Source organism: Cinclus cinclus, chromosome 2 (assembly GCF_963662255.1).
Source record: "Cinclus cinclus chromosome 2, bCinCin1.1, whole genome shotgun sequence".
NCBI classification, from domain to species: Eukaryota; Metazoa; Chordata; class Aves; order Passeriformes; family Cinclidae; genus Cinclus; species Cinclus cinclus.
In genome coordinates, this window is record NC_085047.1 from 81828287 (window position 1) to 81900375 (window position 72089).

Below are 72089 nucleotides of genomic sequence, written 5' to 3' on the forward strand. Positions count from 1 at the left end.
GGAAACACCTCTAAGATAAGAGTCAATATCTTAGAAGCTTGTTTTTTGGCCTGGACATGTTCAAAGAAGATATTTATAGGGTTTTTTTGTGTGTTCCTCTATGAGCTTTAATTTTGCTGGTGGCGACAGGAACAATTTTAGTTGTCAGCTGAGATCAGGACTGTAGCTATGCCTGTCTGTGCAGTAACTATGATGAAAACAGTGATTTAATTCATGTGCACATACAGAAACTAAACTAACAACAGAAATACAGCTACTTTCAATACAAAATAAATATATGCATCATTTCCTTTAAATAAGCTGTGATTTCTCTTCCAGTAGTGTGTATTCATATGTATGATAAGATGCATATAAATAACTATTAAGACTGTTTACATCTGTCTGTCTTAAGAATCACAACCTTCATTTTGTGTTATTAACTTGCATCAAATGAAAAGATAATTTATGAGGGGTGAAAAAGAAAAGAGTCTTACAAAAGAAACTTTAGGAAAGTAGGAAACTATGAAAATCAGGTTTTGAAAATTAATTATAGCATTGACATTCCAGATTCTTATTTGCTGATATTCTGGGGGGGGGGGGGAGGGTCGGTGTGTATGAGGTGATGGTTTTATTTCTCCTCTTATTTCAAATGCAAAAGAATAAAATAAACATTTTCTTTAAGTGCTATTACTTTCATTTTCTTTGAATCCTTAGGTTTGCATTCAAAAGCAAGTAACAGTTGCAGATCATTACGTTCTGCAACATTTTGAAATATTACAACAATTTATTACATTTAAGGATTTCCAAGGTGGATATCAGTACTCACATCTCAGGTACATGACCTCTGAGTAATTTCATTTCTTCCTATTAAGAACAGGAAAATCACACAGGAGATATCAGAATAAGTACACCAAAATTATAGCTAAATAAATAAATAAATAAATAAAGCATTTTACCCTGCAAACACGACCACTAGTAATTTTGTTAGTTTTTTACAACTGATTTTGAGCCTTCAACTCATACAAAAGTATCAGACCCCCAAAACTTTAACTTCAACTGAAATAATTGATTTTATCAATATTAAAATATTTTCTCAAAATAAGAAAAGAATACAAGTATAGTCAGCGAATATATTGAATGCTAAAATGAAACAAAATAAGAGAGATACTTGAGCACTTTTCCAGTATTTTTCTATTCTAAATCCTATAAAACTCCAATATTTTGTGGAAAAAAAACAAATAATATTTTGCCAATAAAAATATACCATATTGTGAAATTTGTCAACTACATTTACTAGGAATGTTCTACATGTCAGGCTTGACTGTCCTTTTTTTTAAGTGGTACCTTATTATTTATGAAAATTGAAAGCACCTAAAATCACCAAACTGACATAATATAAACATAATAAACATGTATAATGAAACGTCAGAGGTTCATCCTTCTACTTTATAGCAGAACAACAACAAAAATATTTATTTCAGTTCTCAGAAGTGTGTTGCTAGAAATCAGATTTTCACAAATAAACCCTTTAGATCATTGGTTAGATATGGAAAACCCCCCAACATTAATATCATTTCAATTCAGCAAGAGTCCGAGTTTTATGGGTATTTGGTTAAAAAAGAAATAAAATTAGGTCCTAGCCCTCCTCTTTTCCCCAGTGACTTTTCCCATCTCATAATTTTTGTAGGCTATTGCCAACCCCAATTAGTTCTACTTTGTGCACATTATTTCTGGAGTTTCCTAAGCTCTTCTGCATTTACAAATACTTTTGAAGTCTCAGGTATTATTTATGCTAAGGAGAGGGAAATATGGCAATTAAAATCACAATATACATGTCCTTGGAACAAACAATGAACTTGACCTTTTGCTCAGATGTCCACAGATTTTTCAGGTTCTTCAGGGAATCTGAGCAGTAATTGCTGGTTGTTAATAAAAGAGCTCTCCTCCTCTTTGCATGCTATACCTTGCCTCTGTCAAATTAAAGCATTTGTGTGATGCCAAAGCCTTTAGTATAGAAATAATAATAGGAGTATAGAATGTTGTGGAGTTTTTTTTCCAATGTAGGTGGGGTTTTTTTGGTTTGTTTGTTTGTTTGTTTTTACCCCCAGGCTGTATTGAATAATAATGCAACAAGGTAAAAATGGGATATTTATCTCACAATTATGAAGGTATGTATCTGAAACATTCATTCTAGACTCTCCATACAGCCACTACATTAATGAAAAACAGAATTGTAAAGTCACTTTAAATACTACATTTTAAAGACAAGCACCCCTTTCCATGCCAATGGCATTTCTATGTTATTGTGCTGGCAGTGAGGGAAGGTGGGGCAGTTGTTTACTTTTACTGGGCTATTTCTTTCAGAGTCATACACTGAAACCTTCACTAAATAGACACTCAGTTTTAATCACATCATGATAATGGCAAAGCAAATGCAAAAAAAATGTATTTGCTAGGTAATTATATTAAAACATCAGTCCTATTGTGATTGATTAAGGATAGTATAGTACTTTATTCTTTCACATTTTATTCAGAGTATAACGTACTTTAAAAACCTCATGTATATTCTCTGCCTTTTGTCCAAGATTTTCCCCTGCAGACTGCTTTAGAAGTTTCTATTTAGCATTAGAAGGTGTATCAATAGCCTTATTATTGGGGATATCTGAACATCTATCTAGCCATTAGCAATCTTTTCTGCTCTGTTATTGCTAATACTCTCCATTATGTATGGAACAGATAAAAATTAACTGTAGAAAAAAAACTTGATAAAACCCAGAGACATGGCAAACAAGAGCCACATCCAGGTAATGTTTACAACAATCTACTTGGTACAAACACAACAAAAACAAAATTATGCTTTTGTTGCTTGTTTCCACTTATATCTGTAGGCACACAAGTAGCAATACATGTGTGCAGGTTATTTGTTTGGTTTTTCCTGTGTGTGTATTTAAATGTTTCACAGGTGGTCTGGTAAAAGGTCTACAAATAGCTGAAGAGCTATCCCCACCTTGCAGCAGTTATTCTACCAAGGATATTTGATCAGGATTCTAACAAGGATCTGAACAGACAGTGAGCATTTCCCTAATTAGGCTCTCTCAGGTCTAGACCCTAAAAATATTCAGAAATTGTGTTTAAAGCTTATGTCAGAAAGGAAGAGACATAAAAATTAGTTAAACAAAACAGAATTTTCAGAGAAAAGAAGAATCATACAACTACAGCACACAGCAATCATAATATGAAAAAGGAAGCTTCACTGACATTTTTTAATATGAAAAATCTAAAATAATCATCAGACAAGTTGACAAGCTACCTTAATTGCTAAAAGAATTGCAAAAAGATTAGCCACCTGACCACCAGATCAGACAAAAAGAGAATGAAATGGCACTGGGCACAGGAAATAGCAAACTATTCTCTGTAGCAGTTAAGTCCTACAATATGTGAAAACGTGTGTGTTCACACTTTAAGACAACTCTAAATTCAGTCCTTTCAAAGCCTAAAAAACCTGTTAAAAGTATTCTCATAAACCATCAAGACAGCAAACTACTAGGGCTTGCCTAAATCTGCTTCACTAGTTTAAACATCAAAGAGCCAGGACTTGGAGACTGGAAATTCTTCTTGTTGCATGCATACTTGTATCATTATTCTGTACTCTGTATGTAAAGAGGGACAAATATCTTCTTTTTCTGAAGTGTCAAACCTAATGCATACCTCTGTCACTTCCTTGATCTAATACTAGGCCCTTATCAGAAGCTGTTCGCCTATATCGAGGAAGCTCAGCAAAATCTTCTTCTGAAGGAAAGTGTCGTTAAATGGCAAGTAGGGAAAGAAATTTTCCTAATCTGAATTACTACACATCTCTCAGAAACCCATTTTGTGAATCTGTCTCTCAGATTACCGTTCTCCCAGGATTAAAAGGGTATCATCTAAAGCAGGCACATCTCAGTGCTGAACTCAGCCAGAAGGAATAGGTAATACATTCAAATTAAACATTTCTGTTCCTCATGAATATTTTCTTCTATGAAAACATCCTGTGGTCTTATTTGCATACAGTCATGTTTAGTATAGCTTCTGGTAGTGTGCAAAAGTAAATAAAATGTTACAAAACCCTTCTTTACTGTTGTACTGACTCTTACCTTTAGTCCTATATTTTAAATTCCATTATAAGTGATAAAAAAAATAAAGCCTAAAAGGATAAGCATGGAAGATTTCTTTACACCCAGCCAAATAATTGTAAACATCTTACTATCAGATTGGAACCAAGAAAGGGATCCAGAACAATAAAGGAAATCAGAATGCTAAAGCTGAGCACAAGCCAACTCAACTCATTGTGGTTTAGAGCTGGTTTTATGCTAGTTGTTTGTTTCAAGAGGGAAGCAGAGCTCAATGTGTAGCAGTACTCAAGTCACTTGAGACCAGGTTTATGGTCTTATGAGAGGCTGATGTGGCACAGAGAGTCACAATGCACAGCTGTGTTAATTGCTCTTGGAACCACACTTCATCTTTCCAGCGGTGTGAGGCTATTTCTCTGCTGATGCTTATTTCAGACTGTCTCTTTAGAGCAAAACCTGCCACTTCACAGACTGTGCCAAAGCTGAGTGCAGTTCTTTGAAAACTTTAGCCCTCTAAGAAGCAAAACCAGCTTAGAATGTATTACATCACTTTGATAAGAATAATTGTTGTTGCCCTCACCAAACATTGATTTGTGGTCCCAGAGGGGCAAAGTCAGAGACTCAGAGATAATTATACTCAGAAATAATTATACCCAGCACCCATTTGAAGAGTTACATTAAATGAATGTAACAAATTCAATTACTGATCTCTTGAAAGAATATTAATATTTTTCAGTGAACATGGGGCAGCTTCAATTTCTCATAAAATATCCTCTTAAATATGTCTCCTGTGGGGTAACACATCTGTAAAATCAGATGCCAGTGCTAACACAGTAATCCAAAAGAAGTTAAACAGTAAAAGTATTCATTCCCATTTTCATACTAATTCTAAAAACTTACTTTTTCCTGAGACAAAGCAGAATAATTTCCTAATGATAAACCTCCTTTAAATGTGAAAATTCCTTAGATTTCAGTCATCTCTTTTCATCCTCTAGGTAGCCTTTAGGGCAAAACTTGTCTTTCCTGAGAATTGGTGGTTTCTGTGTGTTTTTTTAATTCGAACTGCTAAATGGCACAACTCAAATTAAGTGTATTAAGTGTATTTTGGCAGATTCCTTAATCAGAGTGTAGTTAATATATATACCCTGGAATGTGACTACAAGTTTTTTTATTCTTGCAGATTTTTTCGTTTTCTTGTTTGGTTTGTTTGTTTTTTTTCCCATCACCACAATGGTAAATTTTTTAAGTGACAGCAAAATTTTGGCCTGTCTTGCACATAGAATTAGTATACTTCATAGGATCACTAAGAACGAAATTCCTAGAGATATTGAAGCACTTCAACTCTTTCCGGGCAGTACCTAATATTTGGATGCCCTGTAGCCTCAAAAAATACTTTCTCATTAATTTAGTTTCCTATATAATACAAATTAAGGTGAGGACCATAGGATGTGTGGAATAATTTCATGCAAGCTGCTTAATTTTGTGGTAGCCAGCTCTGAGAAGAAGGTGAAGCCTGTGCCTCATGACTGAATCAAGAAACCTTTGCTGATATTTTTATTCAGTGTGACATGGAAAAAAGTATTTGAAGTAAAATTTTCTGGGAAGAGATAGTGAGGAGGGTTTCCAGATGCCCTTTAAAGCCCAAGTGAATACACTTTGACCCTTTGACATCACAGGCATCAGGAGAGAGTGGAAGTGAGATGAAGTGAGAAAGGAGGGGAAGTGAGTGGGATGGGAAGGGGAAGGAAGGGAAAGTATTTACTATAACTTTCCTACAGACTTGTTTTAAAATTAGTTTTGTATTTCACCTGTTTACTTATATTGACCATCTGCTGTTATAAAAAGTCATTTGTTGTTTTGATTCTTCATTCTATCTTTGAAAGAAAGCAGTATTGAAAAAAAGGAATTCAGTTGTTAACTGTCTCAAAAATATTCAGAAGTATTTTTATTTTGCTTGAAAAGGGTCAGAAAGTAAAATCTCGTCAAGTTGGTCAGTTATTACCAAGAACTGATCTTATTTTTAGAATTATTTTACCTTGGTATGGAGACAGCTCAGTACATTTTCATAAAGTTATTCTGTTTCCATGGCAAATGGGGTCATTATTCCCTGTTGAAACTGATGGGGTTTACTTATACTTTAGAAATGCCTTTTGTATGATGCCTACAAGACATGCAGAAACAAATGCAACTGAAGTCTATTGTTAAAGGCTGTTAGTTCTTAAATCAAAATCTACACAAGGTCAATATAACCTTGCATTAAAGCCTATCAAAAACAATGAATGATATATTGCAGCCAAATAACTGACATTCTTATCTGGAAATAATAGAAAGTCTTTGATTATTAATAAATTAAAAAGAAAGGAGGGAGGTAGAGGGAAAAGAGCAAAAATGGGGTATTTAACACTGGCAATATATCCAATGTCTTAAAAAATTTTATCTGCAATAAATGAACAAATTAATAAAGCCAGCTGCTAAAGTTTTGTTAGCTGTCTTGCTCAAATCCTTTACAGCAGGTTAAAATTTCAATGTTCTTTACATAAAACTTGTTTTCTCTTTTTTGATTTTCCCTTTCCTTGTGTGAGACATATTCACATCTATCTATCTATCTATCTATCTATCTATCTATCTATCTATCTATCTATCTTCATTACTATAATATTGCTAGAATAAAATAATTATTAAAGTAAACACTGGAACATTGGAGGGTCTAAAATACATACATTTTATGCATGTTTAAGGAAAATAAGAAAATAAATTTGATCCCCCAAAATGATGCATCATCCATTTTCTCTGACATTTACCATGGATCTTTTTATGTGACTGCTATAAGGAAATTAAGTTCAATGAAAATTTGTTTTTGCACAGTATGGTCCAAAACATGCAAAATCGAGCAGTACCTTCCCTTCAGTAAGACCTTAAATAGTCTTTCGAAATATTATAAAAAAGTGATTTGTTCTCTTCTAAATTAGACACAACGTTCCTGTGGGTGCCTTGCTAGCATGCCTTCAGCTGGTATAAATCAGCATGGTGGTTCCCTAATGGAAATGGAACCGTGACAACTTTTATCAGCTCATTCCTGTGCTCCTCCTCCAAGTGCTGCCTTAAAAACTCTATACACTGAAGTGTCTCGTAGTGCTTTGCACTGAGACAATCAGTGTCAATTGGCATTAACTGAGTCATGCATTTCTTCTGAAGCAAATAGAAAAGTTATCTTCTCTATGTTTTCCTCTACACGCCCCAAGCCCAATATATAGAGCTTTTCAGTGGCAAGTGGGAGGCTGCTGAATGGAAATGATTCCTTTTTCCACACATCCTACATTTCTCTCCTTTCTGATACTATTTAATCTGTATGAAAATTCTTCAACTGCTTCTTGAGGATGCCAGCACTTCAAATGAGCAGTGTTTGATATCACAAGAGTACATGGGGCTGGAATCAGGCCTGTGTATGTTTGTATAGAAACTAATTTGTATCGAAACTGAGTACACGGCTTTCTATTTGTTTTTCAGTAGGGAAACCAGGGAATATAATAGTAGCACAAATATAAATGTTTAACAAACAGATCCCTACCTGAACGGTTATAGCGTCTAATAAGCCTACAAGGAACAATACAAATTCTTTGGAGAACTATGTCAGGTCATTTTTCATAGCCATATTCAAATGCTGAAAACAGCAGCTGGATGCTGAGCCAAGGAGGTCAAGAGTGGCACTGCCTCCTATCAGTAATACAGATATTAGGGGACAAAGACTCATTTCTCCTCTTTATCCATTTTTGAGTATCCCATTTATTACACAATTTCAAAAAGCCATGGAGCACAATGAAATCTATCTCACCAATCTCAGTACACATTGCTTTTCCTGTTAAACAATTTAGGCTTGCCCTGAATAAGACAGGTTCCTTTGCATACTATACAGTGCTTGCACAGTGTGTTTACCATACCAAAATACCCTTGTCCAATTGACCTGAATGTCAAACATTACAACACGTGTGAGGAAAGAATTCAATAAGCAAACAGAGCAAAATGAAAAAAAAATGTTATGCATTTTCACATTTGCCTCAAATTAGGGGGTAGTGTGTCTAAGTGTCTACATTTTAAGTATTATTGTTCTAGTTTCCTATATTGCCCTGACAGACTCTGTCTGAAGTATTACAATGCCACTTGCAATCTCAGAACCTAAAAACCAAAAACCCAACATAAAAACAAACCCCACCCTTCCTTCAAAATCTGATTATTACTTAAATTTTAACTTTTCAAACCACAAATATGAATAATACTGCTACTAAAAAATATGGCAAGTATAACACTATAAAGTACATGTTTCTATGAATAGTAGCAAATTCCATGTTTGAAAAGAGCAGCTGTAATGAAAACCTCCAGTTCATGGTCCAATAGTAATAAAAGAAGTGTGGACAGAAATTCCAGAAAGAGTAAGTTCTATAGATGAAAATATGGTGCCTAATATGTCAGGTAACTTTCTGCAGTTGCCTTAGGTGCCAGTATCTGTCTCTCACTGAGAAGGGATCTACCTTAGTCCTGAACTGGAGGGTTTTTGAGCCAGTTCTCAGTGGTGCACGGTGTTGGTCTATAGTTTAACCCCTTTGTCAAGTCAATCCAATGTAAATATGTTTGTTTGTTTGTTTGTTTGTTTGTTTGTTTGTTTTGCTCCTTTGGCTTTTTTTGGTGGACTGTTTATCCATGTGCTCCACTTATTAAGCTAAGTTACAGACCAATCATAGTTCCCAGAACCAGAGCAAAAGTCAAGAAATGCAAAATGAGAGTGGGACTTCTCTTGTGGCAACAACCAACACATACGCTAGATAATTCTTAGTCAAAAGCTAATGGTGTTTTTCCTTCCAGACTCCACTTACTTATTTTATTGGCAAGAGTTTTTTGAAAGATATTTCAAATTATGTTCTCTCCCAAAATATATGAATCTATATATTTTCTATATTTATCTACTTGTTTAATAAAATATATATACATATATACATATATATATATACACATATATATATATGCGCATATATATATACAGCTTAAATGCCTATAGAATACTGAATTCCCAGTAGTTAGCAGCATGTCCTGCATTATTTTCATTTGAAAGGCCATGCAGATTTTGTGAACAAGGAACAAAATTAATGTTAGAACATGCATTACACATATAAGGAACCAATGTAAAATGCAACCTTACAAAACCAGTACACTAAATAAAAATTTAATCTTTCTTAAACCATAATGTTATCAAATCCTTCCCTTCCCTTCCCTTCCCTTCCCTTCCCTTCCCTTCCCTTCCCTTCCCTTCCCTTCCCTTCCCTTCCCTTCCCTTCCCTTCCCTTCCCTTCCCTTCCCTTCCCTTCCCTTCCCTTCCCTTCCCTTCCCTTCCCAATAGTTTTTAACTTTATATTGTAGGATTGCCCCTAAAAGCTGGTATGTTTTAGCCAAAATGTGCCTCATTTCTAAATGAGCACGCTGAACCAAGACATCTGGCTTCCTTATCAATGTGGGTTCCTAATGGCTAAGGAGTGCCAAGACAACTGATTGATTACAGGTACCAAAGGGTAGCATTGCAGAATCCCATCTGACCTTGGACATGGAATAGTCCTTTGTCAGAGGCTCCAGCTGCATAAAAACCACAGTTTTGAACAGAGGTCCAGCAGCATTCTGTCCTCATATCTGCGACATAGCCAGAGGTATATACTTGAGATTAAAACTCTTCGCCTATGTTTAGTCTTGAAAGTTCGTGCTCATGCTCCAGGCACATACTTTCATTCAGTACTGATCCTTCAGTCAAATCCTCCACCAGTCTCCACCCAAAGCTTAAACATAGTGTTTCTAAAATACCACTGAAGGTGTGAGTCTTTTGGTTCACAATTAAATTATTTTGAAGCTACATGTCTGAGAAGCAGAAGGGAACACATTATAGCAATTGACATGAAATAGAAAGCACATGAAATAATATTAAATATTAAAGTAAAATACATTTTAATCTGCTTTGTGTTCTAGCCTTTTTGTCACTGACAACTCACCAGATCTTCCTGTCTTCATATGGGGAGGATGTGCACAGTTTGTACTTTCTACTTTGATTAATTCTGCTATTAGAGTATATTCCCTCTTCTCAATATTTTGGTCTTCCCCTCCCTGCACATCTACTCTTACTGCCAGTGATCCTTTGTTATCTATGGCCAGATCTCGTCTTACCCTGAGTGCTTCACTCTACATCTCCTCTCTTGTTTCAGAGAAAAGGAAGAAATTTCATCTCCCAGGATAAGCAAACCCATCACCCAAGGCAATTCACTTAGATGAGTGAACAAGTACAGATGACTACTGCGATTCCAGCCTCCTGACCTGTGATGAACTGACGAATAAAAAGACATTTTATGATGCAGCAGTGTGCCAAGTGACAATTTTAAATCATCAACCAGAATCTGTAAGTTTGGAAAGCAAATGTTTATAAAACTATCACACGATCAAATAAGAAAGCATTTAGAAGTTTTCCTAAGAGCAAAGTAGAGCCTTCACTTCTACAGCCCTTCTCATAATTTAAGCAAATATAAATGCACAGTTACATACATTTTGCGGTCAAAGATAACCTTTACCTCAGTCCTTCACCAGGCATTGCACATGTATGAAATAAGTGAAAAATTGGATAATTAGACTACAGAAATTGAATGGAATGCTGTTGCTTATTTTGGTCAAACTCTTTCACCACGTCTTTTAAACACTGCAAACTACAGCACAGCTGATAAAACCAAAAGGCTTAATAATTCTATTTCAGATGAACAGTCATATTAACATCAGTTGAGAATTTTGCAGTCATTTTAAGTAGAAGTCTAAAAAGAATGACAAGCAAATTGTAAACTTACTTGTGCTACTTCACATATAGTACTTACCAATTTAGTCACGTCATACTTCATAATCTAAGAAGTCAATTAATACAGATGGCATGAACAAAAAAAAAGTTTTCCATATATTTAACTTTCAGCTTAATGATAAATTTCATCAATCTTTTCTTTTAATAAAACTAATAAAGAGAATAAAAAAACCCCTCTTTACTTCGAGATAATTTTATTTTTCTCTTATCAGCTAAAGCAGTCATACTTTGGGTTTCCGCTTTCCAGTTTTCCTAACAGTAGGAGGGAATTTCCTCTGAGGTCTTATCAGCTTGAACCACAACCCCTGCACTGGTTTCTGGTTCACTGACAAATTACACTCCCTTAATCCTCATCCAGGAAATTTTTAATGAAGGTGCATTTAGAAATTCTACCGTACATGAAACTTCTACATGTAGTCAATGTGTGAAGCCCCACCCTTCCTAAATGGCAGACTAGACTTTGCACTTCTGGTGAAGAGAGAGCTCTCTAATTTCTGAGCTACCTTTCCCTTCACTCTGGAGGTGGCTTGTTTCCTCTGCTTGCCATTTTATTTACACAGACAAGTTGAAAACAAAACTGGTTTTAAAAATTGTTATTCTCAGAGTATTTTCAAAAAAGGGCAGAAGAATGATTCATGCAAAGACCAAAATGGAATAAGCTAAACTCCTCTCACTGAACACAGCACTAGTGTGAATGATGGTAGTAATTTTACTAGCAAATCCCAAATTCTTGGCAGGAAGGACAGGTGTCATGATCACTTAGTGGGAGGCTGGGCCTGCAGCTGCTTGCACAGGGCCAGATGATGGTGTGGCTTCTCAACCCTCCACTGCCCTGTCCCTGTGAGACAGAGCTGCTACACGGTCTGGCTCACGGGGACAGTGGGTGTGCTGGGACCAGGCTGAATCTTCTCAGACGCGTTTGAGTTTATTTAAAGGAGAAATGTAAGAAATTCACTATGGTTGTGGTGAAGCTGGTAGTGAGGAGAAGGAGGAGTCATAGAAGTGAGGCAGAGTCCTGGAGAAACAGGTTGACTCAGGAATTCTCAAGAAGCATAGGACTGGCAAGTAGATTTGGCACAGTAGTTCCTGTAAAGAGAGGCTGCATACTCTTATCCCTTTTGTCCAACAGCTACAACATCCATATTTGCAAAAACAGACAGGAATACACCAAAAGGCACATCCAAAACCAGCAATGACCTTTAGGCCCCATACCTCTATCACATAATAACATGTGCCTGGCACATAACCCCACAGTGCACCATGGGCCATACACTGTATTCTAATAATATCAAGCAGGGAAAAGATCTGTCTGTTTTGAGGAAGAAACTCTCTAGCCTAAAATTTTCTTTGTTCTTCTCCTGGAAAAAAAGAGTTATGGCTGTGGAGTCCTTAGGGCACATTGATCCTCAAGTTTTCTTCTTGCCACTCAGAAAATGATTCTGTTGCTGCCTATCTCAGACTTGGTCATCTCAACTAGACTAGAGTAAAGAATAAACGTTGCATTATTTGACCCTCAAAACTATTTTGAAACATTAATCCTTTTGTATTTTATAAAGGTATTTTATAATATCCTTGGGATAGCTAGTTGCAATTATTGTGAGTCCAGTTATGTCCAGTTTCTGGACATCTATGTCTACCACATATATCTCAAGAGTTTGCCAGTACATAATCATTGTGTGACATGCTTTGAAAACTGACAGGCATCACATATATATCTGCTCATAAGGCATATTTTCATTATTTATGCAGCTGTGTTTAAAATCTGGGCGGGGGGGGGGGGGGGGGGAAGGGGAGTCTTGAAGTTTCCTCATTTCACAATGTTTTTGATACCAGTCCCAACTGCACCTTTAGTTCCCTCCACCAGATATTTCTCCATTGTTTTAATACTTCCAAAATTTTCTTTTTCATAATTTTCGTAGCAGTTATGCCTAAGTGCCATCACTATCTCATTGATGTAAAGGAAAGCTGAGATAGAACGTATTTAAAAACATAGGAAGAATGGAATTCTCTCCTATGCTAGTAAGCTTGAGGTATTGCTATAATGGGACTTTAATTCTCAAAAATATTTTGTATTTAACTTGACTAGGTTGTACTGAAACTTGAAGTTTTTCTAGGCACTAGTATGACATATTCTTTCACAAGTGAAAATAACAGTGTCTGGGTCATACTGAGGTGAATACTCACTGGGTAAGTAGACACCGTCGTCAAGCCAAGCTTTGCTCAATTTCTTATCAAAAGAGCTCAAATAAATTTTCTAATTTAATTGTATGTCATGCTTCATCCGTGTTTACCTCACTGTAGGAGAAGTGTTAAAGTGGCAGGGGATACATTCCTGTTTAAGGAAACATTTAAAAAATAAATAGATTTAGAAACAGTGAAAAACACCAAAAAAATTGGTGCTGTCATAATTTCCATTTATTGAACATACAGCAACCTCAATAAATACTTGCTTCTGCACACAACATAGCAGCTAAATTGCCTACCAAAACATTAATATATTTCTCAATAGTAAAAGTAAATATCAGAATGCTACTTTAGAAAATGCCTATCTCCTCGAAGGAAAAATCTCGCATCTTTTTTTTGACACTTTTTACCATCTTGCCAGGCATCAGTAACATGAAGTCTTGCATGATCTGGAAAATATTAATTCATACTGTTTCATGATCAGGGAAATATTAATTCATACTGCCAGGTGAAAGCTGAATTTCACATAATATCACATTGATCAGCACAATATGATGTAGCTAGTTTTCTTATGTGAAATAAGCTTAATTTTTAAAGAATGGTATAAGAAATAGCTTGCTAGGAAAAAAAAGTCATAAAATGCTCAACAGACGTTGAAATCCTGTTATGAAACATAGCAGTAGTAACAAAATTCTCTTCACAAATAAGTAAATTTTATAATGACAATGTGCCTGTGAATATTTAATTTCTAACAGAAATAGGACCTACATATTCTGCTGTCAGTTCTTCCTTTGTATGTACCACAGTAAGGTGGAAAAACCACACTGGAACTTTTCCTTGTATATGACAGATAATAAATCCCTACTTGTTTGAACATTTATCCTAAGAGTAAGAAGAACAGCTAGGCTGAAACTTATGTCAGTCTTTTAATTCAGTTAAATAATGTGAGAATCCCCATGCATCTTAAGCAGTGAAATGCAACAAGGAATTAAACTACAATTTAAACTTGTGTTTATGGCTCAGACATGAACCTGGCAGAATAGAAGTGACTGAAGCTGATCTCTTCAAAGGCCGAGTGTTTTTAATTGAAATGTGTATCACCAAGTAAACTGGAAAAGGAAGTGGGTCTAACCTACAGTTTCAAGTTTAGGCAGCTTAAGTGCTTAAGAAATGCCTGTGTGAGCATCTACAAATTTGCATTTATGGAAAATTGAATAAATTAACTGAACACTTTGCAAAAGAGGAAAGATAGTAAGACGATGCTGAATAATCTACGGGAAGAGGATGAAACAGAAGAAAATAATCATATACCATATTATAAGATTGTGAAATTTAAGAAGAACCCTAACAAATAAAAAACCATCACCAACAAAAAGAAAGTGTTCTGAAAAGTGTTCTGAATTTAAGAACTTTATAACTGTAGCAGGAAGACCAGAATTTGTAACAATAAAAGCAAGCTAATCCTACAAAGTATTACTGGAGGACATATTTTACCCACCTTTATTTATGCTGGATAACATCTAAATTTGCTGCAAATAAAAAGAGCAGAATAAGTTAAGAATCGCACTGAGCCATTATTAGGAAAATCAGAGTCAGATAAAAAAAATAAACTGGGCTTTTATTTTTGTAGCACATGTCAACTTTTCAAATCTGATTTCCAACTGTTAAGGAATGAAAACGACAGATTTTTTGGGCCTTTTCATATTCAACATTTCACATTCACTGAAAAATAGCAACTTGAGCTTAAAATTTAAAAAATCAAAACACAGCTTTGTTTGAAATATTATAAATGGAGAAATTCAAAGGGAGAGTGGACAAGCACCTTCAGTTTGAAATATTATAAATGGAGAAATTCAAAGGGAGAGTGGACAAGCACCTTCAACAATGCAGAATATGGTGGGATGTAGAATTACTAAGAGCCTGAAATGAAACTGCTTCATTCTTTTCCTTATCTCTGAAGTCTCCAAGGTAGACAACCTAAACCAAACAACCCACCATTTTTATTAAAATGTTAACCAAAGGAACTTTCTTTAGAATAGAAAATTAAAAATTCCTAGGTAAAAAGAAATAGAAATAAAAAGGGACTAATAACTAATCTATGCTCTTTTAAGCATATCCCTTCAGCCAGTCTTACTTGAAGTCAACTCAGTAGTTTATTAATTTGCAGAAAACTGTTGTATCTCCTCTTGTTCTCAAGTCTTGTTCTCCAGTCTTGTTCTCCATCCTTTTGGAAACATGATGCTCCATATTCCACCCTTTATAAGGCTCCAGTATCTCCTCACTTGATTCTCCCACCTTGGAGGTTAGGAGCAGTTCCTCCTTTGAACACACTTGACAGCTTCTAAGAACAGTAATCATCCCACTCCCCTGCCCCAAGATGTCTCCATTTCCTCTCCTCTTAATGGGTCATAATACTCAAACAGAAGACCAATGAACAAAATGAACTTTCCGTCACATAAAATCAGATTATAGAACTTGCATGGCCTCTTCTCTGTCTTTCTGTCTGTCAGATATTGCAGAAAGCATATATCTCCAGACATAGCATGTTACACATCCTTGAAGATTATTACTGCTATGGGAAGTTGCTCTTTGCTACAGAGTGAGTGTAACATTCCTCTGTGTATATTCCTGCTGAGATACATGTAGCTCTATCATATTCAGAGGACATATCTGCCTCACTCTTCCAAAATTCTCCAGGGCTGATATATTTTCTCAGAATTATGTATTTTGGATTTTCTGAGAAAGCTCTGTAAAATCAATGACAGCTTTTTTAGTAGACATATTGAAGCAGTTTGCAATTAACGAGTCATTAATTGATACCGTACATTTGCATCATGTTTTTCAACTGAAAACCAAGTGTGTCCCTACAAAAATATACTGCTCTTTCTACCTCATGGACAGGGAAGTGATTACAGTGCAATCTTGGTCCAATGAAACACAAGAACCACAATGGACCAAAAAGAACTACAGTAAAACAACAACCCTTACTGAATCCAGTAAGGATTTTGTCACAGAATCACAGAATAAGCTGACTTGGAAGGGACCCACAAGAATTATCGAGCTCAACTCCTCACCCTGCACAAAACCTTTCTCAGGAATCACACCCTGTGCCTGAGAACGTTGTCCAAACACTTCTTGAGCTCTGTCAGGCTGGTGCTGTGACCTCTTCTCTGGGGAGCCCGTTCCACTCTCTGAGTGAAGAACATCTCCCTGATATCCAAGCTAAACCTCCCTGACACACTTAAGGGCGTTCTCATGGCTCCTGTCACTGGTCACCAGAGAGAAATCAGTACCTTCCCCTTCTCTTCCGTCACGAGGAAGTTGCAGACTGCAGTGAAGTCTGTTCTCCAGGCTGAACAGCCCCAGTGCCCTCAGTTCCTCATACAGCTTCCCCTAAACACCCATCACCATCTTCTTTGCCCTCCTTTGGACACTCTCAGAGTTTAATAACTTTCTGATATTTCTGTGACCAAAACTGCACACAACACTGAAGGTAAGGCTGCACCAATCACCGTGTTCAAAACAGCCATGATATTGCTCCAAGCCTTGCCATCCCCAGTCGTACTTTCCAGAAACTAAAACCTGCTGCCTTTCACCAACAGCTATCAGTTGGATTACATATGCCCCAGTTTTCCAAGCTGTGAATTATAGCTGGGATTTTATTTTAGAAATACATGTCAGGGAATTTTAATTTCTAATATTGTTTTCAACTAATTATCTTTAAAAATATTTTATTTTAGTGATAATAAAATAATTATACTTATTAAAAGATCATCTTTTACACAGCTGGCTCACACTATGTTTCAGGCCCAGCAAGTTAATGATGTAGACTCAGACAATTTTAAATCAGGCTTATTTATTTGTTAATCTCAAGTGATTTCTCAAGAAGGATTAGCTACACTGAAGTTTGAAATTTTAATACCTAGTTGCTTTTCATATGTAGCAGAAAAACTAGACAGATTTTTCATCAAAGCTAGACATATAAATTCTGTGATCCATAATATATAGCTCGCAACTATCTCAATTCATTTTCTTGGCGACAAAACATAAGCATATTTAATTCAAAGAATGATAAAATACAAACATAAAACATTATAGGTTTTTAATGAATCTAACATTTATTCTCCATATGAAGTAGAAGCAAACACAAATTTAATTTTTTAAATACTTAGTAAATACTGCAATATTTTTTATGATAGAGGATTTTCAAACCTTTGCAAAGCTGCATTTACTTTTGGTAGAATGAAACAAGGGTGGACCACTAAGCCTAATTCCTGTGTATCTGAAGTGAAAATGTCTTTATCCCTGATATATTAAGTAATTGCACATGTGCTTTTTTTTTTTGTTGTGCACATGTGCACAACACAGAAACCAGCTATTCGTGTTGGACTTGCACTTTTCAGCGTAGTGGATGCTGCATCCTCTGCAACACTCAGAACCTCTTTGTGGGTGTAAAGGAAATATTTGAATTTCTGGGAGGTTCCTGGCAGTGCAGTCACTGAATGATATTTTTATAGCTGGAGGAAGAGTGTTTATTTCTTCTGGAAAACAAAGTCACTATATTTATTTGGTTCGTTCTTTCTTTAGAAGTGGACTGTAATGGTTGTTGGCGACAAAATTAATTATCTCTCTGTTTCTTCTTTCTTTGCTGTCACTCTCATGCATCTGAATAAGCCGAGATCCATAACTAATTCAGTCTTCTCTCAATTTAGTGAGTTCTTATAAAGTCTAACACTGAAAAATTTGTCTCCTTATTCTCTATGCTTCACTTATGAACAGCTATAGTGCATTTTGATTTTGCTTCCCAAAAAGCAGCTGCTGAAAGATATAGCACATTAATCATTACATTACAAGTAATCACATTGCCCCTATTAGATATCTGTGCACATTCCTGTGGCAATACATTTGTCTGTATTGCCAGAGCAGATGTAACATCATTTACCATTTCTGACTGATAGTTGGAATAAAACAAACACAATTAGAGATGGGGGACTGGGTATTGTTTGAGTAGCATTTGGTTTGGTATCACTTCCCCACTCAGTTTTAATATGCAGTTATCTCGTGGCAGAGGAGCTTGGTCATGTGAGCTCACATTGATGTCTTCATAGGATTGCAAGCTATGCCTCACAGGGCAGCAACCTGAAGGAAGAGAAGCTGGAAATTTAAAGGGGATGTTCTAACAACCTTGATGCTTACCAAATGCTTCTTTTTCTCACGTGGCACAGTCCTTACCTCACAACTCTACTTGAATTTCTTGCCTGACATCTTCAGGTTGGCAGTTCAAACTGTCATATCATTTTATATAACAGAAATAAATATGTAAAGATCTTCTGTAACTGACTTCTGAAACTTCTGTTGTCCCATTTTTATACTTTTTTTAAACTTGTTCTTCCTAGATTACTTTGACTAAGTTTAGATTTTTTTTATTGGCTGTTGTCTTACAGAAAAAATAAACACTCATGTTGCTACACCTTTATACTACTAATTAAATAAACAGTAGCGATTCATCCTCATTTATAACACCACACAACTTCAGCTGAGGAATTTTTTAAAAAAATAAAGGATTTTCTGTCTCTCTGTGTCTTTCAGTTAGAAAAACAAGTATCTGTTTTCTTTGAAGGAAATAGTGTATTATCATTCTGTGGTCCCAATCCAGAAAAAAATACTTTAAAATAACAATAAACATAAAACAGTCTTAATGAAGAAATTAGCATTATGTGTTTAGAGTCATACTCACACACACACACACACACACACACACACACACACACACGTATACATATATATACATATACAGACATACATGGAGGGGGGAGATAGGATACTTAAAGAGCTGTTTCTGAAACAATAATTTCTACTGCTACTGAGGCAAGATCAGTCTTACTTTTTAAGTGGTTGTGAATTGTCATCTTTTTCTGCTGAAATGTAATGTCAGAAAATATAAAAACAAATGTGGAGTAAGAAACAAAGAAGCCAGTGTCTGCTGCAATGCAACAAGTTTATTCTGAAAAATCAAGTGACATTTTTATTTTGCAAGGGTTACAAGTTGTTAATGTCATTCATAACTTCATGCTGGTAGCTTTGCGAAACAAAGAGGCTTAATACAAAAGACCCCTGAGGCTTTCAAGATGCTGGTTCTAAAATTATGGTAATCTTGTCTATATTTTGATATTGTTTCACTAGAAAGGTCCCTTATGGATGATGGCTTCGCAGAAAACTGACACAATAATTTGTAATAAGCTACATATTTGCTATAAGAAAGAATAATGTCTGCATAACAGGTAATGAGATTAAGCAAGAACAGAGATTTTCTTAAAATAAAAAATCAAAATGTCACCCTGAAGTGTCAGTGGAAATTCAGGGAGTGCAGATTTACAGTGGATTCCATGTCAAAACCAGTTTTTAAATGCAAATAGCTTAAGGGTTAATAAGGTCTGGGACAAGTTGTGACTATATCCATGTAGTTTATATACTGCCAGAGTTTTAAGCTGACAGTAATGTCTTTGAGGTAGGGTGGGGATCTCTCAGCAGATACAACTAAATCATACTTGTAAAATTACTTTATAAATCACACAACCAACACAAATGAGATGAAAATTTCATTTATGCTTCATCTTTTTTTGACATTCTGAAGGTGGAGAGAAAATAAAACCAGACATTATAACAACATAGAGTTCTGGCATTTATACCAAAAGCTCTTAGATTTTCATCTTCTTACATTGTAGCAGTGGAAGACTAAAGCATACATAAATAATTAAAAACACACGGTGTCACCAAACGAGCAGATCAAGTGACAGTCATATGTACAGATAACTGATAAAGCTCCTGTCGTTGTTCACTTCCTCACAAATGGACTCAAGGAGACAAAACATTATTTTATGTGAGAGAATAATGGTTTTATTATGATGGCACTTAAATCCATCACCTGAATTTAAAATAAAACTACTTCATGCATGCTCCCTGTTTTTCTATTGATTAAATTTGTTTCATATTTTAGTAATGACTTATCAGAATCATCCTAGTTTTAATTCCATGTGCATTATCTCTTTTTCTGCTAAAATGTTTTTTATAAGAAAATTAGTTTTTAATCTTGTAATGTCAACTTATTTGTAAAAGTTAAAAATGTATGTTGAATCTCATTTCTTTCTGTATTTGGGATTCTTATGCTTTACTTTTTTGTGAGTAGTTAGGTAAATTCCTCTAGATATCAAAAACTGTGCCAGTGAAGAGTAGCACACAAAATATCAACATGTTTGATGAAGTATAGATTTTTGACAGTAAATATCCAAGTAACAATAAGATCATTTTAATAATAACACTTTTCAATGCATAATGAGTAACATAAGAATAAATTAAAAATTAATTTGTCTCCCATTTGGTAATTTTAAAAGTCATTCCCAGTCCTTCAGCATTCCCTAACAGCTCTTTACACACCATGTCAGCACAGACCCTTCTAGTCATAAATGCCTTAACTGAAAACACAAACTCTAAATGTCAGTGCTTTAGGTTTGATGTTTCTTGCTTATGAATGAAATTCTTATAGATAGATACTATTTTTCTGCATAAAAATTGTTTCATACATGTTAAAAAAACACATAGCTAATAATTTCTACTTAAATCTTTGTATGTCAAAAAGCAGAGTACTAAGAAAAAACTTAATAAGAAATTTCTCTATTGATTTACATAAACAGGAAACATCATAGAATTAATGTTTCTTCATACCAAAGAATAGATTTCAGGAACAGGACCATCATAGGTAAATAAGGTGGTCATGTGTTGTTTCATTGCAGAAAATTCCCAACATTTTTCCATTCAAAAAGTCTCAACCTGCACTGTGGAACAACTTGTGAAAGAACTCAATTTATAAAAGAAAGTCAATGAACAACAAGAACATTTAGGAAAACAAAGCAGGGTGGAAGTCTTCCCTTTAAAGTACTAAAAACAGCTGGGGATACTAAAGTACAAAGATGCTACCAAATAATACTCTTAGATGAGAGGTTTGAAAAAAATCCAGTTTAGTAGAAGGAGGTAATATTATAGCCAGTCTTTAAAAAGATGATTGAGGCATCTCTCTCCCCATTATGACCTATAAAACTCCAACTGTTGTATCAGCTTACTCTCCTCAGATAGAGCAGACAGGAAGAGAATTAAATTCACGCTGGATCAAGACTTTCCATAAGGAATTCAGCCAAATACAATGCCAACACTGTATCATAAATACAAACAGGCAATTATTTAAATGAGTGAGATATGTGGTTAGGTGATGGAAGACAAACTGGGTAAATAATCTCTCAGAAGCTTGTTTTTATGAGGTTCAACTTCGTAACCAGCCAGGAAAGATGGAAAGATTACACTGAGCAAGAGCTAAGTGCTCTTAATATGAGTGACCAGCAAGGCCTTGGCAAGAGGAGGTAGCAATAAAGTGTGAGAGCAGCCACAGATGTCTGCAATTGGTATAGCCATGGAACATGAGAAATATAAATATGAGGTAATATAGAATGTGCTTTTAGATGTCCCACAGTGTTAGTATAAGGAATGGCACATACTCAAGGCATATTTCAGGCTATTACAGGTAGCGGGTGCAAGCTTAGTATTTGGACTTGTTTTAAAACTTAAAGATCACAATAAACCTTATTTCCTGTGTTCCCTGTCTTGCACTGTCTAATATGATTAAAGCACCACCTGAGAGTTTCTGTCAGTTGGGGAATCTGTCGCATGTCTTTCCTATGTGAATATTATACAAAAGATAAACTAGCCCAGTAACATTTCCCTGTCTTTCTATGCCATTGTTTTCAAAACTCTAACTGTGCTCAGTCCTTGAGACATCTATCCAATAGTGGAATCTCATGATAAACCAAGTTAGACAGTACAAACAAACTAACTAAGTATTCTGAACATTGGTATTATTTTAAAGAATATTTGATATGCATAGAAATATTGCTTTAAGCACAGAAAGCATGTCTGCTGAGCTGTCAGCTCCTTGTGACAGGCCATATAATTGTTTAGCTTGATGATTCTACCACATTGGAGTGAAAGGCTTTAAAATACTTAAAAATTTTAAATAGATCATGCATATAATTTTGGAAGTATACTTGTTGCATAAATATGCTATCAAATGGAAATGATTCTGTTTCCTGATTTGATTGTCTCATATCTTTCTTAAATTCTGCAAATCAAATTCTAATCAGCTCTTGGGATCAACTGTAGTATTATGTAAGTCAGTAGGATTCCAAAAATGTTGTGCACAATTAGTATAATTTGCACTGTAAAGCCAGATCATGAGACCTTTTTCTTCCCTCATAACATAAAATGTATTGCAATCCAGATTACTTTAGCAGAAATAAAAGCAGTTAGTATTACACTCCTTATTTGAGAACAGCTTGACTTTCTGAGTGTGGAAAAAATATGTTGAGTAAGGTCTTTTGGCAGTTTGAGGGGTGTTGGTTTCTTCTTTAATTTTTTGACTGTTTAAACTTGTTAATATTCTCCATCACTAGCATTTACAGCTATAACTCAGGTGATCCTATATAGTGCCTGGAGATTGTAAAATACTCTTTAACAAATAAACCCATGTACATTGTCTACTTGAAACAATTAACAATAATTATTTCTGTGTTCCAGCAATTTACAAACTGCGATTACTACATTTACAGAGGATATATATGTTCACATGCTACTGTCACCAAGGGAAGACATTTCCACAAGAACTTTCAAATGAACCTTGGATATGGACAAATAGCATCAATTTCCGATGGACACTAAGTGCTCATTAGTCTCTACTGTTAAAGTATCTAAAGCTGTTACACCTCTCCAGTGACCTCAATTTAGAAGCCGATGCAAGAATGTCTTTATACTTTTTACAGGGAAACACACACTCTCGAAGGAAATTGCAGAAAAGTGAGATTATTGGCGAAAATTATTGACTAATGCTGAGAGTGCTGAATGACACTCCCAAGAAATTATGTCTGATTTTACACAGACCTCTGTCATTTGTTTTTCTTGGTGAAGACCTACAGCAGGTAAATTGCTTCTTTTTCTAGGTTTAGAAAAGGAGTTGACTTTTTAAAGTCTCTACCATCAGTCAGTACCTCAATGTATATATTGGGTCTCCCTGAGGACTGTATCAGAGAGACTTTACCCAACTTCTGATTAAGCTAGCTGTTCAAAAATAGATACTTGCACACAATTACTTTTTATGCTTGCCATGTGTGCATTCTTCTTTCAGTTTCCTCAGTATCCCTGAAGAAATATTCAACTACACATTTGTGGAGAAGAAAGTTCAAATTCTATCATGTCAGCATTAAAGGAGAATCAAAAATCAACACAGACTCCAAAGTTTCTGTGCCACAAAGATTAGGAATCCACCCCCTTAAAATACGTATTTTCATCATGGGAAGAAGTTTAGCTTCCAACCTTTACATGTGTGCAGCAGTTTATTTCCAATATCTTGCACACAATCATCTCTTTTTTCTCTTTTTTATCTGGAGAAGATTTTGTCTCAGTAGCATAATGCTTCCAAAATATTACTCTATGCATCCCTTTAATCCAATGATTGTGTTCTAAATATTACAGGGGCTCTGTTTTTGCAGTCAACAGCAATGTGTTCCATAGCCTAAGTACCAATCAAGAGAAATATACTGATATTTTCTTTATTTTTATCAGTTTTGAATTTTCCTGATTTTGAGCAATTGAAATGCTCTTGTGAAAACACAGCAACTCTGGTTAGCATCTCTCTTTTTTTAATATGCCTTTATCATTACAGCATTCTATTTCTTGAAGTGGAATATCATACAATATTTAGGTTTTGTGGTATAAATCTCTTCTTACATGATGAACTGGAAAGCTCAGTTTTCAACTGATGCTTTATCTCTCTGGATCTTTTCTCTCATATCTATATGGAAGATATTTTTCTTAAAGCCACTGAGGGCACATCTAAATAGTCACTGAAATTCAGTTTCAATAATTCAATTTTTTTTTCTGTAAGTAAAGCCTAGACTTACTCTTTCCATTCACCTGATTCTTCCAACCTTTCTGGTTCCCTGTATGCATACACTGACCACTTCTGATCTCACTATTATCAAATTATATATAATTATATAATAATATATTTTTTTTTTTATTTCTGAAGAACTATTCCAGCTCAGATTATGTAATCTCTCTGTATTAGAGAATATTAAGTGTTGGGCTGGAATTTGCTTTGCAAGGGCTCTCAATGCAACCATTTTCTGTATTTTCAGTCTTAGAAGGTGTGCAGTGTGGGGGATATTCATTCATATTAGATGCCGGTATTTGGAGTCTTTCCACACCTGAGAACTCAAAATTTCACACAGTTCCAAGTCAGATATGGATATCATACTATTAGCTTCTTGACCTATATTTGGCCAAAAAGCAGACAACACTCGATGATTTAATTCAAATAAATCTTAAGTATGTGTTTAAGTATTAAACCAGGCAAATACCACAATATTATGAATTATGTGCTAAATATATCATGGAGCTTTAACTCTTTGATCATCTTTTTCCATGTAATTATGCCAGTCCAAACTTCAGACTGCTTTCCTGTATTATTTTTCTTTTCAGAAACACCGTATCACTGTATTTCCCACATATTTTTTCACACATTCAGCCAGAAGCCTGAGCTTCTGAGCCTATTACATGCCATAATCAGGGTCTGGTACTACACGTTCAACAGTTAAATGCAATAAAGATTCTGTCTATTAGGATTTTCAAAATTGCCATTTGTCTGAACTTGGCATTATAATGTGTGTATGTCATGTCATCCCCCAAAAAACCTTCACAATTCCAGTCAAGCCAGTTCACACATTTTCACAATTCTTAACAAGTTCCTACAGTTCACGGTCAGACGTAAATAATAAGTTGGGTTGATTTACATCTCTAAAGAGGTGTCTCCAGGAATGGTCCAAACTACATCGTGAAATTGTTTGGTTTTAGAGTAGAGTAAGGACTAATGCAAATAGTTAGGACCTTGCCTTGCTTTTTCTCTCATTTTTCCTTTTCCTTCTTCCCCTTCCCCTTCTCCTTTTATGTCTGAAAACAAAAAAAACAACCAACTAACCAGACAGACAAATCTTTCCTCTAAAGGTTTCTATTAGGCAAATAATTCTATTAAATCTCACAATGTTTAGATGCATATCTGGATTCTGGATTGTCTTATAAGAAAGAACTTGTTTCCCTACTTCTTAAATTAATTTCCACTTCTTTCTCTTCCCCAGTTCAGATCTGTAGCCTTCTTACAAGTAACTAATACCTGAAATATATTATTGGGTTTTTTTGGCTGCTTCCCTGCCCCATTAATCTGTAGGGTAAGGAGGAAGACAATAATGAGTTGAATTTCCACTTTAAAAAAGAAAACAAGTTATGGCAAATACAACTAAGTAGAATTTATTTATGCTAATATAATAAAACATCTGAAGCTGGGAACAGAACTTCTATGCTTTAAAGATAATAAATTTCTAATCATAGTGAATATACAATTTTTTAAAGCTACTTTCATCTATTAAGTCTAATTTTTAAAATATGAACATGTACTCTCATTTCTTATATTGAATTATCTATAATGGTATATTTTAATATACTATGCATATTTTGGGACATTATGGGGAAATATTATGTGTTATTGACAGTTTGCTCCTGTGAAAAAAAGGAAGAGTTGTAAAAATATAAGTGGTAAAGCAAAAATGAGTGCATTTTTCACTCACAAAATAATCTTTAAAATGACTGAGTCAGCGGTGCACAACTTTAAATGACGTTAAATCAAACAGGTGGAAAAAAAGAAAACCCAATGTGTGGGAGAAAGCATTTTGTTTCTATACATACACTGGTCTAGCTATGTTCATAGTTGGCTTATGTCATTTTTCATTGAAATGGAAATATATTTTAACCTTTATTATACCATTAGTTTTCATGTTTTCATACATTCCACCATTCTACTGACAAGGAATATGCTATATGAGAAAATTAATTTTGTTTTAAAATAACATCACTAAAAAAATAAAAGCTATTACTTTAATGCAGAAGTTTCTAGTACTTGTGAACATGGAGACTGATCCCAGGGACTAACGTCAGATCTAGCTTTGTTTGAGTTGGATAAGGAGGACTGGAATTTATATCCAAGGGACTATGTCATATTAGGGAATTTGTCTTTGAATTCTGCTTAAAATTAAATTAAAATATCTTTTCAGTATAATAGTTATGAACACCTATGAGTTGGTATTAAATAGCCTCATAATACACTGTGGCTCATGAATGTTATATATTTAAATTTTAAAACTGCCATGGAAGATGAAAGCTGTAGTTCATTATTCAGCTGTTTAGAGAGTGGGGTGTGTGCAATTATGGTTCTGAGTCATGCTTTTTCTTACCTGAATCAAACAATCTTACAGATAAGCAACAGCTATCTTCTCTGGGCACCAGCAAGCATGTAGATTGTAAGTGGAAAATTGAAGACATTTTCTGGAAAAACTGCAGACAGTTTTAGTGCTCAAGCCAACACTTCTGTTTCTTGTATTGCTAAACTCACAGTGGATTAGGCCACCACTTAAGCAAATTTCTCAAAGAATGAAGTTTTGGTTTTTGAAGTAGCTTCAGAATACTATTGCATGATACTCTGTTACAAAAAAAAAAAAAAAAAAAAAAGAACAAAAAAAACCAACAATAAAAAAAATAAATCAAATAGAACTAACAAAAAAAAAAAACACCACAGAAATAATTTGAAAAATCCACAGATCATAAGAAATAAATTGCAGACAATTTTGCTAAAATGTATTGCTCATTAGCAGGAATAAGAATAAAAGTCAAACTGGGGGGAGCCTAGAAAAGAATCTCCTTACAAGTTGCAAACTCTCCAAACTGCTCAATTATTGCTATGCTATTTCTCACCTTTCTTTTTATTTCACATAATTTGTGTAAACATTCTACCAATGTCCATTACAAACATGGAATAAGAGTGATGTTCCATAATAGGTTTCATCATTTTGAAAGGTAAAAAATTCAGTTTTGCAGTAATTGTGTAATTTCCACAAAAAAGAGGAAAGACTCTTCCTAATGTGAAACTCATCTATTTAATCCTTATTTATAATTGTTTAAATGTATTTTCTTTTTCCTTTAAGTCTCACTATGTTGTTGTTCTTTGAATTTACTAGCACCAACACAGAATAACATTTAACTGATATTCCTGTGATAGCCAGTATCATTTTCTTCATATTTCTGTCTGCATTGATATATGGAAACTCGATTGTCCTTACATGCATTGAAGAAGACATTTCCCACTTTTGTCAGACTAGTCCCTTTTTTGACCTACTCTTGTACTCTCTGATCTTTTCTTTCTTTAACTTTATAGGATATGTTCTTATACATGTTTTCTTCTGAATTCCGCTGTATGGAGCAAAAGCCATCATCTTTACAGAGTGATATTAAAATTTCCTTATCAGTCACACTGATTTTAATACGATCCTTGTTCTGCTTTTCGTGATATCACAAACACTATTCACAGATATCCTGTGATGAATTAATGAATGAAGGTCTTGCTCTTACAGTTTTTTTCAATTTAGCCTAGTTTATACACAGCAGTCTTGTAATTAATGTGTAAGTTCATGATCTATTTAGTATTATTACATTTCATTCCAGTTATAATTTTCAGTCTCTTAGCGACATCCTATGCATTACCTACATTGATATTTTATCATGTGGGCAGTACCACAGCAATCGTGTGTCATCAGCACATTTTTATTACTTGTTCCAAGGTCATTAATGAAATTAAAATATTAAGTAAGATTGATCCCAAGAACAATCAATGAATTATTCTCTCTAACCTTTTCAGTACCATTTATTATCTTCTCCACACAGGCAGTTTCTTAGATTTTTTTTTTTCTCTTTTCACCTAACTCATTATGAAGCACCAGCAGACTTCCTTTACAGAACTCCAGGCACACTTTTTGCCTAGAAATTAATAATCACAAAAAAATGTATATTTGTCACAGAAAACAACCTCATATTTAGTTTCTGTTCTGTTCTCCTCTTGATCTGTATTGACTAAAATATGCTCTTCAGTTCTTTCTCAAGTATCTGTTTTCAGCTTGTACCTTTTCCTTTTCTTACACTCAGCACTCATTTCCTGCCCAGCAATTTTGTGACCTTCCAGTAAGTACCGTTGTTGAGAAAATAGCACTGAAATCAGCCTCTCATCTCTTTTATGACTTCAAATCTGCACTTGAACTTCATAGGTGTTTCAACCATACATTTAATCTTTCTCTGACTGAGATTTCTCAGTGGACATTCCATGCATTTAAGACAAATATTTTAGTCATTTATACCTTACCCTTAGTTAAGACATGAAGTTAGTACTTAAACTTAATTAAAATTCTATGCCCTTAGTAGCCTTCTGTTTGTTTCATCATACCCTTGATAATCTTTTCTTCGCTGTTCTCAGCTTTGATGAAGCACACAGAATATCTCCCTCCCACTTCAAACCCTTGTGCAAATCCTTCAGCATTCTCTTCTCTGTTTGTTTGATTAATAAACCTTTTATCTTCTGTTTCTTTGTTTAACTAAGTAGTCACCTGTTCAGAACATTTATTAATGACCAGGTGCCTTTTTCCACATGGCCTCTGTGGACACAGAACAATGCTTGCCTTTCTCACATAGTTGTGCCAAAACTAATTATTTCAGCTTACTTCCATTTTAAAAAATGCTGTCAACAAAGGCTGTTAAGTAGAACATCCCTGTATTCTAATACTTAACTAGCTTATTTATTTATTCATTTATTTATTTATTTATTTATTTATGACTGATAGGATACCAACCTAAACTGGATGATTAGCAGAAAAATAACAGAGGTTTTTCGACACCAAGTTTGTAGGAATTATGCCTCTCTTTTTTTGAATGTATATCTAGAAGCAAAAAAAAGTCATTTTTCCACTGCCAAATATAACAATCTCTCCCATCTTGGGAGGCACCATCCTATTTTCACTCAAGGTTATTTTCTGTCTGCATCTCCTCCTATGTAACAGCAGGAAGAGAGACCTCGCAAGGGTCTCTGTGACGATCCTGTTGATCTGCTCATGTCACGTGGCACACTGCCTACTCCTGAACTTTGATTTTCATGATCTGTCACCCTACCCTGTCTAGCATGTCACCCAAAAGGAAAGGCTACACTAAGTGTTTTCCCCTTAGAATTAAACTTTCATTGTGCAAGTGTATTGTACTATTGAGGCACTGGTTTCTGTGTATCACAGTTCCTCTTATTTCCCTATTTATAGCTTTTCCTTCGCTAACCATTTGCATTTCTAAAGGAGTGCTGTTAGTCTATGTGTATGGATCTACTCTGGCACTTGATCCAGGTACTCAGCATGGAATTATACTGTGCTATGCTGTACTATACCATGCCTACTTTTCCCTAGAATTGCAGTCTCATAAAACATGATCTTAAATCTTATCTTAGACAGCAAATTTGTCTAGGTCATTGGCTCTTCTCCATTTAGGAACACTAAACTACTCATTCCTCCTGCTGTCTCATTTCATACATTACACTTCAGACAATGTCCATAACAAACTCTTATAAAAACAGACAGATAAGCCACAAATGTGGGAGCTAATCAGTTCTGTTCTTGAATCAATGACTGGTTTTGGGATGAATCATTTGACTTCTCTGAACATTTAGTCATCATCAATAAGTTGGGAAAAGTACTTCTCATTCAGGAAAATTATGCTCTGAAATATGTGGTGTGTCTAAATTGTCTAAAACTACCACATCTGCACTCACAAAAAGAGTCCAAGAAAAACCAAAAACAAGAGGAAAACCTCAGGAAGGAGTGATAAATTTCCTCACATTTATAACTGAGAAAACTGTAAACAGCTCCCCCCCCAGACCCCCTTCAAGTTTTACTGGGGAAAAAATGAAAAGCAACAAGGCAAAGTTTTATATATAAAAAAATAGCAGTGGTATGTACAGTACAGTTATTATCATCCAAAATATTGAAGAGAAGATCACAGAATCAACTAGGCTGAAAAAGATCTCTGAGGTCATCGAGTCCAGCCTATGACTGAACACCACCATGTCAATAGACCATGGCACTGAGTGCCACATTGAGTCATTTCTAAACATCTCCAGGACCATGACCACCACCTCCCTGGGCAACCCATCCCGGGGCCCAATTACCCTTTCTGTGAAGAACTTCTTCCTGATGTTCAGCCTAAACCTCCCCTGGTGCAGTTTAAGACTGTCATCGCTCATCCTACTCCTGGATACCTGGGAGAAGAGACTGAGCCTCACCTGGCTACACCCTCCTTTAAGATGTTTGTAGAGCGTAATAAGATCTTTCACAGATACACAGTCTGGAAGAAGTGCTGGAAAACTTGGAGTAAGCAAGAGCTGAAGTCAAAGGATCAGTTGCCAACTTTTTTGAACCATTGATAGCTATTGATACCTCAAGTAAGTTTTAGCTGTTGGTGGGCAGCTTGTACAGATTCAAGGCCTTTTCTGCTTTTCACCTCATCCCACCAAGGATCAGTCTGGGGATGCACAAGGAGTTGGGAGGGGACACAGTCTGGGTGGCTGATCAGAGGGACATTTCATACCATATTGTACCATGCTCAACACATAAAAGCTGTTGGGAAGCAGAAGGAATGAGAGGATGATGAGTCATAGAAATTGTCTTCCCAAGTTACCATTACACATGATGGAGTCCAACTTTCCTGGGGATAGTTTAATACCTACCTGCACATGGAAAGAAGTAAAGGAATTCTTTATTTTGCTTTGTCTGTGTGCACAGCTTTTGCTCTATCTATGAAATTGTCTTATCTCAAGACAGAATTTTTCTCAGTATTACTTGCCTGATTCTCTCCCACATCCCACCCTAGAGGAGTGAGCAAGTGGCTCTGTGGGGCTTAGTTCACAGCTGGGGTTAAACCATGACATGTGCTTGCATATTTTCCTGTGCCAATACACAGAACATATGGTCAAGCCCTCTGAAATTTCTTCCTTCAAATTTCAACTAAGTGAGGGAAAACGGCATTCAGTTTTGGAAGCCCTTGATTTTGTTTTTGTTTTTTTTAATACTAGCTAGAACTATCAAGCTGTTGGCAAAATAATATGGTGCTGGTTTTATTTATTTAATTCAAATAATAATAAAATAAATATAATGAAGATAATAATAAAAATGCAAATAATAATTAATGAGTAAAAGGATATTTCAGTGTCAGGCAACCTTAATTGGATTTCAGAGCAGATGGAACTTCATATATCGGGAGAACCATGAAGTTCTGTTGATAAAATGCCCAAGCAGTATAAGCTGGTGTTATACAGTCAAGAAGAATTAAGAAAAGCTTTATCCTAAAGGATTAGTTTCTTCCCTCCTCCATGTATCTTTACTACCTGGCAATTTTTGAAGATAAACACTAGTCCTGTGAAGCAGCAACAGTCTGCATAATTTGTATGAGAAAGCAGTATAACATCGTTTTTATGAAACTTTGAGAACCAGAGGGAAAAATAAGGTACAAAACAGACTCAAAACATGGAATAGAAATCCTATTTCTTCATGTAATATTTCAGGCTTTGATATACCACATGTTTTTACTGAACCATTTATCCCAGTGCAAGATTCTGGAAACCCGTTTAATCATAATTTTCACTTCAGTCCATCATAGTTCGTAACCAGAGAGTAACAACTGGCCTAGCACTTCTTTGCTGCTCATTGTTAGACAGTATCTAAATTTCTGTATACAGTGACATGCCACTTGGAAACTGCAAATGAAAGAATGTAAATTAATTTTTATTATCCAAACAATGAATCATCCCCAATTTCAGGAAATTAAAACTGAGCGCCAGTGGAACACTTAGAAAGAGAGGAAACCATCTTGGTTGTTTGCACTCACTGAAAATCAAGGAGTCTAATAACTTCACCATGTCAATGTATTGAGTCTATACATAAGAGTGTGTGTATGTAGTTGCTAATTAGAAGAAATTGCTGCATACAAAGAATTTCATGTGTTAAAATTCCGACTGGTCATCATGACCTTTCAGAACTCCTTGCAGGACATTTCCTTACTGTTACCTGTAATATCCACACATGCAACTACTGACTAAGTTGACAAATAAGTATTTTTAATTCTCAAAACTTTGACATTCCAATTTTATTAAGAATATCTTGGGAACACAAAATGATGACTCAGTTCCTTTGCAACTAAACTTCTATATATGACATCTGATTTAACTGGGTATGCCCTTTGTGAAAACTGGCATTTTAAACTTCATTTAAAGCTCACGTAACTGTTTTCAGTTTCCCAGAAACAGAACACTTAAACCCAGCTGTAGCAGAGGACTAGCATCATTTGTAAGAGTCATTAGTAACTTCTTTATTCATCAAACTCCTCCTGTAATTTTAGCCTTAAATTAAATCTAAACAGAGCAGAGGAAGATATAAATACTGGAAATATTAAGAGAGCAAATGCTCTATTTGAAGCAACAAAAGCAGTGATAATAAAATATTTCTTTTCTACAACATTTCCTGAGTAATAAAAGCCTTCACATGCTGCAGAAAGAATAAAAGGGTAATATATCTAATTCCAGAGACTCTATAATCTCTATATTTTTAAATTTTTGAAATTTGTTAGAAAAGCAGGAGTCAAAACCTAAATATAGATAGTTCTCCATCATGCTTGCCCATATGCCCATTTGCTTCTTTTAGCTCTTATAATCTTACATATATTATTTGGATTAGATGTGCAAAGGCAATGACAAAAAATAATATGGGAACAGAAGACCAAAGTTCAGGATATATATGATGGAATTTCCTGTTAAAATGGATTAAAGTTTACTTTCAGCTGCTTTCAGAGATTAAAAAGTAGTGCAACTGCAATGTTAGTGCTTTCACATTGTGAAAAAGCACTTTCACATTGCTTTCACATTGTGCAAGGCTATCCATGTCCAGAATGGTGTTTTTAGTCACAAAATATGCTTGGAACCTCAGTTGAAGGGAACACTGATTTTGCCGTATAATACACATTTGCTGGGGAAAATTGTTAGGTTTTTCAAACAGTTGATAATTTTACTAAAGGGAGATTGAGAACAAAAGATACTTTTGAGAAGAGATTATTTTGACTACTAATTCATAGTGGAGGGAGGAGGTTGACTTCTTTGCGAAGGAAAGCTTTAAGAAGGTGTGATACGATTTCTTAGAGGAAAAGTGGCATTTTGGAGAGAGAAGAGGTCTTTAAAACTATAGATTATAAATGAACTGCAGTTCTTTGGTTATCCAAGAAAGTCAGTGACTAGTCATTATTCATCTTGGGCATGGTACTCATATTACTTTCCACAAATTGCTTTTTATTCTTTAATTCTCATTTTCATTTGCCTAATAGCTGAAGGATGAGTAACAATATGAGTTCCATATAGAATTTCTTACGCAAATCTTTATTCTTTTGGAACTGTTTTCTAAAATGTTCATAAATCTAATTCTGGAGAGTCTTATGTAATCCCTCTAAGTCATTTACAGAAAACACCAGTCAAACAAAAGGTATAATAGCATATATGAGGTATCAACCAAATTAAAAGAAGGAATACGTAAAGAACATGAAAACAGATGTTTGTCCACAGCAAGACTAACTTTATCTCATGTCCCAAGAAAGCATTTATGTGTCATTTGGCTGTCCCATGGGATGATGCTTTTACTGTATAAACACCTTAAAATATTTGTTTAGCAGTCTACATGCTGTTTGAGAAAGTGACTCTCTGTGGAAACAGCCTGGAAATAGCATGAAATAGTTCCCTTTTCCTACCTTTCAAAATTAAATTATTCAGCTAAATAAAGCAAAATCCCAAAAAACAGACTATAACTTTAAAATAAAAACTGGTGCTAAATCCAAGACTATTCATCTTTGAAAACTACAATTGTGATAGATTCAATAGCTTCAGGGTACCTGGGCAGGGAGAAGAATACTTTTTTACATGTTTTAGCAATAGACTTATGGTTTTTTTCAAATAATAAAGACTTTTTATTAGACAAATTTTATTTTTTCTCCCTTTGCAGAAACATGAAAGCCTACTGATACAATTTATTCCACTAGAATTTGATTTGAGCTATTCAAGAAGTCTGACATACACAAATTTAGATGGGATGACAGACTTCAGCCTAAAATGGATATTGTCTAACTATTCAGCTTTTTTCTTTCACATTTCTTTTCCTCCTCTAGGTATTATTTCAATTTTTTTGACATAAATTAAAGAGAACGAAAGAAGTCTTTGTCTGAATAAGTCAATGCTGTTTTGCAACTGGTGGTTTAATGCTTAAAAGAGTTGTGAAAATACTTTAATAGATATTTCTGATGGCACTGGGACAAGTTTCATCCATATATTCCTTTCCAAGGAATGTTTAGTGTCCAAATAATGTGGGGTTGGGGGATTTTGGGTTTTGCAAAGAAAATACATTGCATTTTTAAAACAAACTAACTGATATTTTGTTATTTATACAGTCTGACACTCCAAATTCACCTATTTCTCTCCCTTGAACCATTGTTCTTTTGAATACATCTTATACTATTTTCTCTAAATAGTTTTTCTGCTGTCATATACCTGCTTTCACTCTGTCATTTAATTACTTGAAAAAGCCACTTATTCCTGCATATAGAATTTTTAACTATGAATATTATCCTTTAATTGAAGCCAACAGCATCCAGTGCAACAACTGGCATATATGACACCCCTTAGATTCACCCAACTCAGTAGACTTGAAATTTAAATTTTCAGTACCATCTAAAAATACATTCATGTCCCTGAAATTCACTCTGTTGATGCCTAAAGTTTTTTGAGGCAAAACTTCCTGTAATGTTGCTAATCCTATGCCCAATCCTTATGTACAATATGGTGATTACAGTTTAATCTTTCTCTGAGGGAAGAATCCGATTGCCTTCTGTTCTAGAATCGAGGAGGATCCTGAATTGCATGTAGGTGACAGAAAGGTCACACTGAACTGTGAAAAGGATCTGGTTTCTTGTCCTAAATCCTAGCACCAATTCCATTTTTTCCCGTGTCTATTTGTTTCTCTGTGGGCTTTTTTAATTGGCGTTTTATCTCCTGAAATATCACTTAATAGCCGGCCTCATATGTTAGAAAACCCTATATTGAAAATTGAACTCAACTGAGCATATTTCTTAGCTGCAATATACCACTGAATTCCCCTCCTTAGCAAGGATTTCAACAGAGCTTGGCTGAGGTGTCTCCATTCTGCTCCATTGAAACCTCCTAGCAAGAGCTACGGTTGCAAATTTTGGGTATGGTGAATCATTGTGGAACAGTTTTTGAGCTGCCAACTGCATTCTATCCAGGGAGCAACAGCTGAATTTTACCCTATAATTTCCATACCTTTATAATCTCTGTCAGTGTATGAATATAACTCCTGAGTTTCTTCTGATTTTAACCCCAGTCATCTTTCCAGGTCCACCATACTTGTTCACAATATTTTGCCTCCGAAAAAAATATTATCAATTTAAAATGTGAGCTATGAGATTATCTAGTTGCTGCAAACTGAAGGAATTGCAACAGGGAACTCCTGGAACTAAAACTCTAGCACTGAAATTGGGTCAGCTTATTTTCAAATGCAGGAAGATTGTTTATCTCAGACTGCAGCTACATACAGATAAATTTTCAGAACGAGCAGACAAAACAGCAAAATCTTCACAGGGATGGGAGGCATTCTGAGTTTTTTTATTTGATTCAGTGTAGTATAACAATATTCAGATCAGCTGATTGCATAAGATCATGCTGAAATTTCTTCAGAAATACACAAGATGTGGCAAAATCCCTATAATTTTTCTTCTAAAAATGCTGTCTCTCTATAAACCATTGGTACTACCCTACATTCTAGATATACAACTGAAGTCATATGAATTAGTGCATAATAACTACAATAGCTATAAAGATAATTAGCAGACAATTTTCTTCTATTAACACATTTTATATCTTATATCGGCTCCACAATGTACTAAATATTGATATGCATTGAAAATATATTTCTCTTGGTATTTAGAATCCATACATAGTATTCTCACAGCAAGCTATTAACAACCAATTCCTTCTACTCACATTCTGATGTGAATTCCATTATTTTTATTATATATCTAAAACTGATGTGGTATCCTCCTTGTTGGAAGAAAATTCTCCTTACATTAGTGCTAAAATTAGAGATTTATGTGTGATTGAAGGGTTCAAACCTTGCCTTTGGAGAACCTTATTATTAGACACTTATATTTGCATTTTTCTATTGATATTTGTCCAGGAAGTAGTAGTAGTCATAAGAAGCTAAAGAAAAAATATACAGGTGGTGTAAAGATGGTTATTGTTATTCAAAAGTGTAATAATTGATTCACTTTTTTATTGCTTCATCTCAAAGCTCATATTAAGCCTTGGTCTTAAAACAGCTGGAATAGACAACTTTTCATGCATCTTCAGGGAACTGTAATATTTGCCATGAAAAAGTTGCTGTTTGATTAGACAGCTATAAGATTTCACCTAAAAAATCACTATTTATCTGATTTCTATCTTTTTAATAAAGTAGAAAAAAACAGTATTTTAAAATAAAAATTAAGATGTAAAGAATGTACCAGCTTGGCTTTTATTTTGTCCTTATTTAAACCTTAGACTCTGATATATTCTCTTGGGTAACTAGTTCAGTAAATTTGGTCTGAAATGTCACTCAAAAGCAAAATAAAAATCCTTAAATTAAGAAATAAAACCTAATTAATCTTCAGCATAATGTCAGTATATTAGTGTTATTAGTATATTAGTATATTATGTCATCTCATATTTTCTTTATTCAACACCAGAAATGTTAAAGGATGATGTTATGCCTGAGAAAATGTCACAGCAGGCAAAAAAAAAGATTCTTTGGCCAGTTACAATTATAAATTTGAGGTGATACCAGTGTTGTTGGAATCATCAGTTACAGAAAATGAAATTGTCTAAACATGTGCAAAGAAGACTCATTTTACTTTGAAGTAGGAAAAAAAAAACCAAGAAAAATAAAAAACCCACAAAATAAAAAAAAACTGTTTATTAAACAGTATGTGATATTGAACACTCTGATATGAAAGCATACCTGCTCCAAAAGGCACATGGTATGGGGTAGTAGATTAGGAAAGATCACTCTTTTCTGATAAGCTCCCTGTGGTGTGGCTGGAAGAAAAAAGACTTAGAAAAACCCAGTAGAAAATTACCAGCATCTATCACAGTGAGAATAAAATATAACAAAAGCCTATAAAAGCTGTCAGAAAGAACAAACAGTTCTTGATCCATAGCAGTTAAAAGGAGTCTGTAAACAAAGCAGGTTTTATTTTCATTTCAAACAGTCCTGTGATCAGACTGAAGTGAGATAGCAGCTGCTTAAATAGAGTTAACAAGCCAGATACTTCAAACTCAGTAAAATGCTACTGTATGGTGTGGTGTGGCAGTTTGTTTGTAATGAAAGTCAGCTTTCTGGCTACAAGCAATATGTATTATCAGAACTTCCACTTGAAATTTCACAAAGAAGGAATTGTTAACACTGAGGGTGAGGAAGCAACATATTTCAGGTTAAAAGTGTGGGTTTAAACAGGCTATGAGTTTACTTTGCTTAGTGACTCCTTTGTCACCAATATTTTTAGAAGACTAACACACCTACTCATTTTTATTTGAAATTTGCTAAAAACGGATGCCAAACTACTGAGGTTTGTGAATAAATATATAAGGGTAGCTACAAACTACAATAGTTCTTAGTCAATCAAAACTGCTAAAATTTCCCATCTGTTACTGAATTATCACCGAATACCAAAATCATCCCCTGCTTTTCCACTGGCCAAGTCATATTAAGCCGTTTATAACCAGAGACTGAAGGATGAACTGCACATATATGAGGAAATTCACTTCCTTAATCTCCAGTTTCAACGGTATAAGTATCACTTTAGGAAGTAGAATTTTCAGGATGGAAGAAGTAATTCAATTTTGGAGAAACATACCATCTAGGAAAAAGAGAGGTAAAAGGACACAGAGACTAGGCAGAATAACATGGAGATCCTGAATCTGCCTTATGTGCCAGGCTTACCCCTTGAATTAGCACTCTACCAACTGTTTCATTACACTATACTGAATATAGCAAATATTTGCACGAAAAGATGCAATATTAGAATAACAAAAAATTAAAAGTGTCTGGGAAATACTTCTTCCCTTAAAACAATTTCTTTCCTTTTCTGTTTCTCACAGACTTCCCCCCAGATTCCCATCAGAAGGTAAGATGAGGACCTTGGACCATTTTTCAACTACTTTTCATTATTTAACTACTAAGCTACCATGGCACTAGTCAAATAGCTATTGCAAGTTCTTGCTCTTAAAAGAGGAGACTCCTTATCCCCATCACAGTGCTTGCTTTTTTTCATCTTTGTCTTGCACCACACTTTGTGCCAGAAAATTTGTCTCCACCATGACTGTTTGTGGGGTACTGTAATGTGTTCAGATATTATACTTACCTGTGAGATAATCAATAAATCAGTGCTAAGAATAGCTTGAGTACTGTACAACAGATGAGGCATGGGTCAATAACTGAACTGAGAAAAGAGCATAAGCTGTTGAAGGAAAGAACACTCAAGGAAGTAAGAAGTGAGAAAGACAATATTGTGCAAGACTTTGTTTGGGGTTTTTTTTGTTTTGGTTTGTGTTTTTTTGTTGTTGTTGTTGTTTTGTTTGTTTTTTGTTTTTTGTTTTGTTTTGTTTTGTTTTTTTAAGGAATGAAAGGGATTAAGAAAGCAACCTTAATTCTAACATTCCCTGATTTTTGATAGCTTAACTTTGTAGACCTCACCATAAGCTTCAATGCAGCATTTTGAGTGCAGCATATAATGTCTTTTGACGTGTATAAACATTCTTATGATTAGTAGTCACAGGGTTTATTTATTGTCATGAATTGTGTCCAATCCAATTTGGTTTCATATTGTCCAATTTCCAAGTATCTTTCACTGCAAAGAGAATTTTGGAAATCTTTAAATGTTAGGGGCTTAGTTGAAATAGCCTGCCTTGGCAAACTCACTGAAACATATCTGTCAAGCACAGCAAAAGCCTTGTAAAATGCTCCACTGCTGTAGGCCATAGAAAGCAGCTATAATAAACTCTGACCCATAAAAAGTCATGTAAACATTATAACCTGTTTTTACTAGCCTTTTAAGTGCCAGGAGCAATTGATCTTATATGGCTTAGGTCTTTCCAGCTTCCCAGTCTCCATGAGCACCTAGGATCCTACATGGGTGTTCAAGTGCCTCTGGCTTTGGAAGCCTAAAATAGGAACAGATACCATGCTATCAGCTATTTAGTTATTCATTCCAGACAGATGTTTGATATTTCCAACAGAAAACATTTTAAAATTAAGCACCTACGGAAATCAATTGTTTCTGTATTGTTAATCAAAATAAATGTCCATGCAATCTCGAGCTGTTTCCCTAGATTGCTGCATCTGTCACACTGGAAAGAATGACAAAAAAAAAAAAAAAAAAAAAAAAAAAAAGAGAGAGAGAGAGGGAAAGAAAAGAAAAATAGAAAAATGTTTTAAATTTAGAGCAACAGTGTCCCTGCCTTAGGGTTCTTTGATCATGACAGCTTCCCTAAGGTTCAGTGTTACTGTTTATTTTCAGAAAAATGCTGCAAACCTTAGTCCTCAGGGGAAACTGAAGTTCACTTCAATGCATTTCAATGGGATTTTTGCCTGAGTAATAGCTAAAGGATTTAGCTCACTGCTAGCTTCATGAACAAACAACGTGAATTTTACATCTTTTGATTTCTGCCAAATTCTTTCCACATTAAATTGCTGTGGGAAATCAGCCATACAATTAAAACCTATTTTATGCCTTCAATAACCTTAATGAAGCAATTGTGGATTTCAGAATTTTATATATGTGTGTGTATATATGCGTGCATTTTGTCATCACTGCAGCAGCTGCTGTTGGCCTCAAACATCTCTTAAATACATAGTCTTAGCAATGGAGGTGTACGTGACTCTGTTGGTTATTAAACCTCATTTAAAAAGCCTAAAAGCCCGTCCCTATACAGATGGTTGCCATAACATGCAGAAATTTGCTACTTATTAATATGTGCACTCTATTCCTTCCCTTCTGGTTAAAGAAAATTAAAAATATGGATGTAATGAGGAGGTAGTGTTTGAAAATTGAAGCTGGTTCCCAGACAGTTTATCTTTCCCAACAGGGTATTTTTTGAGGCCACATCTGAAGGTAGCATAATTTTACACGTTAGTGTCTGGACCTGGATCTAAACATAAAAACTCAGACCCACTATTTGTTTCAGTGCATTTTTCACTTGAATCCTTATAGAAGAAGTCCCTCTAGATGAGGAAATTTTTTCACTTCAGTAGCAACTCTTACAGGGAGATCTGGCAAAACGGTCTTCTCCAAAATGATAAAATTGCTGTCCTGCTGTAAAATATATGTCATGAGGGAAAACTGATCTAAATTCTAGTTTTGATTCTTCACAGAATGATAGACTCAGGATTTTGGCCAAAGATTTTGATTTTGAGACACAATTACAGACAGATACAAAACTCAGAATTCAGTTCTGGAATGTAATACTCACTTTTCTGTCTATTTCCCTCGGAGATCCAAGTATAAAAAGAATGGCCTGAACTTCAGAAGACTGGAATATGCTTTTCTACCCAGAGCCAGAGTTTCAGTGGTCCCTCAGGATCACAATACCCATCTTTGGAGCATTTACACTTTCACTGCTGTACCACTGGAAGGGGATCACAGTGGTGATTTAAGTGGCCATGAGAGAGAGTGCAAGGACATTTGGATTCCTGAGATGAAAAATTTGCAGCAAGTGGCATCCTGAACGCAGAATTACTTGAGCCAACAAATAGGAGATATATAAATAAGGAATTACTTAGGGCTGTCCCTCAAAACAGAAGAAAAATGGGAAATAAAATTTCCTCACAAGAAGATCTTCGAAATTTTATGTATAATCAGACAAGTATCGTGCTTTGGTACAAAAGAAAAAAAAATCAAAACCAAACAAAAAAAAAAAAAAAACAACAAAAAAAAACAAAAAAAAAAACCCTGGCATATTCCTGAACATGTTTAGTAAGAGCTAAAATTTGTTCAGAGCCCAAATCCTAAGTCAGCTGCACCCTCCCCAGGTAATTGATATGGAAGAATCATAATTTAGACCATTTTAAAATGCTGAGTTTTCTACCAGTCCTGGTATGTCAGTGATTATGTGCATGACCTCCTCTAGTAATTTTGACCATAGAAATTTACCACTGGATATTTAGGAAAGGGGGTGGCTGTCAGCAGTATATAAAAATATTTGAAATAAGAGAAAATATTCATTCATACTAATCTCACTCTCCAGTATCCGGCCACCAGTTCCAAAACTTTATTTTTCATTTATAAACTCCCAGTTCCATATTTATATCAGATATATGTTGACAGGGTTCTCTCATTGCCTTTTTACAGAAGTGCAATTCTGCAATACTACTTGAATATGGGAAGTATCAGCACTGCAAAATAAATTATTATGTCCCTTTTTTTCCCAGCTTTTTAACCAGCTCATGTAGTATTTGCAGAGTCAGACAGCCTGAATAATTTTCTTCTCAGAGAGCATGTACAAAGTTGCTGTGTTTTCACTTTGTGGAAATTGTTTCCCTAGTGCAGATACAGACGTGCTGGTACGCTCCTGTTAATATTTAGCTGTTCTTGAAAACAGAGCTTGATATTTAAATCCAAATACTACGCTGGCTTCTTGGGCTGCTGGTGTGAAATTTAATTTGTGCTGTTAAGCCTCAGAAGCCTGGGGAAAACATGAGATGAACAATAGCCATTAAACTGCTGCTTTACAATATCCTTCAGAAATGAAATAACAACTCTTAACCCCATGGACTCAATGTCCCTTCAAGGGTCACAAATACAGGTGCTATACCTGAATACTGAATTTGACCTTTGGATTTTTTTCCACTGCCCATGGCAGGGGGGTTTCAACTGGATGACATTTAAGATTCCTTTCAATGCAAACCACTCTGATTTTTATTGCTAACCATCCCAGTGCATAGACAGAGTGTTTAGAAATAGAACGGAGTAGTAGAAGAGTTTTTTCTTGGCTTCAGCAGTTATGTTTGGGGACTTCCATATTTCTTCTTCTTCCACCAACCTCTTCCTTGCAACATAAATAAAACCACCTTTTTTTTTTTATTTCTCAGACTTTTATCCTACACTTATATTCATAAAGTTGCCCTAAACAAATAAGTACTTTCCCCACAGTGAACACTTGTAAAATTATTAATAAATGCATACATTCAAGAAAATAGTTCTCAAGAGCCATTCATAATGCCAAACAAGTTTGAACTAATTAAAACTACTTCCAAACAGAGGCGTAGTCAAGTACCTCTGAAAAAATTAGCACCAGAGGGAAGAATGGCATTCCACCAGATTTTGCCAACAAATTTCTATGCCAGCACTTCTGAAGGCATCAGTTATTTGTTCCTTTGTGCTAGCTCAATGCAGCTCTCCTACATGCCCTCAGCTTCAGAACATCAGAGAACTTGTAGAGCCAAAATAAACACATTTTTTCTGTCAACACACTTCACATTTCCCCCCGACAGCAATGTAGCAACTTTCAACTTAAAGATTCTGAAGTTTTGTGTGGGTGAGCTGAAAAGCAAGTTCATCATAGGAAGAAATAAACTCACTTTGGAATCTCCTGGGATTTTTTTGTCTTATTTTCCTTACTATTCAGTTAGCATTAATCACTCCCAGCCATTTAATTCAAATCAATAGGTCAGGGGCTGGGAAAAGCCTGTCACTCCCTCGCTATGTTAGCTGCATATACATTATATTTTTACATTTGAATAAAGGAGTTAACCTGAATGTCCTGAAAAAATTTGACAAAAGCAACATGATGCTGAACACTGATTTCTGTTCCAAAATCAGTTCACCTGCCAGACAGAAGACTGAATGGTTGTGACAAAACAACAAGGTTACTGGCAGTGTGACTAGACAGTATTGCCAGGAGGTCAAACAGTATCAGCCTGTTCCAGCTGAGAACAACAATTTGGGAATATGATGTGACAATATAAAGCTTTGTTTCTTACCCACACAGTATCCTGTCTTATTTCAACCAGACTATTTCTCCAACGGCTAATTATTATATTTATCATTTTATTTACTAATGTTAGAAATATCACACTATTTCAGGCTTTGATTTACAAATTACACTAGTTAGAACTACAGATGTTTATGTCTTTCTTGTTATTTGGATTCATCATATTTTTATTATTTCTACGTTTCAGACTACATATTCTTTTTCAGTCTTGTACAGCAGAATATACCTCTATCCTTATAATTTATACTCTGTATAAAATTTAACTTACAATGATTTCCCTTCTGTGAAATTTCTTTAACTCCTTGAAGTGATGCACATTGTGTTCAGAATTCTCCCTTCCTCCAGATTTTCTCCATTTTCTCTTTAAAAAAGTCTCTTTCCTAACATCTATGTTGACATTTCTTCTGGAATTCTCCCCCTGTCTTTGATCCTACTTGGTCTTCCATTATAAAGATGTTCTAAGAAATCATTTACACCAAAGACATTTGCAATAATACAAGTCACAATGCCTATAGTTACTTTCTTATCAAAGATTGGTTTCTATCCCTTTTTAATAATGTTATTACCTTTAATTTTGATGTCTGATTATTATCAGAAGAGCTTAAAGATTTTCAGTTTTCATTTTCAGCTTTCATTTTTAATTTCATTTTTAATACCAATGAAATATCTCTAGTCAGCTTTAGAAAGGTGTTGCCAGGGAGTTTTTGAAGGAAGCAAGTAAAACTTATAAATTGTTAAGGAACAAATCTAAGATTTCAAAGAATAAGATTCATTCTAGTAAGTTTGGTACAACCTTCCTAGTCTGACTATGGAGGTGAGTCAGCAGAAATAATATTTCATCTCTGGGAATGGTCCCAGCACTCAGTAACTCCTCACAGATGTGTTAACCAGTGGTTAACTTTAACAATCTTATTATTGGCAACACGTATGGAGAGAACTTATTTTTGGTTCTGACTGCAGTTATATTACTTTCCAATACTTTTCTAAGTAATAAAAGCCCTCAGGCAAACCACTTGATTTGGGTCTTGCTAGCTTCCACCTGTCCTTAAGCATGTGAAAATCTGCATTAATTTTGATGGGAGTTATGATTTTCCAGGTAGAGAAGAATACTTTCTTTCAGGGCGCACACATAATGAGTATTTATGGTAACAGCAGAGTATTTGTAGGCAAATAAACTACTGCTTCCTTTAGTCCAAAAATAGTAACTCTGATGGTGTGATTGAATACTACACTTCCCCGCCTGATCTGATTTCTATTTTGAAATTTTCATTTGGAAAAAATATCATGTTTTTGTCTCTGTGGTTTCTTTTCATTGATAATTCCCAATAACTTTCCATAAAAAGATGCCCCATGGTGTCTTTGTTTAAAGTATTTTTATAGTTTTAAATTTTGCCTTTCTCTTTCAGTTTAGTATAGATAAAACAAATACACCAAAGAATGGAACATCTTGTGACAGAGCTATTTTAAACTAAGTAAACTAAATTACATTGCAACAAAGATGCAATATGGTCAGTGTCAACCAGTTCAAACATATGCCTCACTTCAAAAAAAATCCTAAGAAATTATTTTTTTAAATACAAATGCCCTGAATTTTTAAATAATATGAATAACCTCTTCATAGTCACCATTCCTACTTATTCATTTCTTTCTCTTTTTTTGAACAAACTCTCCATGTGAGTGTGCTGGGTAGGGCTGCATTATAGATCTAACTGTACACTGTTGCTTATGTGTGGATTGCAAATGTGCATTTATAACATTAGGTTTTGCTTCTGCTGTTGATACTGATTTTGTGCAAGCAAGAGCTATATATTCATATGCATATACATATATATATATATATATATATATATATATATATATATACACACACTGCTGTAATATGAAATACACTGCATTGTCTAACCAAATGCTTACCTGAGGAAGGTATATATTATGTGTATACACATATATGTATACATTTACCTGTATCTGTGGATATGTCTGTGTCTATATATCTATACACCACTTACGTACATGTGCTTAAGCTATTTGAAACCAAAACACTTCTTACACTTTATAAAGCCATAATCTACTTTTCCCTTTTAATGAATTCTGTAATCAGACACGGTAGTTGCATGATGTCTGAGAAGCTCCATATAGAGTAATGTTTGAAAATAACTTAAATTTTATTTCTGTTTGCACATGCTTTCACCTAAGGCTAGCTGAAGCTTAAAAGCCAGGTCATTTGAAATGCTTAGGGCCATTTCTGTAATAAACAGAGCAGAGAAATGGAGAGCCATTAATAATTTCCAAAATACAGATTAAGTTGCCTTTCATTTAGACCACATTACACTGCATAAATAAATGAGATTGATAACCTAATTTAAAATTTGATTTCTGTACTAATTTTCCTTACAATTTACCTCACTAAAACATATAGCTTTTTTTTTACTATTTACAATTTCAGATATAGAGTTGCTTAAATTATCACTATTATGACCTAAAAATGTTGGGATAAAAATAGTAAGAGTGATTAATTAATGATTAATCTATATTTTTTGCAACTAATTCTATTTTTCATCATTGATCAGCCTCAAACAATCTAAAAACATAGGGTTCAGGCCTTGGTGGCCATATTTTTTCATCTGGAATTAAGTTGTTCTGATTCTAGCCTGAATGTATGTGGTTCATTCATACACCTAATGATCTATAAAATCTGTTGTAATTTGAAATATATTAAAAAGTGTAAACCTGAATCACTTCTTTTAGGGAAAGCTAAGTGAAATTGAATTTCAATTTCTTATGTTGGCTCCTTTCAGCACTGAACACACTGACACTCAGAGGCCATTCATAGGTTTTTGCATTATTATTCCTGCATGTGCATGTAAATCACTTTTTTTTTTACTCTATATGGCTGAGCTCTCCAGCTGTCTTTAGTGAAGGAGATCTGCACAGATGCCTTTCATCATCTTATCAAAATCAACAGACTGAAATATAACATATTGTCTTAAATATCAGCTTTCTACTGATGTGTGTAGTTTTCACAAAGTACGACTAAATGTAAGTACCATTCTCTCAAAAGCTACAGGCAGTTTCAGAGGAAAACACTTCCTTCTAGGTGTAATTTTTATGTTTCTCTTTTTGTTTGTTTGATTTTCTGGGTTCCCTTCCTGGAACTTTTCTGTCTCTGCCAAAATACAAGTTGAAATATTTCATTCTTTAATGGATTTACAGTTTATATGTACTAAACGCAGTATAGGTTTTTGGGTTCTTTCTTAATCTGATACTTTATTCCAAAGGAATTGTAGTATTGTTAGGTATTCATATGCTGCTATGACACTTCAATGCAATTTCTCGTAGAGTTTAAGACAATCACTTATTTAATGTGGATACATGATCTGAAATGAGCTGCTTGAATACTGATGATGCTGAGAACTCCATAATATGCTTACCTTTAGATGAAGTTCTATGCCGTAGGGTTTGTAGTTTTTTCCTTAAATACAGTGGATGATAAATTTGCAGTCGAGGGTTTGACTGCTGTGTTATCTGACTTTTCTGAAGAACAGATATTCTGTGGGGATCTGAGAATCTCTGAGAGGCTAATTCACTTCCATTTAGTTCAATGAATGAAATTCTATTAATTTCAAAGTTTCAGAATCAACCCTCAGACAAACAGCAACACTAACGCAAGTCTTGCAATGCTAATTCCTGGTATTTAAATAATAAAATCCTACATTTAATTTTTATTTTGAAATAACACTAAGACCATTTACTCAGTACTGACATCATTCTGTCTCCAAAACTCCTTTAAAAACAGCTCACTTACAAATTGAGAGGAAAGGAACCATGTTCCTCTTTTTGTCTCACCCCCAAACTTAGCTGCAGGTGGCTAGTGGAGCCCATAACTAAAAGTATTCACTGCAAGACTCATCCTCATACTGACTGGCAGAATGATATGGACTCCCTCTGAGAGTAATTTTTATTAGAAGATAGTCAAAAAGTCTCATTTTCAAGGTAAGAAAAGTGAGAGTTCCACCTCCTGGTGGTATCCTTGCCATAAGGCAAACTACAAGGTAACTATGTTAGAGATAGTCATAAGATGCTACAACATGATTCAAGTTGAGGAATGCTATTTAGATTCAGCCTCAAAACTGTACCCAGTTTTTCTAGCCCAACTCAGAAGTATGAGGCTCTTGTTTCCTGAATGCAATCTGTATTCTTTCTAATCCCCCTTTTTGGTCTCTTTTCATACCTACTCCACTACTCATGGCAATTTTATTCTTTCTTTAATACAGCAGGCAAACTCCTGTATTTTGAGGGAATAATAGTTGCACAGAACTAATCATTGATATATATTTATTGCCTTCCAAATGTTATGCCTCATTCTGGTTTTTAACTCAGCTGCCTCATTTACAGTGTTTTAACAAATATATGTAAATGGCAGCAAACTACAACCACTTACAGGAATATTCTTAATTTTTATTTGTATTCACTACTGTAAAGGAATTTAACAAACAATTGCTAGACTAGATTTTAGTCCTCATGCCTCACATCTCCAGTTCTCATGTCTGATGCTCCTGGATACAGCATTCTTTACAGCATACCAGATCCTTTATTCTAGTTTTGAATGGAGATTTAACTGGGAATCATCACCCTGATAGTTATTGCCCAAGGAAAAAAAATAAATAAATAAACAAAAAAGTCTCTTGAAAAGTAGGAAATTAATTTTCATGGATGGAAACTTAAAAAGTTTAGCCTGCATTGAAGTAAACCGTGGCCAGCATGACATGTAAAGCCATTAAAGATATACTGCTCTTATTCACTTAAAATGACGCATAGCAAAGGGCATTTGGTGGGTGCGTGGGCAACAGGTCTTCCTTCTTTGGATTAATCCAAAGTACAGAGCTGAACAAGGATCCTTTGTGCCACAGATGACATCTCTTGTGGATTGGCTGTTGAAGGGAGCATGCCTGGCTGAAGGTCAAGCAGAGTGATTGCTTGGAATGTTACTGCAACATTTACACTGTGGGCTCAATTTGGTCATCACAGCTGTGAAGTAGTATCTTTGATTTGTCCAGGCAGCTACTCTCCCAGCTGCATTATACTGGAGTAGTGAGTGTTTATTTTTTTAATCAAGGAATCTATTCTTCTCAAAACCCATAGGTTCTTATGAGAATGCTCATATAATTTGATTTTTCTTTCCTTTATTTTCCTTCCCCCAGAGGAAAAAGAAATGTATATTTGCCTATGCAGTGTGCAATCATTTTCAAGAATAGGTGTTAATCTCATCTGTGTGTGGCATTAGAGAAACATTATCATGAGTACCAGTCCATCATTTATATGAGTCATTATACATCTTGCATCAGAAATGTTATCCTCAAGTGTCTGGTATATTGACACTCAAATTCTGAAAGCTATTTTATAATGAACCACAGCACACAACTGTGGAGTCAGTTCCATAATTCCTTTTTGGCCTGGAATGATTAAATCTAAGTGTTCCTCTAGTGCTTTAATTCTAGCACTAGAGACTGAAATTTACCTACAACTGATCCCTACTGATGATCCCATAATCTGGGTGTAACTAGCCATGATTTGTTACACTTGGCCTCTGACTAAAGGTGAAATTTTTGGAATGTTTAAAAAAAATCCCTTGAGCCATATTTTAATTATGTTCACATGGAAGGGGAAAAGTATATACATTAAAATAAACATATAATCAATAAATGAGGGAACCATCTCTATAAAATCCAGAACCTCCGCAAACTATTTGGCCATAGTTTTAAAAAGAAGCTTTGAAGATCTGTCTTGCTCAGAACATCCAGTGGATATCAATGGCATAAGTTATATCACCTGAAAACACAAAGCACGTGTGTAAAGCCACTTCTAAAGGTGTACGTATTAATAATGCACTTTTAGCACCTCATTCTTCAGTGACAAATAAAAATGGGTTATGAGAATTGCATAGACAGTGTCAAGGAACTAACTAGTTACAGATCCTCCATCACCACCTGATCCATAGTAATATTTTACAGAAGTATGAAATTTTTGCTCCTCTTAAAAAAAGGACTGCAGATCCTTCTAATTTTAATCATCAAAATAATTTTTAAAATTATTAGTGTAACATGTAAGAATAATTCACTGATGGCACACCGATAGCTCAGCTTTGAAGAGTTGAGATCCTTCTTTCTCTTTCACAGACATTGAATCTGGGGGGAAAATAAAAACAAACAAACAAACCTGAGAAGGTTAAATCAGTTATGTTAATTTAAACACTCTACTTGCCCAGGTACATTTGAGTCACCAGTAAAGCAATCTTTCAACTTCCATCAAAAGGTAATGGGGATATATTAACTGATTTTGAAGGCATGAAAATCTTATCTGCTTGTTTTTACATGTATATAAGAGGTTTAGTCCTTCTAAGGATCCTAAGTCTCACTGATAACTGTGCAAGTGAAGTATATGATGAAGAGACCCTCAGTAGTCATTTGGTTGGATGTCTGCATTTAGCACCTTATGTCTGAGATATATTTACCTGGATCTTGAAATTTCCTTTTTCACATAACAGCAGCTTGAAGTCATGAGAAACTAGTCAGCTCCCTACTGATACTGCCATTTTTTACCACAAGCCAAGGTGTCTACTACCCATGTGAAGTAATGGAGAGGGGGGCCTATATATTGCCTTTGAGGACATTGGTTTCATTTTGGTTTATATTTTGATACTGGTTTTTTCCCCTGCAAAGACTCCAGACTCACTTATGAACTCATTTTAAACCTAAGAAATCAGTTTAAATAGCAAAAAAGGAAGATGAGAACTACTTATAAAATGATAATGACCTTAAATATGGACTAGGTGACTCCTTGTCAAAAGAATTTTGTGGAGGCTGAAAATCTGTCTTCAAGGGACCATTGTAGAAGTTCACAATAGAAGAATTAATGCTTTGTAGCTACTTAATCTCTAACTCAAAGGTTCACTGTGTAGGCAAATATTGAAAACTGGGAGACTATGGAAAAAGAAATCATTGCCTGCTTCCTCTGTCATTACCTCTTTCCCCTAAGCATCCATTTTTTTGTGAATGGATGCTACAATGTCCTGTCATCTTTATAATATAGTTAACGCTTTTCAAAGTTTCCCTAAATATCAAACTACTGTTTTAGTGATGTGGCTTTACTCAGGTAAATAACAACTTTGTGAGCAAAACGTTTGTATGATCCTGATTGCAAATGCTGTGTCTGTAATCCTCATGCATCTCTAGAGTAGTCTTTCATGATTTTCCATAGAAGTAGAAACATACTATTATCTTCTTCTTACACTTGAAAAAAAATTCTGTCTCTCCTGCACTCATTTTTGAGGAAAATCCCAAACAAATATAAACACTAGAAAAACACACCACAGACAATACTGGTTTTAGGAAGGCAAGCTAAAAAACTGAAAGGAAAATGAAATTTAATGAGGTAATTCAATGTGCATTTATAAAGGACATACCCTTTCTTTTTCCTATAACCTTCCTTGCTTTTCTAAAATTTACCTAAAAATTTTAGTCTAAGAAAGGCAATTTCTATTTACAGGAGTAGCTGAAGCAATTTAAATAAGTTAGGCTTAAAATAAATATGTGAGATTTCATATATCTCACTGGAACACATGTTAAAATATATCCTTTAAAGAGTGAGAGATGAAGAACTTGCTTTAAAATTAATCCAAACTGAAGGAATTTCTCCATTTGACAGGTGTAGATTTTAAATGTTAAAGGTCTGAGCCTGCATCATTTACAAGTTTAAAGCTCCTCATGACCCCTGAGCACATTGTAAAATGATTTTTTGATGTTTTTTCTTGGTTACTTCAGTTTGCCAAAGGATTTTATAATTACTGCCCCATTTATGGGGAGGCAAACAGAATCATTATCACACCTAGTCCCTTTTATACGGTCCTGTCTCCTTTTCAATAGGAAACCTCTAAGCAGCCAGAAGACTAGATCTCTTGGAAGTTACCTTACATTTTACACTGCTAATAAAATTACACCCTTGGTGTTTTCTAAATATATCACAGGTAATCACTGCATCAGAACAACACATTCATTTTGCTGTGATTCAAAAGCTTCATCAGATTCACAAAATCCCTGCTCTTTGTACAGAATATTTGGAAGCAACTGCAAGCACAAGCCATTTTACTCAGCCACCTTAAGGAGCCAGGACACATTTAATGTCATCTTTTCACAAATATCCAGCTATTAATCCTATCAATGTTAATGCTTTATTTATATTCCTTACTCAATTGATGAGGAATTAATAGATTGCAATTAAGAAGAATTTCAAATTCATCTGATGTCGTCTGTATTTTTTATATGTAAGCCTCTCTCTAATGCTTATTATGCAATTATATATGCTTAATTCTAAGAAAAACTGAAAAAAATATTTGTGATTCCTAAAGTGCAGCTACAGGGGAACATGTAGGAGTGCTAATTGTGTGACACAAAGGGGAAAAAAATGTGTAAATTCATGAAGCTCTCTGTTTTGCACTCCTCATACTTTGAAGTCAGGGTAGATACACAAGCATGAACAAATCTAGTGCTTGCTGACAGAGTGCCAGCCAACTCCCTCACGCATAAGAGCAGTTCATGTATCAGTAATGGCTGAATCAACAAGAGACAGATTTCTTCTTACAGCCAAGTGAAGTGTGACTTCACCCCAGGGTGCATTTACATTCACCTCATGTTCCACCATGTCTCCTAAAACCAAACTGTGTTGAACTTGGAATGATAAAAAGAAACAGCTTTATGGCCACCAGGATCTGTTTAGGTTTCTAGATGTTCTACCATTAGTCCTACCTTGCTGAGGTTGAAGGCCTTTGCCTAACATCCAGAATAGTATATTCTAAAGAATGTAATCTAGTAGAGTTTCAATCACAAAAGGGATTGATCATTATTTACTGTTGTTCAGGACATCATGTACTGATAATGTACATGTCTTCAAGAACAAGGGCTTCTTGTGTACTGATTCAAATACACAAACACAGATTCAATGGTTTGTTGTACTGGTTTCAGTGCCTGCATTTGATTGAAAAGCTATATGACATGCATTATATAAAATGCACCAAAAAGCTTCTACAGTGAATTCTGCCTTTTCTCTTTATCAGCAACAGCTCAGCTCAGCTCGGTTGTCCCTGTTAAGTGATGGTAACCTACCTGTATAATACTGAGATGATATAGTACAGTAAGCATTCATGTTACCCAAAATCTAAATACTGTGAAGTTTTTTTTATTTTGGACATTTTTGCACAACTAACATTCATATCTATGCCTGATCCTCTTTTATTTTTCCTGCTCTGATGAACCCACTTGTTAAAGAAACTCCAGATTTGATGCAGGTGGAGGAAGTTAACAAGATGTTGACCTAGTCATGCATTTGAGTCAAAGCAATACAAAGGCAGGAAAATGTTTTGCTAATCATAACATTATCTATAGCTAAGGGTTATTTTAGCTGTGGTGGCTAGTATCCTGAATTGTTAGTATAATCCTATTATTTCTTTTGTAATATAGACCATTGTGTCTTCTGATTAGCCAGTACAGTTACAATAAAAGGGAATGCTGTTTCACTCCTGTTTAAGTGCCTGTAGTCTCTTTAGCTTTTGAGTGTGGCATTATAAAAACGTGTAACATTGAGGGCTCATATAAGCACATTTATTAAGTAAAAAGAGGAAAACATTACCAATTCATCTATATCTAGTATGATGGACTACTATCTAGAACTAATTGTATAATATAAAATAACAACTGATCATTCACCATGGAACAGATATTCTGCAAGAGAGAAGGTTCTTTGAGAATATTAGGCTGTATTATCTAAATCTGCTAACTTTCCTCAAGGACTTTTCTTTATGAAATTTTGATACCATTGCATACCTCAATATTTTGTATTGAGTCATAAAGATTTCTTTAAGACGGGTATTCATAGATACAGAGAGCCTTAATGTGATGAGATCTCTAAGATCATCAGCAGTGAAAAGGGATTTTAAAAACATTTCAAAGGCAGATAAAGTTTCTCCTATTGGTAATAAAATAAATAGGCAGTCATCAAGCTTTCACTGCCGCAGCAGTTGTCAACATTTTTATTTATTTATTTAGGACTCCAATATTAAATTAAGGAAAAGCATGTCCTACGTGAATTAAGAAAAGTCAGGGAGCTCACATATTTAAAGAATAGATGAAAGTAAGATTACATTTGCAAGCACACAATGTAATCAGTTAAAAGGCTTTGTAACACTTCCAAAACAAAATGTAGACAAAATACCTGTCACAACCCAGATGAAAAAGTTTCTACGGTAGAATCTCTATTTCTTTTTATCTTCTGCAATCTACCCTTTTCCTTCGGTGCTCCAGTCCCAACTTAAACTCTACTGGTTGTGTCTCTCCCATACCCACCATAACCTTATTCACAAAGGTAGGACTCAGATGACCCTTAGCCAAGGACCTTCAACTTTGTACCAGAAAAGAAAAGATCTCAAGGAAAGACTCTTCCTTCAGTATACTCCTTCTATTGGCAGACTCTTTGCAGTCCCACATGAATGGTCAGTTTTGGAGCCCTTCAAGTGATGTTCCAGGATTTGTCTCTTTTTCAGACTCATCTCTAAACGACAAGATCTTGGCCTTGTTTGAGCCTTAGGAAGGTACCCTCAAAAATGACACCGAGAAAGCAGTTTTCATGAGAGAAACATCTCAGTAGTACTAACTTTCCCTTTGCAGTCCCACATCGGCTGGAACTTCAGTCTTTTGCAACCCTAAGCCTGAATCTCACCTTAGGCCTCAAAATGATCAATAGCCAAGGGCTCCCATCCATGGTCCAGTTAAAAAAAGCCCTTTAGAGCTTTTTTGGACTGTGTTTGTCGGCTTCTTTGACACCCACCTCCCGCAGCAGGTCTAAGTTTTTGTCTCTAACCACATTCCCAGTTTTAATCTTGGCCTTGGGTTTAGGCTTAGGCCTCCCTGCTAGGGCACAGTATTTGGGGGAGAAGATGTCTTTTGTCCCCTTCCCTTGCTTTAGCATCTTCTTGAGAGCACAAATAAACCAGGAGCACACCCTAGACTTTAACATATATTTTGATTCTGTCTTTGCCAAGGACCTACAGACATGGCCCAGACTACAAGGTAGCCCAGAAAAGCATCCCACAGCTCACCCCTTCCTTTGGTCCTCTCTATTCAGCCACACGTTCACACTTTGTCTCTCCCCCATATCTAGCCCAAACTGTAACTCATACTGCAGGCTGGGGCTCAGTTGAAGACCTGTACCATGACCCAAAACAGCAGCTTAATCCATCCCTTTAAATGATCTTTTCAATTGCTTATGGGTTCAGACAAAGCTCGGACAGCTTCAGCCTTGGCAGAAAAGGAACTTTTCCTCAGAAAGATTTCCATTAACTTGCCCAAGGAAACCTACTTTCAAACTCAGCTCAATTTAGAATGAAAAGTTCTTTTCCACCATGAGGAAACTAAATCTCCCTCTAGAATGTATCCCCAGCCAAAGGTAGGACAAATGGATTATTTTTGTAATGATCCAAGAATCAGTGAAACATACACAAGGGTGACAACATCAGACATATGTCTGAAGAAGCTGCATTTAATTTTGCAGTAAAAAAAATCCCTTTCCTCAAATGTACTGCAGAATGTGCTTGCTCCCCTTTTTCATTGAGAAAATTATTATTTTCCTTCTTTTTTTTTTTAATGCTTAAAAGCATGTTAGGAAGGACTGAGGACTTTCCTGTTCCTGCCTAGACACCCTCCATGGTTCCTCCCTGCACTGACCATGGTCCAAGGCTCCATTTTGAGCTGGTACCATTAGTCACCACTGCAGCAATACCTTAGTGGTGCAGTCTCCAGTTCCATGTCTGTGTCTTCCTGAAGGGTTCTTGCTACAGGGACCCTACCCTGGCTCATTGCTCTCTAAAAGTGCCAGGGCTGTTGATGGACTTGCTATTGGCCCCTAGCTCTGTCCCCTGTGCTCAGGCTCTGCAGGATGGTGGCTGTCAGCATGGACATGACCAGCCCTAGCATCCCCCTGGCACCCAGCTCCCCAGACCGAAGTGGCAGCTGGCTCTCACTGCTTCCTGAGCATTCATTTTTTTTAATTGATATATTTCCTTTGCATGTAATCCTTAAAGTCCTTCACAAGTGCTTTGTATAATATTGGGCATCCTTATTTAATAGGAATTTTAAATAGACTGTGAAGCAAGAATATTTTTTTTAATGTAAGTTGCAACTTCCTGTTATTACATAACTTTAAATAGTTAGCAAAATCAGTCTATGTAGTGAAATGCAAGATAACCTGCACAATAAAATAGATTATGACATTGATTACTCCTTGTTCAATGGGTTGCTAGCATCTGCCTCACAGCTGAGTTCCACATAGTAAATATGAGAATTGGCCAAATATATAGCTGTTTGTATAGCTCAAAAGAAAACATGGTATGTCTTCATTTACAATAAAGGGCAATGAAATAAAAGATCAGAAGCATCAAAGTGCAAGAAAACAATTCAGCAGTTTAACCAATTCTGTGGTTCTGCCACAGAAACATAGTGAACCTTCTGCCAAAAGAAGCAGACATGCCTACTTGCAATGATAATTAAGTCTACAAAATAATCATAATAACAGTTAATTAAAGAAAAATCCAACAAAACAACTAAACCAACAAATTAAAGTCTTTGTTCATTTAGAAACCTTGAATCTTATAAAATCTTCAAAAACCAAGAGCAAGGTAACTTCACACAGGTATTTAACATGGAAGCATATACAAAGTTGCATCACATCTGTAATCTTACACCGGATTTTAGTATCATTTCTCCAAATAATTGCACATTCTCACCTGTTTTTTTCTTGGAAGGGATAGAAGATTTCTGTTTTGAACAGTGAATTAGTTTGCTTGAAACTGTATGTACACACTGTATGTATGCACTCTAGCAGCACTTTTCCAACCACTCAGTTACTGATTTAAGAGAAGATTTGTGAATTTAAGAGTGCTACAACCCTTGATCTTATGCTGTGTGGTTTTGTGTTGCAGATATGGTCGATAGCACTTTTTTTCAGTTAAGAGTTGTGCTTGGCTGAGGGATTGTTTTCAGAGTCAGGAACAGAGTCCATAAGAATATGACACACTCAAAATTGTGCCAAAAATCCATTATAAGAACTGAAAATCCATCTATTGAATGTTGTAGAACTAGCAGATTATTTTCCTATTCTGATAGATATTCAAGTTTGTACACCTTCAACTTCATTGCAAAGGATAGGAAAATAATTAATCATTTTTCCTCAGTATTAATAGTTAAATCTTAAAGTGTTGGTGTCTCCAAAACTTTCTCCCATTTAACATCACTAACCATGGAATATATCCAAATAAATCAGGGAAAGTCTTCAATATGTTTTAACATCTGAAAACAAATTCTGTTTTAAACAGAATATAAATACAGGGAATAGAGAGAATATTTCCATCTGAGTTCAGGCATTTCTGTGCCTGGAGCAAGGATACATTGTAGATAAACAGGCAACAAGAAGTTCTGAGGAAGGGCATTTAAATAAAATTATTTACTGCCCACAATAATAGATGTGATTTTACAAATTTGATTTCTTTTCACTTCCTGAAAAGAAAACCACATTGCAGAACAGCAACACAGGAGAAGGCAGCAGCAATTTTTCATCTTGATAGAGTCTGAATTTTCATATGATCGTTTCCTGATGATGTGACTTTTACACATATTGACTACCAGCAATTACAGGGCAGCATTAGCTGTATCATCCAACCCTTTCTTGAATTCCCTGTGTTGCTCATCTCACTGACAAAAGGGTTGCCTTATGGGCTCAGTGAAGGCACTCAAATGCTGACAGCCAGAAGCAGGCCCTGCACAAAACTTCCTGTATCTAAAGTTTATAAAAGATTAAGGGATGTAGATCCTATAGATTAAAAGAAAGGGTGAGCTCAGTTTTCCAAAACCACTCTCTAAAAGGCATTCATAACTTAATCTCCTCAGTAGAAAAAAAAAATCAGCAAAAGCAGCATTTTTTCAGGGTTTTTTAAAATAACCATTTGACTCACTTTAACTTTCAAAAGTTTAGGTAGGGATAGCTTCCTAAATTTACTGCAGAAACTAAGGTTCAGCTGGCAAAAGATGCTGAAAAAGTTGTTTTACCCTCTTTGAAATTCTCTGATGTTTTTCCCTCTTGTACCTTTCCCATAATTCTAAAATGAGGCTTACCCCACCCTGCTAGAGCAGGTGGTGGGACTAAGCTTACTAGATTCCTTATGACTGCTAGAGAGATGTTACATGGAAACCTGTAACCTACTTTACAGCAAGGGCAGAAAAACTCCAATGCATTTTTTCCTGACAAAGTTTTAATTATGTTTTGCACTATTTGTGAAATTTTGGATGTTGCAAATGGTAACTTACACAAATGTGACCAGCTGATGTGAGTGGATAGTGTTACTGGACGGAACATTTTAGATAACTTTCTCGAGTGCATTTGGATTTTGCTTTTTATTTTTGAGCTATCCTAATTCTATAGACTTCAGTAATGCCTCCTGTAACACCTCCTACTGTGACCTGGGCATTATAGCGCAAAGAAATTTTAATATCAACTTTGAGGATGCAAAGCAGAGAACTAAGAATTGCTACCTTCAAACTATGGCTAGCACATTCTGCTATCTTCAATGAGTCAAAAATACAAGCTTATTCACTTTGAAGATTTAAAATTCTGAATCAAGAAATTTTGAATATGAGTCTAGAACTCCCCAAGAATCAAAAATTTTCTTAGCTAATTGGTGAGGAAGATTATGTATTCTTTGCTATGTTGATGCTGGCCAACCGTCCCCTTTTTCTATTTGCTCTGTAGACCTCCCATAGGTTATGACATGAATTGAAAACTGGGAGAAAAAGTCAATCCCCTCTTTTGCTTTTCCCATGGTGCATCCATATTTGCATGTACATGGTAGGTGGAGGGCTATCACATTGAGACACTTGGAAAACCTGATGTCTGTCTTCATCTATTGACATTTCTACATGCTGTTATTGAAGAAAAAAAAAATAAAAAGGTTGTGATTTCTGAACATTGATAGCAAATTAGGCATTTAAACAATTATTGCTTTCTACCCCAAGTAGCATGACCTATCCACAAAGTTTGAGATTTCCTTGTTCTAGAAATACCAAAGCCCACACACTACACAGCTTGATATTTATTTTGGCAGCTTGCAGTAAAGCATCAGTGTAACCACCTTTTGGCTGACAGGCAGAATGTCATTATACCAGTGTTTTTTGATGCTTTAACCATCTTCAAACATTCTCAGTTACAGTATGTAGAACTCTTAGCTGGATTTAATCCACTTTACTTTGTAAATAATGTTGCTACTTCCTCCACTGTAAATTTATCCTGGCTCCTTTAATCAATACTGTAATTCTACAACGCAGAGTCATATGTTCTTTAATGTAAGAGCCATTGCACTTTGTTCTGAAGAACAAAAGCATAAGAAAAGGTATAGCGTGCACACAGCTCTGTGTTTACGTATGAAAAGCAAAGGCAGCTGGCCAAATACACTTACAAAATGTTTAATTTTAAGAACTCCAGTCCAAAAAATAATGATAGTATAAGATGTGAATAAACAAAGATTCTAAAAGTATGTGCCTCACAATAATTGGAATTAAATCTAACCAAAGGTGCAACCCAAAAACAGTCATTGGAATATTGAAAATATGATATATAATGAGAAATACTGAAATTTGTTTTCGGCACTAAAAGAGTGTGCAGAAAATTGGAAGCCTTTCTTCTATTGCATTTTAAGTCAATGTCCATTAGTTAGAGAATTATTTTTCCTGAAATAATTAATTACTCCATAGATTAAATATTTATTACCTTAACCCTTCTACTGTGCAAATCTGTTAAGCAACCTTCTTTGAGCTGCACATTTATTTTCCTCTCAACAGTAATTTTATAGCCAAGGCAAAACTGAGGCAGTTGTTTTTTTCCATAGTCTGCTGAAAATATAGAATAGAAAAATATCTTTGTTTAAATTTATAACAAGCTTTAATATCAAAAGGGTACTCATATAAAGGGGGGGGAAAAAAGAACTTTTTTATAGATGAGATCAGAGCAAACTGGCTTTGGAGTTTTTTTGCTTTAGTGTGAGCCAAAGTAAACACAGAACAAAGCATATCCACTCCTGGAAAATGTTGTAAACCATGTATTTAGTGGTTCAGAGATTCAAACACATTTCAGTAATTAATATATGCGAAGTTACCTGAAACCTTAAGTTTTCCTTTATATCCTCAGGCACTTAACTAAATTATCTTTATTCTAGTGGCTAATGGGTGGTATGTAACTAATGAGTGGTATGTAACTTGAAACTATATTTACTTATTCTAGTGTAATGATAGGGTGGGGAAATTTTTCACTGAAATTGCAAAAGATTTGGATATTTAAAGTATTATTCACAAGTGCTGGAGTGAATTTGATTCCCTGGGCTCTTTACCTATCAGTGTTAAGTTTTGATTACCCAGGGGGAAAACATCTATGGAGGATCATCCTTACATATCCTGGCAGAGGTGAATGTTTTGAATGCCAGTTATAACAGTTCTCTGAACAATATTTACTATGCTAATAAAACCTTTAGCTGAAACTGATTATTTGAAAATGCTGATTCTAAAAAACTGAAATATTTCCTGGAAATATTTTGAGTTTCACTTTGTTTCTAAATAAGCCACTAAAAATGTACGTATTTTCTACAAATGCTTTCTAGTGAAATAAAAGTAAATCCCTTATGTTCTTCTTGTTTAAACTTATTTCTGCAGTCAAAGCAAGGTAAGTTATATTTAAATATAAAACTATGGTAATATGGAAATGTATCATTTCAAAGACTCCCAGTTTTGTTTTACAAATAAGGTACACATGTTTACAACATGGCAGAAATTGCTGACAACTTAAAAAATTTTGTTTAATAGAAAAAAATCCCCACTTTTTATCAGCTCTATTTTTAAGTTTTTATGCCTGTTCCAAGCACTTGTATAAGTGTGGGAAATTCCTGCTCCTAAATTCCTTGACAGCTGCAGTTGTTACTCTTTTTTAAGTAATCCTTCTGCAATTATATGACAGAAGACAGGAGTTATGTGTGTTCCCTTTCCATACTGTTATTTGTTACCCATATATTAGAAAATTAGAAAAAAATGAAAGTTTCTTCTGCAGTGAAGCAAAAATATAATTCAAGTGAAGTCTTAACCTGTGAGGTTTCTACTTTCTGTAGATGCATCCCTTTCTGCATAGCCCAACAAAATCACCTACCATAGTGACTACTTCAGTGTTTTTTCATTACACATTATAAGTGATATATCTACCCTTTGCTTCCAAATTAGTGTGCTAATTAGAGTAGACTGAGCTTACTAAGGCACTAAACTCATTCAGGTCTCATTAACTTTATTAAGGACACTGGAAATTTAGTCTCTTTATTCAGGCCTATTTCTAGACATTGGCTAGAGATAAACATGAAGATACAGGAAACCTGCCCAAGTGTTTATTTGCAAAACCAGTAGCAGCAGATGTGGTGTTCAGAGTTGCAGGCCTAGAGAGGGGCTAAAGACACAGGAAAAGCAGAAGTGAAGGAAATTTAAAAAAAAAATAAAAAGGAAAATAAAGGGAAAGAACCCTCTTGCCCCAAGAAATAAAGCCCTCTCCTAGCTTCCAGGTTCAGAGTGGAATTTCATTGTCAGAACCTGAAGTGGTGACAAGTCAGTAAGTGAGCTCATTGCATGGGTAATAGACTGACACAGTTTTCCTTCACATTGCATTTACTGAACAGCTCTGGCAGCAGATCTAGAGGGAGATTCTTACATTGCCCTCCCAGCTGGTGGCCATCTGCCTCAGTGACAACTGCCAGATGGAGCAAAAAATGCATGAAATCAGGGATCAAACACTAAATAAAAGACAATTACTTTGAAAGCAACTTTGTCATGTTATAAATAGACTGTTTTAAAATGTCTCACATGTTTTAATTAGAAGGGGGAAAAGGAAGTAATGAGGTAGATATAAACCTGTGAGAGAAAGATAGTGCAGCAATTTGCACACTGCCTTACTCTGCTCTGAATGTGGATGACACTAATTTAGAGATACATTTTGATGTTCTTACATCAAAAAGTACCCGTTAGATGAATGCAAGAATTACCAAACAAAGTTTCTTTCCCTTCATGGTTAGCCTGATGGGAACCTCCCACAAGCACATTCCAGCTCCTAAGAGTGCTTTTTGCAAGTGACTTGCTCTGACCCTCTGCACTGATTAATCTTCTGAAAGCAAACTCAGAGCAGGGATGGTGGGGACCAGTGTCACCAGACTGAAGCCTGCTATAATGAATCAGCCACTACAGCCTGGAGAAAGACGAACAAGGAAATTGATGGTTCCCTTTTGCCCCTGCACACAAGCCTAATTATGTAAAGGGTAAACAAACCCTCCTTAATTCACTAAGGGGTTTAAAACAAACCAAAAATATAAAAGGAAAGAAAACAACAACCACAGCAACAAAAATTTTAAACCTCCAAGACCTTGCTTTTTCATAGATAATTCATGAATTCCTAGGAAAGTAGGGTGAAACAACTTCTCCTACTCACTACTAAACAGACAATAAAAAGAGGATGTTGTGCATAGCTAGAAGGGCAATGCAAAATACAGAGGCAGAGAGATTTACTGGGTATGGAAGCTTATTGGTATTACTGTACCACTGGCAAGTGTTGTGTTAGTGAGTGCTGGAAAAGTCAATGCCTCTATTTATAACTGTTAACATCTTTCACCTGTTTCTATTTCTAGTCAATTCGAATGACAATACTTTTGCTCTTACCTGACAACAAAGGGACTTGAAAAAAAGTATATTTTCCTTATTAATAAAATATAGGGGGGAGACTTGTGAACAATTTCATAGCTGAAATAACTTGTAAGTAAAGAGTTTTGAGTAAACAGTTTTGATTTGACAAAATAATAGTCATTTGCAGAAGGCAAAGTGTTCTCTTTTCTTCCCTAGAAATTGGTTTTGAAGTGACCTATTTAGAAGACTCAGTTTATCACCTTTTCACTGTACTTCTAGATGTAACTGTTCATGGTGGTCACCATTTGTCTAAGGCCAGGACCCTTGTCTCTCAGATGTAACCATCTCTAGTCATGCTGCACTCCATGCAGAGGGGGATGTATAACACCCAGAGACCAGTGAGTATCTGAATTATTAACATGGATGTGGCAATATGCTGATATAAAGAGTCAGAAGTGCATAGTGCTAGGAAACCCTCCCTTCTGTCTCCTATATTTCCTTAGGGAAATAATATACACTTTGCAAACCATGAAGAGCACTATCAGGAAGCTTTGCCTCAGCTTTGGAGACTTTTTTTTAATTACCCTTTAGGCATTTTAATCTAATTCTGCCTAATATTCCCTGTAACATTCCATGTAAAGTGCTGTTGTGAACTTCCTAATGGATTTACTTGATAGAATAGAGTCATTGTCAGGGAAAAGAAGCAGTGGATTTTTGGGCTTGCTTTTTTGTGGTTATTTTTGTTTCTGTTTTTGTTTTTTGTGGGTTTTTTTTATTTTATTTTTTTTTGGTTGGTTGGTTGGTTGTTTTTGCTGGTGGTTTTGTGTGTTTTTTGATTTTTTTGAGGGTTTTTTATGTGTTTGTTTTCGGTGACAAACATAAAAATTAAAAATGTGTTGATTATGGGAGAATTTTTGGCATGAATACAACTTTGTAGTGAAAATGAAATAGTCATCTTTGAAGATATTACAGAAAGAAACATGGGAATCCCTGCCAGGTCACACAGTACCAACAGACTTACACTGGTGTTCTTCAGAGGTAATACTTTCAACTCTTTAGTGACAGGAAGAGTGCATATTGCTTGCATCTCTTTGTGAAACTCAAAGTGAGTCACCAGAGCAGTGCTGATGGCTCAAGAGTGATGATTAGTTCTGCTTATTACTTGCATTGGGATTTTTGAAAAATTTGGAGATAGCAGGAAGACCATACATTGAACTTACTGAGCTCTCACCACCACAGAATATATGCATTCTGGCCCATGCAGGTGCAGAAGCAATTTCACTTAGTAATGCAAATATATTCTCTATGCCAAACCTTACTATTTTAATATTCTTCTTTCCTAAATATTAAGTGATTTGACAATATATTATATGAAAATAATTTAACAGCAAACACCTAATATGAAGAAATTGTCATTCATATATGCACATACTGTTCTGTCACTGAAATAAGAATATTTATATGCCTCATGGTAGAACTATTCTCTCTTATTTATTGTTGAAGATTTGTCCTAGAGATTTTTTCCTGTAACTGAAGGAAGCCTTCAAGAAAGATAGAAACTTTTTACAAGGTCATGCAGTGATAGGACAAGGGGAGATAACTTCCAAATGAAAGCAGGTAAGTTGAAATTAGATGTTAAAAAGAAGTTCTTTCTTATGAGGGTGGTGAGGCACTGGAACATGCTGCCCAGAGAAGCTGTGGATTCCCCATCCCTGGATGCGGTCAAGACCAGGTTGGACAGGCTTTGAGCATCCTGGTCTAGAAGAAGGTATCCCTGCAGGGGCTTTGAAACTAGATAATCTTTAAGGTTCCTTCCAACCCAACCCAACCCAACCCAACCCAACCCAACCCAACCCAACCCAACCCAATTTTATGATTCTATGACTCTATAATTCCGTTCTGATCACCCAGGCAAGCTGCATGTATTTCAGAGTAAACAAGCAACACAGCAGGAAGATAAAGAAACAAAAGAAGTTCTTGATGAGGATCAACTGTTTTGTGACCAGCAAAGTATTCCATGTGTATTACAGGATAAGGATTCTCAGACCCTAACAGTGAGGAAAAAAAGAAGAGAGTATAAAATAAGCACCACTATCCAGAAACCAATATCATGGAATATTTCTAATTTTATGCATATTTTTTTCAATGCTTTTGTTAAATCACAATTTATGTAGAAGGTGGGTAAAACATAATGAAGAAGGCTATAGAAGGATATATTCAAAAACATTGCAAAAGGTATTATTTATGTATTCATGGAAAATTATAGTTACATACATTCCCTATGTCACTTTGAAGATAACAATATTTTACAGATACAGTTCTAATTGCAACTGTAATTTCTTTGTAGCCTGTGGATTGGAAAGTGGCTTTGGTTCTATCTATCAAGTTATTAAGGTTCACATATTTAGATAATAACTGAGAATGATCTGAAAAGGTATGACTAAAGTTGTAGTCTTGTACCTTTCCCACTTCTGCATCTTTCTCCCACTGTGTCCATATTGTGCAGTTAATGAAAAAGGTTGACAAAAAGCAATGTAGAAATACAATGGGCCAGCCTAGACCATCATCAAATTTCTAGTTTTTCCCCTGTAACATGATTCTAGGCAGCACAACAATGTAAATCTTGTCATTACTTCTCACAACACCTATTATTTTGAAATATGGGGCCTACCTGAACATACATATAAGTTACAAAAATAACTTGTGGAAGGGATGTGCAGAGCCTCAGGACTGTCTTTATGCAGCTCAGAGCTCAAACATACCTTTAAGTGAGCAATAACTGTGTGCAATAAGAAGCAAAATATTGCTGAAAGGAAGTTCAAATATTTTGCACCTGAACTTGCAAATTAAACATATTCCAACCTTCCTCAGTCATCTCTCTTTGACATCTTGAATTTCTAGAAAGTCTAAAATGGACAGTTATTGTCAGAATGTATGAATGCAAAAGAAATCCCCATGACTCCTGGGACACAGACCTCTGGTGCAATTAAATGCATCTTTGTAATTAAATGCATCTTCTCTCCACTCTAACTCTGCACTGGGAAACAAATGTCAGTCAGAGTATTTCAAACAAACAAAACAATAAAATAATGACCATCTTTGTCTTATTCTCCCTCTTGCTTGCTAGAAAAATCCATTTTTGACTAAAATTATAAACCAGATGAAAATATTTGTATATGGTATCTTAAGAACTTTTGAGAGAAATTTTCCCCAGTTTTTGATAGATGAATGACATTAAAGCTTACTCACTAAATGTCCAGTACAACACAAGCAACTCGCAGGAATGAACAGAACAATCTCTCCTAAGATACCAAGACTCCCTCATCATACTCACTTGTGTCCTACAACTTCATTCTCCAGAGTTAGATTGCTGTAAAAGTCAGAGAAGTGGAGTTGATGATTGAATGCTAAAAGGGGGACCATGTAATACCTTATTGGGCATTCTGCAGACTACTCAAGAGGGGTTTATTTCTTCTAAGAATTTCAATTAGCTGCTAAAGAAGAGGAAGCCACTGAAGCTTCCATGAGAAAGCAGCTAAAGATGCAATTTTCAGCTGGTCAACAAGTAAGAAGCAATTTTCATCCTATTATGATGTGTTCTGCAGGAGACAGATTGGACTAGTGTGCAAGAAAATGCTTTCCCAGTGCTTTAGCAAAGTCCCATCAGTGCCTAAAATTCAGGGTTTTCTCTAAAAAGCTAAAAATGAGATCTACAATTCAGATAATGGGGATATCAAGCAACTTAATCAGAGTTGCATTCCCTGTTCAAGTCCGCAAATTAAAAAAAAAAAAAAATTAAATAAATCAAGTATGTACACTTTGTGTGTTGCCTCTGAAATCCAAAAACCCCTAAACCAGTGGGCTTTTGATGGTCAAGACAAGAACTATATATATTTTGTATATATAGTTGCGACAAGTATCAAGGACAATATTTGGATCTGTTATAAATCAGTGATGTCTTGCAAACATTTAATCCTTCATCCTGTAAAATGAAATCTACTTTTTGTCAACAATTTTTTTCCCCATGAACTTCCATATATATATATATATATATGTATATTTGTATGCATATATGCATATACATGTGTATATATGTATATATGTATATATGTAAACTTGATCATAACTTCCAATTTCCTGTATTTAGAGTCCACTGAAGAGAATAAGGAAACTGTTCTTTCCTTTCAATGGGGGAAAATCTATGTCCCAGAAAGCTGTGTATATTACTAGATATCCACATCGATTGAAAGATGATAGCTCTGATTAACAGTGATGAGGAGCTGCTGGCTCTAACAGCAATGAAGATTTCTGATTTGAGATTGCCCATACAGCATGTAGATAATTTTTGGCATTTTATCTACTGATTTACAAAGTATTTTTAGAGAAAAGCACTCTACAGAGTGCTCCTGCCAATTTACTTCATGGCAATTTGTTTCTTCTTTACCTTGTTATTTTGTTTTTTGCTTTTGAAAGCAGTCTATATTGTTTTTTTTCTACCCTCCCTATTCTAACCTAACATTGGTTGTCTTTTTAGTCCTACTCTTCATCCTGTCATTTTATCCCTTCTTGTCTCCTTAGGTAAAGCTCCCCTGACAGATATTTTCCTTGCTGCTTTACCACTTAGAAAAGGTTCAAGAATAGCTTTTAGGGATATCTTAGGTGTGGGTCACTTGATAGCTCCTGTGGGACTAGCCATCTATTTTTTACAACACTGAACCAAGAACAATGGAATTAGGAAAACAAATCAGGAACTTAAATCTTGCTCCTTCAACTCACAACCACTGTCCTGAATGTGAGCAGCATTTCAACTCACAGTGAAAGTGAGGAGTCCTCCAGTCTGAGCCCTCTTGGGTTTGCTAAGAAACAGAGAAATCCTATTATTTCAGAGAACATATACACAGCCAGTAAAAATTAAGATCCTTCCTTGTTCTGACCTGGAGTTTGGTTGTCTTTTCACATACATCAGTTTCCAGATGACAGAACCAACCGAATGCTACAGGAGCAGGGATGCTGAGTGCAGCCCAGGGAGCAGACCTTGCCTGTAATGACAGTTCATCCAAGCTATCCAGCTTTCTCATTTTTCAGATAAAAGCAAGGAGCAAAACTAAACTAAGGATGGACTTTGTAATATTCACAAGTGTAATGTCCGTTTCTGAGAAGGGAAATATATCCTATAATGTGAAATGTTTTTAAACATCCCCTTTCATCTGGCAATGTGTATGTATACATATGTGCGCAGGTGTCTGCTGATGTAATCTGAGATCACTTTGTGTCTTTCATTTTCACCTTACTCATACATCATATGATGAGAGAATGGTTTCAGTTTCATTTTAAAGAGGTGCTTATTAACATACACATCTTTCTGATCAGCCTGCTCTGGGTACATTAACATGTACTCTTACCATATCATGGAGGATGTCTGAATTTGTGTCCTATGAGGAATCCAGGACACAATGAAGGAAAAGATCATGATACCTAACCGAGAAAGGCTCCTAGAGTCTACCCAAAAGCTGGGGGTTATCCAGGGGCAGTCAAGTGCTAGAAAACAAAAGAAAGAAGTGCAACTACTGACTTCCCACTCCCACTACACTGGCAGCTCAGTGCAAGCCAGGGAGCCCTGCTCGCCACAGTGATATCTGTCAGAGGCAGCCGCAGGGAGGAACAGCCAATTGAACTGGTTCCAAGTACCCTGAAAGGCTCCCATAAACCAAAAATTTTCGATTTTACCACAATATGAGTGTCAAGCACTACACATCAATAAAAAATAAACTTGAAAATATTTCTGTAAGAACCATGGGGTAATCTAAATGTTTATGACTTTCATAGGCAGGAATTCATTTATTATTTTCATCTACATTCCTAAGTCTCACCTGCATTTTTCACTCTGTAAATATTGGATTAAATTACTTGAAAATGAAACCTCAAGTTTTAAACACACATATAAACTGTCCACTTACATTACTAAAGTAGAAGAGACACTATTTGAGTGGTTTAGCAGAGAAGAGTGAGTTCATTGGACAGATCCGTTCTTGAAGTTTTGCAGAGGGTTACCAGGGCCAGCTGTATTCCAAATAAATGTGTTGACCTATGTGAACTTCCTATCAACAAAATTCTCTCAGGCTCCCATTATTTTTCTTCAACAATTAATCAACAGCTGCTGAAAAGTTATGAGAGTGCTTGTCATTTTCAGTTAAATTAATGGAAGTCCTATCTTCTGATATGTAGAGGGAGGTTTTTATTCCTAACCCTGGTGTGAATTTTCTGATTTATTTTTTCAATCAATTACCCTTCTGAACTCACATGTCTCCTCTCTTTGGCAGAAAGGATCCCAGACTCTAGCATGACAGCCATGAATAGCTTTCACAAATGCCTACAAATTCAGTTTCCTAAAGCAGTGAGACCTACTGTAAAAAGATTGGGGTATTTGTTAGAATTCTGACATAATTAATGTAAACATTTAAGTTTTCTGATGGGATTCGGTATTACTTGGCTTCTGTACTATTGGCAGTCAGGAATAAATCCATGTTTATGTAAACACCCCTTGCTTAGAGCAATGCTTTGAGTGTCTCTGTTTTGCTACAAATGTGTGTTGGGCGGAGCTCAGAGCAGAATATGAAGTCACCCTCACTGGGCTCCCCTTGCAGTGTTGGGGCTCAATTCTATTGCCTTTTCTCTTCCTGTATGTATAGGAAGGTATTGTTTCATCCTCAAGTGTCAAACACAATGTAATCACACACAAAAAGTGATACCATATCAAAGCATGCTTAAGACCTGATGGCAGTATTCATTAAAGCATTTTTAGAACCTTGAAGCTTTGATGGCCATTGCACCTTTTTATGTCAGATCAAAGTGCTTGTTTTTGAGCAACCGAAGCAGGAAAATAAATATGCAGCAAGGAAATCACTGAGAGACTTCACACATTTAGAATAAACCCTACCAGAAATTCTGGTTTGGTTTTTGGAGGAAGAACAAGCTATTCTAGAGTTTCACATGTGAAATTAAAAAATATGATAATAAAAAAGAGTAATCACCTGCAAACGGTGTCTCATTTGTCTAAACATTTGCAGGATCAGGCCCTGTGCAGTGCTTTTAATGCCTGAGGATTACGTCATGTTCTTTTGACTTTCCTTCTGCTCAAATAATGTAAAACACAATACATTTTTCTATGACTCAGGTCACCCTTTGTTTTCCCACGGAGCACAAAAAAAAAACATTCAACAAATTTGACTGATAAAAGATTGTTATCTTTCATGGGAAAGCAATGTTGTTTCTCTAAGTCATATGTAATGTATTAGTAATAATGGTATTCCACTTCAAACAAATTACAAACTAATGTTAGTGTTCTTAACAATGTTATACTAAATAATAACTCCCCACAGGCCAATTTGCATACAAAATGTAACATTTAAAGCCAAGTTACAATTAGCACTTTGTTATGGAAGTCTGTGGATTGCAATTTACTGAAACGAAGTTATAGTCGCTACAAGGAATTTTAATTTATGAAAAATTACCCATTTAGAATTGCTGTCACAGTGGACCGACTTCTATTAAAAAGATGGGTGCCTAATAAATACATCTATTATTAATGTAATGAATGACAAAAATGAAACAAAGTAAATGTAGGATTAATGAATATGCTGCTTTGTAAATAAGAGGTGTAGGGCTGACAACTCTTTCCCATTTTACTGATGATGCCACAGGGAGCGGTTTGTACGTGAGACAAGAAGGGAAGAAGAAGAATCTGAAGGAAAATGATGATAATGAAGGGAAAGAGTAAAAGGAAGGAGGGGTACATAGATCAGAAAAAACAGAGAAATGAACAGGATGTTAATGAATTGAAAAATAGAGTCAGAATAAACTTGAAAAACCTAGATCAGCAAAGATGAATCCCACTAGTATTTCATTTCCCTTGGGTGAATGCTGTAAATCACCTGATAATGACAATGAAAATTTTCAATCCCTGAGACTTTATTTGAAGGGAAAAAAACCTTAGTTATCTGACATGAGTACTTGCAAAATTACAACATGTAAATACAAGCATTCTGATACAAAAAATATTGCTTTTTCTTATTTACTCTCCTGAATTCAGGCTTAAAAACTTGAGGCTTGCCATTTATTTCAGTTAAAGTGGATTTGGACTTCAAGAGTATCTGATGGATCTCACATTGGAAAATAGAAGACCATAAGAGTACCTAGAATGTCAATCTGTTTGGCAAATACTGCTAAATATATTCTGCAAATACCAGCTGAATTCTTTTAGGGATTTCCTTTCATTTATATATACATGCTTTTGCATTCCCTTCACAAACATCAGGTCTTTGTACTTTCGCAGGACGCAGGTCCCAGTGCACCACAGTGTATCCCCAAAGCAGGAATTTGGTTTATCTGTCAGCCAGACCTCGGGGATGGTCACATGCTGGCTTCACATGGCCCACTGCAGAAGAGTTAGACTCATTGCCTCTGATTTCGTGGCGAGGGAGACTTTGCCAAGCCACCCTGTGGCTCTCCACCAGCTCCAGCTCTCCACACTGCCTGCAGTGCCACCACTGAGGACAGGAAGGAAAAGGGAGAGGCCAAATGTGCACAAATCACACAAGCTACAAGAGGCCACTTAAAGGTCCAGGATATTTACATGGTAAATACTTCCAGGGAAGACATTTCAAAGCCCCTTGGGGAATCTGGTTTCTTCAGGCTACAGAGATGTTCCCACATAATTTATGAGACAAACCATGATGACTACACAAGTTCAACCCTTTTTTATCTGAAGAAGCATCACTGGGAACTCCACATGTGACATTTTACTGAACTAAAAATTATGTGGAAAACTCTCTGCCCATGGATATCATGTGAGGAAAAAAATAGTTTAAAAGTAAGATAAATATTTTTTGAGGTTATTTACCTACCTCTAGTGAAATCAGATAGGTATCTTAAGATATATAAAACAAATTTTGACATTATAAACTCAAATCATATCTTGCATTTGCTAGAATGATGCTTAGGCAGCCCTGAGCAGCAATAGTTGATTGAAGAATGAAGAATGTGCGAGCAGTAGGCAACATAAATTCAGTCACATGTCAAAAAAGCATGTATACATTTCACACACTTGGCACAATCCCATTTTAATGGAGACCAGGATGGATGGTGCCCTTAAGACCGTGCTGTATTACAAAGGAGAGCTTGGAGGACCAAACTGAGCCTGGGAGTAAGCAGTCACCACTCCATTGTTCTCTGTGGTTTTACCCACGGACACCAGCACAAAGCTTTGCTTTAGTTCTATGAATATCTTTCTCATAAGAATTGTTTCTTTCTTTTCCTTAGACATTATATCATTATATGTTTTCACAAAACAACAATGACATGTTCCTATGATCAAGATTCTTCTATCAAAGCTTCAAACATTCTAATATTAGAACAAAATACTGTAAAAATAACTGGGAGGGACATGGGAAAAAAATGACAAATAGATCATATTTGTGAAATGGCGCTCTTTATTTTAAGTTGCTTGGTTTGCTTCTTTGTAAACAGTCTTATTGCTTTATAGGAGTGTATTAATTCACATGGTTCAGATTCTGAGTCCAAACCAGTATGACTCCCTGTTTGCCTTTATATATAATGGATGTTCTCATGCAACTAGAAGCTGTTCTTTAGGACATAAACACTGGGCTAAATCCTCGTGGCAAAAGAATGAAGAATTCTTATTACAGTGTAAAAAAAAACTATAGTGGTGCATCCATTCAGTATCTAGATGATGAAGTTAATTCACTAAAAATATGTGCATTATAATATTATTATTATTATATCATACCTATTATCATATTATTCTTCACTTCAATTTAACTAATTGTCAGTTTATTCAAAAGTGCCGATCTTGGTAGTCAAACATAGCTATTATGTTTCCGAGCATTATTTTGCTTTGTAAGTTTTTCTAGTTTCGAAGATAATTTTGACAAACACCTGTTCTGCACTCTCAATTTGGAACCAGACAGACAAGGTGATTTTTTTCTGGTCTGCCTGAAACA